Source organism: Rhodamnia argentea, chromosome 10 (assembly GCF_020921035.1).
Source record: "Rhodamnia argentea isolate NSW1041297 chromosome 10, ASM2092103v1, whole genome shotgun sequence".
NCBI classification, from domain to species: domain Eukaryota; kingdom Viridiplantae; phylum Streptophyta; class Magnoliopsida; order Myrtales; family Myrtaceae; genus Rhodamnia; species Rhodamnia argentea.
Genome location: NC_063159.1, coordinates 3,565,235 through 3,636,213, shown reverse-complemented (window position 1 = coordinate 3,636,213; position 70,979 = coordinate 3,565,235). Strand labels below are relative to the sequence as shown.

The window sequence follows — 70,979 nt, the reverse complement described above, 5'->3', positions numbered from 1 at the left end:
AGTCTTTTTTTAATTCCTAGTCATATTTTTATAACCATGCTAGGCGTTCATGCAGAAATGGTCTTATAGGGGCTCATTTCATGGCATTTTCTAAGTTTAAATCTTAATATAAAGAAATGAAAAATCAACCAAAGCACTGATAGAGATGGTAAAAAATAAAGAAGAAGCTACTCTAAAGCAATAAATAAAGACCCGCGGCTATCGAGTATTTAATTACAAGCCAAAATAAGGAACTTAAGACAAGGTCGAGTGTACAACAAATCAGACTGGAAAGGACAACGGTCACCTTCCTCGCGGGATAAAGATCTAAAGATACTAAATAGGCCAAACATGCAAGAAAAATCATTTTTCTGAATTTTCCAAAATTTTCTCAATTTTTTGGATTTTTTCATTTTTGGATTTTTTTTCTAATTATATATATATATAAAGGTGAAACTGCGGAACGGCGGAACGGAATAGTGTGACCACATCCAAAACGACGCCGTTTCACGGATTGAGGCATTTCTTGGTAGGGGGATTAGGAATGAAATCAGCCTCTAGAGAGGTTTTCATGGCCTCCAAACTCGACCCTTGAGCATCGAAAAATAACAAACCTATACATGGATGCGTTCTACTATGCACGATGAATAGCATGAACCAAAAAGAAACGATCATGATTCACGAAAACATATCGAAAACCTCACTCAAATTCGCGGGTTTGGTTTGGTTATCCGGAAAGATTTGGGTGGAAAAGCTGACCGTGAGGGTGTTTTCTTCACCCTTTATCTAATCTCTCGGACTCAACCAGCAGCAAATATACACACATACACGTACCACTACACACCAGGAACGAACCAAGCAAAAAACAGCGGTTAAATCACATAAGAACATGATAAAAATCGATCCCAAAGCCAAGGGTTCAGTTCAATTTTTTTAGAAAATCTGGCTCAAAAAGAAGCAACCAACAAAAGGTTTTCTCGGGTGGTTAACTCGGCGCTCGCTTACAAACGGGGAAAACTGCTCATACCCTATGAAACTAGGTGGAAGCAGGTTTCCAAAACAACCAACCATTCGAGAAAATATCTACTGTGCACACCGTGAGAGTGTCTCAAAAAGGCCAACTCGCGAGCTTACACTAATATTTTCGGTGCCCAGAAGCAGTTCATTGTGGCGACTTCGTGAATCGTTATCTCGCGATATAGTCACAAACAGGGAGATGTATAAGCATGAATGCAAAGTACTATACACCAGCAGCAAGATGGACCAAAAATCGGCTTAAAATCGCACTGGAATACGTTGAAAACTGACCACAAACTCACCCACTCGCAGTCTCTACACCACGAACAGACCAACAAGGGGGGTTCCCGACCCCATATCTCACTCCATAATCACAACCAACGACTGAGCAACATATCAATGCGAAGAACTATGAACCAGGAACAATATGAAGCAAGAATGACTCTTAAATCATCCGACACGAGAGAGAAAACCACCGCGAAACTTGGGGGGTTTGCACTGACCAAAACCTGAAAGGAAAACTCTGGAAAACCACAGTTCACGGAAGCAAATTTTAGAGGGGCATAACTCACACCTCAATCAAAACAAACGGGCGAACGATATACCAACGTGAAGAGCATCACATGAAGAAGAGACTCGTCCAAGAATTACCCAAAACGCACGTAAAACGAGAGAGGAAAACGACTTCAAATCAGGGGGGTCGGGCTGTTTTAGACTAAACCAGAGCACAAAAGCAAACTAACATCGCATCGCATGTTCTCGACCTCATATCTCACCCCCCACAAGCACAAATACGAGCGAAAACTCACAGATATGGATTCTACTACGTGCGAAGAACGTAAAGAGCCACACAAAAAAAAAATTCGAAAACTAGCACTGGAACCCGATGAAAAAGGAGCTCAAAATAGGGGGCTTGGACTACGTAATGAGCCATAAGAAAAACGCTAGATTAGAGCATAAGGAGCAAAACCAAAGCACATGAGCACGCATATTAGACTATATGGACTACCAGCAGTACGTAGAACTATTTGGTCTGTCCGAGTGGGATGACTAAACCCACCTATTCGGCGAGCGCGGCGACTACAGGGCTCGAGGGACGGTGTCGTGAACTCTTCGCACACTGGTGGTGCTTCGTCGGAGCTTTCGCGGCTCAAAAACTCTCCCCTCTCTCTTTCTCGTTCTTCTCTCTTTCTTTCCCTCCTCTTTTTTCTCTTTTTTTTTGTCCGAAAATCCCCTCTTATTCTCGAATGACCAGGGCTTCCGTAGGAACTCCTCACCTTGGAACTCTCTCCTTCAACGGCTCAGAACCTATATCTCCTTCTTCCTCTCTCTTGACTTTCGGCCCCTCCTCTTCACAGCCTTTTTGGGTCCTTTTTTTGAGCTCTCAAGCCAACAGAGAGTAGCTGGCAGCTTGACCAGCGTCTGGGGACGTGGGGATTGAGCTGGTTTTGGGTGTTTTGGGGTCTTGGGCGTTGGGTTGGACGGAAAGGAAGAAGCAGCTCTTCTCGTTTTGCTGCTGCGTTTCTGCTCTGGGCCTGCTGCAGGGTGTGCTTCTGCTGGATGGGTCGACCCGGGTCAATCGGGCCGGGTTGACCCGCCCGATCGATCCGGTTCGACTGAAAATCTCAAATCAGACCCCAATTCGTTTAGATTTTAGCAAAAATAGTGTCAAAATTGGATTCTGAAGTATGCAATTCATCTAAAAATGACAAGCCTGAGGGAAGTTGGCTCAATCTAGCATAAAAACCCCCAGATTTAAAGATTTGACCCCGATTACAAATTTGATCGAATGAGACCCTTAGTGGCCAATTTGAACCAATTTGACCTCACCAGTGTATTCAAAATGGCGAAAAACCCTTAGGTAAGGGTTCATTTTTACACGAGATTGTCCAAAAAAGACCAATTGACCATAATTTGAAAACCAAGGACTAAACCGAAAATGCAATTAGGTCCATTTTTCCAATTCACTCAAACCATGAAAATGATTGGACCAAAGTACAATTTAAGGTGTAAGGATCAAATGTCATAACTGATTCTAAGAGATAAAAAGACTAAAAAGGACTCAAATGAATTTTTGGTTCAATCCAAGGTATTTGAATGAAGGGTCGTATGACCCCGAACTGAATTTTCAAAATTTTAAATCGTAGACATGGAAAGTGAATTAAAATAAAAACATTGGATTTTTTTTCATATTTTTGTGACCACGATACTATTTTTCCTTATTTTTGGCTATTTCATAATAAAAAAATTCAAAAAATATATAAAATATATATAAAAAAAATATTTTTTATTCAAAATTGGTTGCTAAGGCTAGGCCAAGGTTTCCAAAGTTGATTTTACAATTTTATGAATTTTTTTATTTTTTAATTAATTTTCTAAAAATAAAATGATCAACAATCAAGTGTCGACACCACCCATGAAAAAAAAAATTATTCATAAGTGGAGAAAATATTTTTCTCTTTTTAAGAAGAGGAAAACATTTTCTTTCATCTTTACTCCCTCAACTACTTTACATTCTTTTTCTTTTTTATTAATTTAAAAAATTCTGAATTTCTTAATTTTGTTTAAAATTTTTAAATAAATTTAATAGTATTATTTAAAAAATTAATTTTTTTCCTTTTTTTTTCTTCTTTTGTTTTTCTTTTTCTGCCTATCGCCGACAAGCTCGAGCCCCGCCGGATCTAGGGAGGTTCGACCTTGCCCATGGCAAGCTCGGCATCGACGAGGCCAACGTCGTTGCCGTGGCTGGCGACAGGCAAAGAAAAAAATAAAAATGAAAATGAAAAAAGCATAATTTTGATTAGAAAAATAAAAACAATTAAAATTTTTAATTTTAAAGTAATTTTTCATAGGAAAGTCGATTCCTTGCCAAACAACGAAAATTATTTTCCAATTTATTTTTAAATCTCAACCAAACATTAGAAAATATCGATTTTTCTGAAAAATATGTTTCGAAAATGCCGCATTTCTATAAACAAACGAAGCCTTAATTGAGCAATCATTTCCAAATTTATCAATTTTGATGCTTTTATATTCATGTCATCCGTCGATTTTTTCAGTTATAGTGTAAGTTATAACAATTTAGATATATTCAATTGTTCAACTAAGTTTGTGTAAGTTCTTAGTCTCGGCAAAATTTATCAAAGGAACTTTGGCAATCGGTGTATTTTTATGGGAAAAAAAAGAGTAAGATTTACTTGACATTGAGAAAATAAATTATTACGCTTGACCAACATAAATATAGACAATAAATTACTCGTTTTTTCTTTTATGAAAAAAGAGTAAACGTTATTAACTTCATTTAAAAAAAATAGAAATTTGTTTAGTGTGAATAAAGGGGATTTTTTTTTCAAATTAATTTTTTAAAAAAAATATTTACAAAATTATTTTTTAAAAAAATATTTACAAATTTAAGCCTCGCTCAGCGGTTGGTGTCTTGAGTTGGGGGGGCCCAACCCTCACTTGGCAATGGAACTGCCGAGCAAGGGGGAACCCCCCCTTCCCTCGCCGCTAAGCTCAATAAGGTTCGGTTGCCCGATTTTTGAGGCGGGGCCCCACTCTCGAACCGCTAAGCGAAAGTAGGGCCCCCGTCTTCCCCCGCATTTTACGCATTGCAATGTCCGAGGCCCCTACGTTTCTCCCTCCCTCTTCTCCTTTTCCTTCTTTAAAACTTCGTCTTCCTCGTTCTCTCGTCCTCATTTTTCTCTATTTTCCAAACGTCTTCTCACTCTTCCTCTCCTTCAGACTCCTCCATCTCAGAACGTTCTATCACTTGTTTTGTCCTTCAAAAGGTCTCCCTCTCCCTTAGACACTTTTGTTGTACTTGAAACGCTCTCTCTTAGACGCTCTTGCTGCCATTGAAACGCTCTCCCTTAAATGCTTTTTCTTTTTATTTAAGTATGAATTTTGTTATATGATTTATATGTTGTTAGTACTACATTTTTATGTTAATTTTTTTGTAATATTTAAATTAATTCGATACTTTGTCTTGACAATTTGAGCTCCTCATTCGGTGCGTACGCTCTGTCGATAATTTGAGGTAAATTTCGTTGTAATTATTTTTTGCAATTTCGTAAGTATATATTTATTTATGTGGTTATTATTTATACCTAAATAATCTATATTACCTATAGGTTGTTAGTAATTTATTTTAAATTTTTGTGAATGTTTTGATAATTGTTATAATGTTTACGAATTTAGATATTGTTTAAAAATATTTACTGTTTTAGGAGTTTAAAATGAATTTTTGGGAAAATAACAAAAAATAAGTTATCAGATGGCTCGACACGAGAAGCGCGGGCCAGATCTAACCTGTTAAAAAAAATTAACGAGATTAAGGCGAATTTTTTTATTTACCCTATCTCCAAGTACAATATTGCGTTCTCCTTCATGGGTTTCTCAAGCGACTCTATTTTAAAAAAAAAAAATAGTAGTCGGAGCAGCTAGAGAAAGCCATGAAGGAGAACACGATAGCGTACTTTGGAGACAGGACAAATAAAAAAATTCACTATAATCTTGTTACAATTTTTTTGGGACTCATTTTCGCAATTATATCCATATTCATTTCTAGATGATCGGATGACCGAGAATCGCAGGCAGAATTTGACCCGGTCCGAAAAATAGTCTTTTAAAATAATTTGAAAATTCGAATAATAAAAAAATCAAAAAAATAGAAAATTGATTAAAAAATGTTTTAAAATAATAGAAAATTAGGAAAAAATCAAAAAAATTCATTGAAAATTCAAAAAAGTAGTAAATGGCCGCAATCAATTGGCCATGGACTATTGTGGGTATTTGGCCATTAATTTTAAAAAAAAAGTAATAACAATTTTCCCTCCTAGCAAAATCTCTCCTAAAAAAATTAAAAAAATTTCGAAAAATAGGAAATGACCACAATCAACTGGCCAAATCATAATTTGGATAATTTGACTTTACGTGCTTTCGAAAATGATGATTTTTCCCCTTCTGACAAATTGGCTCCCAAATTTTTCCGATTTGCCCATGCACTTTGATCACACATTCTCTAAGCCATTAGGGCTATACCATACATTTATTTTATTTGATATATTGATTGTTATGATATTAATTTGTTAATATGTTTGGGACAATGTTTAATAAATTGTATGTGTGAAATAGTTTGTAATTTCTTTATTTAGCGGAATGTCATCTACATTGTTTGCGATTGTATACTGGGGAGGTAGAATAGTGCACAAAGAATATGAACATGATTACGAAGGTGGACAATCTACCATGTTCGAGTTTTCAAACATATCGACATTTGATGAGTTACGTGCTATGATAAAGAGCGTGTTGAATATAACACCAACTAGTATATTCATAAGCTGATATATAGATTCATAGTTTTAATATTGGATTGTGTCATAAATGACATTACGGAGGTGCATGATGATGGTACCGTTAGGATGATCAAGTAATTTGCACTTCAGACCGGTGCTACGGGATTTTTACGCTTTTGTGCAACCGTAGCTGAACACCAAATGATAAATGATTCAAGCTGGGAATGTTCTAATATTGGAGAAGATGACGTTGGTGTGCATAATCGATACGTAAACCCCTATCATAATGATGATAATGATGGAGATGATATCGATGAAGAAGATGATGATTGGATGGACACTTTCAATTTAATTCATTAATTATTTTTTAGTAACGTAACTTATTATCATTTCATAACATTTGTTAATTCTGATATCATTACCAGGGTAATGGCGTCGAACAAATTTTACATGTCATAGATAACGTCAATCCATCTCGTCGGTCTTGGGCAGCTGTGGGGAATATAGCTAGCGCAATGTTATATGCCCAGAATGAGGAAAACCGGCTAATAATGATACCACTACCCCAACCAACAATTACAAGCCGACCCGTTGGGCCGCAGGATGATGACCCACCTAAGATTATTCAGCCGACCCGGAGGATTATTCGAGCTCATCCAGATGGTGATGTCGTCCTCTACCCCTTGGAGTATCATACGACAAATTTCACTCCGGGGTTCATTTTGGGGTTTGCACGGTTTGCGGGCCCATCTAACGGGGATCCGCTTTTTAATTTACTGACAATCCATCGCCGCAGACTTCAGCTAATTCCGCTAATATATATGGATCTGATTTCTCTCCTTTTTTTCAATGCCCTCCTACAATAGGATATGTAGCGTCTAAGCGCAGCATATCTTCACAAGATATGTCTTCGTCATCTACACGTCCTACTCATCCGGATTCTCGTCATCTTTCTCGGTACAATACTAGACCTGTCGAACAACGGAGACAACTTGCTTGTAGAATAGGAGGTCATATAGGAGGATGACATCATTAGTAGATGTAATTGCGGTTGACGATTGTTATATATTATTAAAGTCTCATTTTTTCATATATCTTACTAATTTTATTTTATAAATATTTTTAATTAATTACATAATTACAACATTATTTATTAATTATAGATCTTAATAAACTTTTACATTAATTATTGCTAATTATGTTATAAAGATAAGCTTCACAAGAAAAAAATTATAAATAAAATAAATAGTAAGTATCAATAATTAAAAAAATACTAAATTTAAAAAAAAAACACCCCGGGCTGGCTCGGCACAACAATGGCCGAGAGAGGCCCAAATTTGTAAATATTTTTTTTTAAATAATTTTTTTAAATATTTTTTAAAAAATAATTTGGAAAAAAAACCCGAATAAAGGGGACTCTTGAAGCCCCTCTGTCCAAAGCTTTGCATATCTCACGACCGAAAATGGCCTCTGCTTTCTCCCCGGTCTCTTGTCAAACCGCCCGGGCTTCCTCTCAGCTTCCCTTTTGTGCAACCTTGGGGAGTCTCCTGGAGGCTCGGGGACCGGGATTAACACCAATTGGTGCAAGTTTTTTTTTTTTTGAAATCTTCCTCTGGCTTGATGGACTCGCAGAGTTGGCGTAAGAGGAAGGACGAAAGAGAGGCGCCTTGTGACATCCCAGTCCCACATTGCCTAGGAGGAGGTCTTGGGAAGCCTTTATAAGGCTTGGGTGCCCTTAGACTTGCAAGACGCGTTTTCCGGGCGTTGTATGGGCGACGCTCGGAGGAACAAAACCGTGAGGACTGTGTGTCCAAAGCGGACAATATCTTGCAGAGTGGCGCAATGGAAGCGCGTGGGGCCCAAGGCCGTTACGGTTGGTATCAGAGCCGACCTCCGACCGCATGTGGGGCCGCAACGGGCGCTCGCGGGTGTCGCCGAGGGCACAGCTGGGACGTTGTGCCGCTAAGGGGGGGATTATGTGACATCCCAGTCCCACATTGCCTAGGAGGAGGTCTTGGGAAGCCTTTATAAGGCTTGGGTGCCCTTAGACTTGCAAGACGCGTTTTCCGGGCGTTGTATGGGCGACGCTCGGAGGAACAAAACCGTGAGGACCGTGTGTCCAAAGCGGACAATATCTTGCAGAGTGGCGCAACGGAAGCGCGTGGGGCCCAAGGCCGTTACGGACTCTTGCAAGTCTAAGGGCACCCAAGCCTTATAAAGGCTTCCCAAGACCTCCTCCTAGGCAATGTGGGACTGGGATGTCACACGCCCGCTCCTTCCTCTTACGCCTCTGTTTCCCTTCTCTTTTACGCTCCTACGTCCGCCTCTCTGCATTTTCTTCTTCTTCTTCTTCTTCTTTTCTTACGGGAGTTTGAGATCGGCTCGAAAATGCTCCAATTTGATGCCCATTTGACCCGGCCTTCGATTAAAATGCAATTAGAGACGTTCGGATCAAATGTCATAACTGGTCCGAGGAAAGAAAATGACCGGAAGAGGCTCCATTTGTGTTTCTTTTCGTTCGATCCGGGGTCTAAAGACGAGAATCGAGTTTTTCTATGAACCAAATCGAATTTTGAAAATTTAAAGTGATCGAAATGCAATTGGAATTAGAAGAAATTTTTTTACTATTGTCATTTGATATTTTTCTTCAATTTTCGGCTATTTTCATAAATAAAAATAAATGCCAAAAATCGAAAAAAAATGAAAAATATTTTTGCTCAAAATTGGTTCCTTGTGCATGACCAAGGTTTCACAATCGATTTTTTATTTTTATGAATTTTTTATTTATTTTCTATTAATTTTTTAAAAAATACCGATGAAAATTCAGGTGTCTACCATGTTCTAACAAAACAACATTAACAAAAGTGCTCATTGACAATGAGTCATTGTATTATGCAAAAAGAAAAATCACATAATCACCTTATTATGACAATTTCGAACTATTAATCAATGGATATATATTACTGAGGCCATCTAAAGACATTACATAAATACATACATACATACATACATACATACATATAGAAAGAGAAAATATTTTAAGATTTGAATTCTCTTTCTTAGGTTCCCGATAAGATAGAAAAGATCAAATTCCAACATTGTAAGCGCGATGGATAAAATATCGCTATTACTTTACGTGTCTGTCCGTAAATGAAGAAAAAAGACAACGTTTAAAAATAGCAGATTAAAGGTACTTAAGGGAAGAAAAAGTGGATTATGACTCCTTAAAAGTAGGACATCCTTTTTATTCCTCAAATGGCAACCCTTCGTTAACTACTTTATTTATGAACACCTTTCAAATCTTCATAGCCATTATCCTGCTGCAATAATTCTTGCTAAGAAGAACGATCATTGTTTAAATGTAATTATAAAAATATGTGTGTTCTATACTTTGCTTACTACCAATCGCAGTTCAATTGATTAGGACACAGTTGACGGAAGCTGCGGATTAAAACCCCTTATTTATGGTTAAAACATTGCCTTTTCGATCGCCCAAAAAGATGGACCGATCAAAATTTGTGAAATCTGATTTGGATAGGCGACCCTCTATACTCACACGAAAAAAAACAAAAGGCCAAAACAACTGACGTGACCTCTTATCAATACCCTCAAGACTGACTAACATACCAAGCACCCATGCGACGCATTTGACATCCCTACCCCTCTTGTGCGTCTCCGAACCCAAGCCCCTTTCCCAAACAAGCCGGGGGCTGATCTGTCTTTTTCCACCAACAAAATGGCAAAGTCTTTGCTTCGGGATTAAGGCAAAGCACGAGAGCAAATGAAACGGACCGAATAATTTGTGCGTAGAAAATGGGGGGCAATTGACCATCTCAACCCCGTAGTCCAAACGCGACGTCGACCCTTCCCATCCTCCCCCACGCGATCCACGTCGAAAGGTGCACGACAAGCACGGACCCGCTGGCATATCCGACGCACGGCAAAATCGTCAATGATTTCATGACTTTGACGCACCGCCTCGCACGCTACGATCTCCTCCACCTCCTGTCCAGCAATATAACATAGAATAATGACATAAACGGTGACAACCCAGATCCTAAGTATGGAGGAACGAGCCTATGCAAAGCCGTTGGCAGTACGCGAGCGAGGCTAAGCGCATGTCTTCTGTCTCACATCATTTAGAAGGGGCCCCGAACTAATTGATAACGCTTAAGATTCTCTACTCTGTATAACGAGTTTTAAAGCTTTTGACCTAAAGCGGACAATATTACACAGTAATATCTCTCATTTGTGAGGTCACAGCAAGGGCACTGTGCTAGAAGGAGGGGAGAATGTGACGATTCAAACCTAGCAAGTACGGAGGGAGGGGCTAGCGCGGCGCCTTGGAAGTACGCAGGCTCTGGAGGGAGTCTTGGGCTACCTGATAAGACTTGGATTCTCTATTCTGTGTAGTGCGTTTTTCTAACTCTTGTTCAATGTGGTTCCTAAATTTTTAGCCTAATATTCAATGTGATTCATTAACTTTCAATTCATTTAGTGTGATCTAATAGAATTTTCTAAACTGTATGAAAATTAAATTTAATATGTATTAAAAAATACAAAAATTATATTAAATAAATTAAAAGTTCTATGAACACAACTGCACATGAAAATAAACATCTTCGGAATCACCTTACATTTTAGGTCAAAATTCAGCAAGTATTTGTCGTTTTCCCAATGTAATATCAAGAGTCACTGAAATCTTCCGTGTAAATTCCACGAAGGAGTTTTCTTATTTCCCGGTCTCTGCCAAAAGCAAAAGCAACCCTTGTCAATCTTTCTTTCTTTCCTTCTTCGTGTCCCTGTTCTTGTTCTCTCTCTCTCTCTCTCTCTCTCTCTGACATTATTCTCTTCTTCCTTGTCAATCCCCAACCCCACTGAGATTTTCATCTTTATTTTTCCAATGCTCTATGGAGTTCACAGTGGAGTAGAGGAATGCCACCTAATCCAAAACCACTCCCCCTCTTTAAATCGGCTGTTTCAGTCGACGCTGCCTCTCAGGTCCTCGGAAGCTCGCCTTCTCCTCCTTGAATCTCCGAGAAAGTTCCAAGCTTTGAGCCTTCCCAGGCTTCATTGTGCCGAAGAATCCGCTTTTGAGCTTCTGGGTATGCCGCCTTAATGGCCTCCGTCGAAATGTCCCGCGTCGATTTGGAGCTCGGCGAAACCCACCGCCACCACGTCGGAAGCAGCGACGACGACGACGACGAGAGCGTCTGTTTCTCCGACGCCGACGACGGCAGTGGCTCGTGCTACTCCCAGTTCTACTCCACCGCCGGAGGGTCCTACGACGAGTACGCCTTTTCCTGCGTGCTGGACGTGGACTGCGACGCTGAGGCCGGGTCTGGGAGGCCATCGTCGGCGTCGGATTGCTCGGTGGTGGCCGAGGGAGGAGGGAGGGAGGTGAGGGTGCACTTGGCGAGAGTGGAGAGAGAGATGGATTGCAGGATTTGCCATTTAGGGCTGGAGAGCAGCCGCCACGAATCCGGGGCTCCGATCCAATTGGGCTGTTCTTGCAAGGGCGATTTGGGTGCTGCCCACAAGAATTGTGCAGAGGCCTGGTTCAAGATCAAGGGAAACAAGTAAGTACCCACAAAAGAAAAGTGACAGAAAGATCCAATTTTTTTTTTTTTTCAAAATTCTGCTTAATGTTTTCTGATTGCGGTTTGTTCTGTTTCTGGAGTTGTTCTTCCAGCAAGTCTCACAGGGTAATAATTGTTAGGAATTTGTGGAATTGGAAGTTCTTGATAATTGATCTATCCTCATGCATTTTGAATGTGGACTTTTTCAATATTCCAGTTGAGGGATCGCTTATTTTACTGTAACTTCAATTTTGAGTGTCCTGCCTTATAAGTTCTTGAAAATTTTTTAGGAATGGCTGAAATATATTCATTCATGGGTGATCCAATGATTCCTATTGCTTTAAGAACATTTCCTTGAGGATCATATAGAGATTTTGATAAATATAGCAGTTGAATCTGATGATATGGAAGTATTAGGAATCGGGATGTGATCCTCTGCCATGATACCAGCAGGCAATATGTCAAAAGAAGCACTGGCCTTGTAAGTGGGACAATCGAAAGTAGGCTTGCTCTGATTATAGAAGCTACAAATTCTTAGCCAAAAGCTAAAAAAGGAGGGATATAAATATGAAAAGGATAAAAGGGGGGGAAAAAAAGGAAGAAGATGAAAAACTAAAGCAGCGGAGCGACCAGCTTGCGTGTCCAACTGCACCGCCTCATCGTCCTTTTGTCTTGTTTTTCATATTTAGAAGTCCTAAGTCTTTTTGGCTCTGTTGCTCTCTCCAGATTCTGTTGCTTTTATAAAAGTGGAGGAGGGATCCCTTGTCATTTGGTCATTTTCCCCATGGCTGAAGATTGTTGTTCTTAACAGATTTGATCCCAACATCACGTCGCTTGTTGGTTGTGTAGATTCCAGTTATTCACATGGTCCTTGAAAATGATGTTTATGGTGTGGATATTCTAAGTTTCGAGTTTTTTGCAGGGATCATATCATGATATGGTTCTCTGTTCTCTTTTTTAAAGATATGGGACGTGTTAACATGTCCCTCTCATCTATGTTGATGATGCATCTTTCGGTTTTTTTGTGTGTCGCTCCTCCTGAGTCTTAAATCTTCAGCATGTTCTGTGGCTTTAATTAAAAGACTAGTGCTCATTAGCCATGAGAGGAGTTATATTATTAAGGATAAGCTCGATTCTTCCAAGGTGAATGAATCCTCACTGATACTTAAAATTCAAATATTATTCAGGTCTAAAGAATCTTTAGATGTAAAAGCTGTGGAAGTAGAGACGCCGGACTCTAAAGCTGCTAGTTTAACCTTAAGTGCTTGAGCTTTCATTTACTTCTGTCCCTGCTGGTTGGTGAGATCCTATAATCAGATCTGCAACCTTTTGAAGAGCTTTGCCAATTCGCTGTGAAGTCTATTTAAGCCATGGGCTGATAGAATTTAATCACTGCAATTCAATTCAAATTTTGGATTTTCAAGTTGAGAGTGGTTTGCTATTTATTAGATACATTGATGCCAACCAATTCAGCTTAATGGGATCTTTCATTACGGTTGGCTTCAAAAATCATGGCGTATAGCTAAGCTCTCCATTGTTATGGTATCATACCAATGGCCTTCGTGATAGAAAAACCAGCTTCCTCTCTGTCCAATAGACATTAGCATACTCTTTCACCACTAATGTAGTTTCTAAGATTATGCATGACATACCCTCTCCATTTTCGGATCTTCTTTGATTGGATTCATTTTGATCGTCCTTGGATTTCCAGAACCTGCGAGATCTGCAACTCCATTGCACGGAATGTTGCTGGCGTGAATGAGGTAGAGCCGGCTGAGCAGTTGACCAATGAGGTTGACAATCCTACAGCCGCCTCGGCCGTCCCGGCCACCACCCCAACGTTGTTGCCTTCGGAGACCCGGAACTTCTGGCAGGGCCACCGCTTCTTGAATCTGCTGCTTGCTTGCATGGTATTCGCCTTTGTCATATCGTGGCTATTCCACTTCAACGTGCCGTCGTCGTAGACGTCGGGGTCGCCGCATTTTCTCTACACGTAAAAGAATCGAGGAATGTAGCAGTCGCTTTTTCGAGTAAAATTTTTACTCACAGAAAGAGGAAAAAAAGGGGAAAGTCAGGGAATTTTTCCATTTACCATCAAAGCAATTTACATATGGAGTCATTTTGTGCATTTGAGTGTGCTCCTCCATGGACAATCAGACGGAACATTTGTTATGGGAAATGTTTTCTCAGGATTCAAGAGCATAGAGCTGTTGATTTTTCTTCCTTCTTGCCTTGACATTTTTATGTGGTTTGGCTCTAAAAAATGGAGTTTCCTTGTCAAAAGGGAAAGAAAGTGTGGAAAACTGTATATATTCATCATTGAAGCGGTGTTGTAAAGTCTAATCCTGTTTTTTAAGCCATTTATTGCGAATATTTTCTGCTGTGTTTACTATGATGTCTTCCCTCTTTTAATCAAAGAAATAGAGTAATAATGTGTGGATAGGTTGGTTAGCTTAAAATAATGGGATATATACACTGAAAGTCTTAATATTTATCGAGAAGGTGCAGTTAAATTTTAAAATTTGCAAAAAGTACAATTAAATTTTAAAACTTGTCAAATGGGAACAATGAAGGCTTTTTGTTAATCCCGTCCAACTTAGTTGATGAAAGATGATGAAATGATTCTTTTAAATATTTTTTATTTCTTACATGGTAATAATGTGGCAAAAAAAAAAAAAAACTGATTTGGTCAAAATCTAATTTTTATATAAAATTTATTTAGATTACATAAAAAAAATTGAAAATCAAAAAAGTAAAGGTTTAATGTCACGAAAAATTTCAAATTGGTATACATGTGATAAATTTACTTCAAATTATTTTTTTACCACAAAAAATCTCAAATTGGTACATTTATAACAAATTTATCCCAAACTGATACACCAGTGACAAATTTTTCCTCCGTTAATTTTTCGTTAAATTTTACCGTTAAATTATTGAGTTTGATGACAAGTGGCAATTGTCGGGTATATATGTTTGGAGTTTTTACCCTCTGTTACGGTTGTATCACTTTGAAATTTTTCGTGGTATTAACCCAATTTAATAAAAATTAATGGATGCTAAATTTGTCACAGATATACCAAGTTGAGATTTTTGGTGGTCAAAAAAATTATTTTTGGATAAATTTATTACAGGTATACCAATTTGAGATTTTTGATGATCAAATAAATAGTTTAGGATAAATTAATCATAAATGTACTGAATTGGGATTATTTGTGATTAAAAAATAATATGAGATAAATTTATCACTCGTGTACCGGTCTGAAGTTTCCGTGGTATTAACCCAAAAGTAAAAGATAAGCAAAGTTATACCAAAAGAAAAGTTAGAAGCCAAGCGGGGGCTTCAAAGCCCTCACTGTCGCTGGTAGGGTGGTGAAAAGCCCTCAATTGCCTGAATTTCAATTCTCCATGTTTCTTTTTTTCTTTCTTTTATTTTTAAATTTATCTTATTTTATGTAAATTTTTATATAATAGCATATTTAAATTAAAACGATGTTGTTTAGGCATTATGTTTCATGTTTTAGCCAAATCATACCCACATAGAAGAGAGAAATATTAGTAGTAATATAAAAAAAAAAAAAAGACATGTCATCTTTTTTTAGTCAATCAAGTTGGTAGAATTTATGGAAGGATTTGATTGCATAAATTTAACAAATTTTAGAATTTAATTGCACTTTTTGCAAATATTAGGATGTAATTGTACTTTTTTTATAAGTTTTAAGACTCTGTACACATATTCTTAATATGATTTAGCTCGAGTTGAATTCATGTGTTTGAGAATAATATAAAATATTTAAATATATATTGGAAATGCGGAAACAGATATAATTTGAAATTCAGAATGGACTTTCGTTAAATTTTTTCCCCGAAATGTTAAAAAATTTGATCTTCCAAAATGAAAAAAGAATTGAGATTTTAGTTTGACAAGTTCTAGAAATTTAATGAATCAGTGCGACGATCTGAAAGGTTCAGATTCAATTTTCCTATGATTTACAATTTTAACCTTCGTTTTTTCATTCTTCTATTAGTTCATTGTAGGCTTTTCATGAAATTTATCGGAAAAATTTTGGGGGATGAAACAATATTTACATTCATTTGCGGAGCTTAAGTTACCGATTATTTTACCAAATTACCAAGTTTAATCGACCAATATTCATTTGCGGAGCTTAAGTTACCAATTATTTTACCAAATTAGCAAGTTTTATTTGCGTCACTTATCAACAATTATTTGATTGTTCCTAAATTACTAACTGCTGCAATAACACCTTGTCAATAAGTATTTGAGTCTAGTTATACCAACAATCGCGGAGCTTACAACGGGGTTAAAATGACCAATCTTTAAACGAAATGGTCGACACCGTCGAAATATTATTGGCTACTTGAATGATTTACCGACATTGATCTGAGGAACGTAAGTTATCAATAATCCTGTGGAATTACCGATTCTTATTTGGATCGGTTACCGAAAATAATTTCTTAGTAGTCTGCCAAGTAGACGCACATCAGTCGCATCGGATGCCTGTGCAAACAACTTACGGATATGTTATAGAAAAGAGGTTTAGGTAGATCCTTTTGCCCTGGAAGCACCGCTCCAACACTTCTAAAGACAGAGCAGTTACAACCTTCCCACGATTCCTGCAAAGGAGATGCATGACTCTGTTCCAAAAATGACCAGACCACTCTGTGATCTTTTTACCTGCTTGGATAAGTTCATAAAAGTATAATTAAGTTTTAAAACTTTTAAAATTTGCAATCAAATCCTAAAACTTATCATGAACGTGCAATAGAGTCCTAAAACTTTTAAAAGATACAATCACGTCCTAAAACTTATCACAGAAGTGTTATCGAATCCTAGAACTTTTAAAAAATACAATCAACGGAAAGGACCTCAAATCATCGTCTTGGAAGTATTTTTTTAGAGGCTTCCAAGTGTTGGAGTTGGTGAATACTTCGGGGACCCTTGTTTCTCACACCGGGTATGCCTACGTGAGCTTAGGGAAATCGAAGTGTTACTCAACGACATATGACCCCTACGCACGGAATGCGGGGGTTCGGGAGCAGCGCCCTCGACACGGGTGTCCCGCTGCCCGGTCGGCCGGGCGGGGGTTCGGGGCGGCGCCTCCCGACGGGGGTTCCGTTGCCCGGTCGGCGGACGATCGCCCCGCTCGCCGGTGAGCGGGCGGAGGTTTGGGGGCAGCACCCCCGAAACCTCTACGGGTTTGAGCTTTTATTTAAGCTGGCCCGTATAGTGGAATTAAGAGATTTAGGTTTTTTAGCCCGTTTTTGGGCATATATTTTTTGCTCGGTTTTATTATTGTAATATGCAAATTGGCTGTAAACCGAAAAATATAGTAAAAATCTCTTTGCGGGACGTAGCCCTAATCTTGGGATGAACCTAGGTAATCTCATGCGTCTTTCAATTTTTTCTCGATTCTTTGTGTGATCATCTGATTCGGTTCCGATAAATCCCTTCACCAAGCTGTTAGCCGCGTTGCATTAGAATCGGCTAGTTCAGATAAATTGACTAGTCTCAAAACTAATCGCATTTTGAATAGGAGCGTCAACCATGAAGAGAAGCAAAACGAAACACGAGAACAAGTGATTCGGCGAGAATAGATGATCTCCGAACGTGATGCTCGACATGAACGACAAGCAGAAGCTGAATCGGGCAGTATTAGTTCATAGGTAAGAGGACTGGCCGAGATTCGGTCATGCAGGCATAGTAGATTTTGAGTCAGAAAAGACGACAGTAAATCTTCAAAATGAAAGGAAGGAACAACTTTCATACATTGCAAAAAATGCAAGACCATTGCAATCAAGATTTTTCCAAAGAGAAGAAGGGACAAAGGAAAAGAAAGAATCTCATAGTCGGTCACTCCGATCGGAATCAGAGTAAATAAATACAGGAAGACAAGCATTACCATGGAAGCAAAGGGGCTCGAACAAGGTGGCGGCGGAAGAAAAGTAGGTAGGAAATGCGAAAAAAGAAGAAAAATCTATACATGTATTAGTGTTTGGTCCTTTTCATTTCTAAGCTTGTGGCGTCCTTGAGAGATTCCTGTGCTTCGTTCTCCATGCCGAGGCTGAACAGGCAGGCCGCTTGAAGATACAAAGCCGAGGGCCACTCAGGAGACACCACCAGGGCTTGCATTGCGTCCCCGAGAGCTTCTTGGGCCATGTCACTCATCAAGTATGATAAGCACCGCCTAGCGTAGACGGTGGGCGAAACCATGGTCCCGCAATCGATGAACTACAAACAGAGAGACAAAAAGAAGTCGGACCAATTTCCGCCGGCAAACGAGGAACTATCTCTGCCTTCCCAGACAAAGTGCAGATGGAACATCGCTTGAAGTAACTGTCTTGTAACATACTTATTCTGCATTTGGCACCCATTCCTTTTTCTTTTCATTTCTCCGCACCAAGCAGAAACAAAGGTCTAAACTTGAAAGTTGCTTTCTCTTTCAAGTTGTTATGTCTATTATGGAACCAATCACCAGAAAAGGATGGCCATATATCTGATTCATTTTATTCCTACCCATAGCGGTGTATCTCCATTGACGGGTCTACCAACAACATTATAGTTAACAAGGTTTGGTATCAGAACACTTACTTGGGTATAGCAATCAATAGCCGTTCCGAAATCCTTTGCTCGAAAAGCAGAATCGCCATGCTTCTTCGAATTCAAGGTCTCCTGCATTTGATTGGTCCACATTTGAAAAGACAGCTGCAGGACAGAACTAGTCATCTCAAAGTTGGAAGTTGTGGACAGGCAGTAGGAGAAACACTAATTTGTGGAGCATTTACCTTTATGTTATTGTAAAAAATAAACAACAAAGTTAAAACTGACAGATCACATTTGGGGAAACTTCTCATAATCAAAATTTGGGGAAAAAGTTATCATAATTGAAACCTACGTCAATAAACTCCAACGAGATATGATTACATAATTCCTACTAATGTGCGGTTGGTTATGTTCATTTTGCAGGAAATGTGTTTGAGCCACCTGAAATTGATAAGCAGGACTGGGGATTTTTGTAAAACAGCAACCAGATGACGCTAAATAGGTGAAACATGATAATCCTCTGAAAAACCTGAGGCAAGCACTCAAATGTTGGATCCTCCAATTAAGTTCTGGAGACCACAGAAAACACTTGCATGAATTCAATGGCTCTTCTGAGAACCACACCGTGGTTGCCTCAAGCTCATGATTTTCTAGATTTGGTCAAAAATAGGAAGCTATGCCATTCTTCCCAGACAGACATAGACTTATGGAAAAATTCGTGTTAGGTGTCATCAAGGTACATAATTCATGCAGGAGTTAGTGAAAAATTGATCCAGAAAAACAGGGATGTACCTCGTTGGCAATTCCTTCATCATCCTTGTAACCGATCTTCTCCAGTATCTCATGAATTGCGGTGAGATCCATTCGCAAGCAAGCCTCACCAAACGGTGTCAACGACAATGGCTGTGCAGGAGACTGTGCCTCCCGTTGGATACCCATAAGCACATGTGATTGAACCTGCTCGAAAACTCTTGGAATGAGAGACAGGTTGTGCCTAGACAGGGAGTAATCAACTCTTAATGCAACAAACTGAAGTCAAGTCTCTAAGTGAGGCAAAAAAATTTCGTAGGACATATTTTGTCTAAACAGAAAAAGAATCATAGGACACATCATATACTAGTAGTGGAGCCATAGGATGCTCAGACCAGCAGCTGGGGCCCAGGGCAGGGACTTAGGGTTTCTGCTTGTGCTCAAAGCACCAAACAGAAATTTTTGAACAAGAAAAAACTATTTTCCTACGCTGGTCACATGTATATGCTTCAATAAATATATAGAAGAACCTTCTTAGTTTTGAAAATCTTATGCTTAAAAGTAAAATACAGTGGGCAATCAACCACACCTCTGTTTCCTTCTGCAGTGACAAAAGGGCCGTGACAAGGGACTTTGCATTTGGCCTCTCACGAGCTTCATATTGCAAACAGCGGGAAGCTAAACGAACTAGCTCAGTTCCATCATCATTGGAAAAGTGACCCTCTAAAGCAGAATCCATCAGCATCAGGAAATTTTTGCCACGAATCAGATCAAGAGCCTGCAATTAGGCTATACGTCAGCAAGCCTGTATCTGGGAAGATCATACTAAATAACAACAAAAAAGAAGCAGCAATGTGGAAGATTAAGTAGAATCCTAGTGGATTGCAAGGAGGAGGAGAGGGGGAACATAACGTGAACAGATTCACAGAATGCCATGGCCCTCTGTGCGGGACGCCTTTTTTCCACTTTGTTACATCAAGGATTCAACATCGTAAGGGTCAAAGTCTAGTAATAGCTCATCTACTTTGTCTCAAATGTTGACAATTTTGATACTGAGATAAAGGTGATCATAATTTGAACCCTGACTCTAGAGTCCAGAGTCAAAAACAAACCCAACTATCCCTTGAAAAATCAACAGCAGGATCAAGTATATCATCTACAGAGCAACCACAACACAATGACATATCCGATGTGATAGCAAAAGATATTTGAAGATTAGTTCATACATCTTGAGACGCACCATAACCAGCTAATGCTAAACTTACATGGCTCGGGGGTATATGTTTGCCACTTAGAAGGTCAAGCAACATGGTCCCAAAACTGTAAACCACACTTTCAGCTGTCACTCTGCCTGCAAAATGTAAAAAGATGAACGGTAATTCGAAATTAAAATTACAAAACACAGAACTGACATTGTCCAATCTTGGACATATCCTTCAGAATGCCGGCAGTACAATCAAATAATAGAACTGCACTGAAGATATGTTTTGTTATTCAGATTGTTTATGTGCTTGTAACCTGTCTAAGTACAAACAATGAACGTAGAAACTGAGTTTAGGCAAAAGGACAACAAACATATTTCTCTAATATCCGTTAAGGCAACAAGCTGAAGCTTTTATTCAGAAATCAGAGAGAAGTGCCAATACCAATCTATACTGCCAGCTAAATCCAAACTATTGGCAGACCAAGAGTATAGAGGAAGACACATTTAGCACATCAACTAAGAGGCATCCATGTAGCACAATTTTGTTTCCACTTCAGTCTAGGGTGTTTTTGGACAATTCAAAGAAATACAGTGTAATTTTGCAATTTAGACAACTGTTCAAGCCAAAAACCCATAGGAGACCACATTATCTTGAGTAAGAAGGTTGCACAAGCACGAACAACGGGGCATAAGGAGACCTTCGAAACTTGTAAACCAGTACGAGAAGAGAGGGTTTGGGAGTTTATTTTTTTTCATACGGTTCAACAGCATGAAATTTGTTAATTTCCATTAATGTGCACAACTCATCAAACTCAAGCCACAATCACACGTTCTCGCAGCAATCGCAGACTCGTTATCAAATATACTCAGAGGAGAAGTGTACATACCTGTCCTCAAGTATTCTGGAGGAGTGAAGGCTAAATTGGTACTGTAACTCTTGCCATCTCTACTGTTCTTCATAAGGCCAAAAGTAGACAAACGCGGATTCGCATCCTGCCGAGGAGATCGAAGTTAGCAATCCTCACAAGAGAACCAAACATCAGTTCTAGGACGAATAGACTTGGGAAGGGCTGTACCTGATCAAACAAGACTCTGTAAGCATTGAGATCGTGATACAAAGCCCGGCCTTTACTGCTGCAGTAATCCAGCGCTTGGGCCAAGTACAACGCTACTCTCAGTCTCATTGCCCACTTCATAGGCTGGTTCTCCCCTGTAATCAACACAAAAACAGAAAAAATTCAAGTCAGAAAAAACAGCAAAATAGGTTAACAATTCGAAATTTGGACAATGCAAGTGTTTCATCTACGCCAAAATACTGTATTAAATTCGTTTAGCGTGTGATTTTTCAGCTTGGCACGGTTCTACGGCAATTTTTGAAGTGTCAATGTGCAAAGTATGAAAAATAACAGCTCTGCAGCTACCACTAATATCTTAAAAACCAAATTTGTGGCAGCCAGATTCAATCTCTCATTAATGAAAACAGAATTTGCAATCACCAACTTGTCATAAACAATTGAGGCAATCAAAACCAAGAGATTACAAGGCGACGGATACATTAAGCCTAAAATACGTGCTCCATGCAATTAGCGGTACCCATCCACTAGCTTGTCCTAAAATGTTAGAAGTATGACATATTGTTGAGACTCCACATATAGATCATCATCATTTCAGTCTTCCAAGACCTTCATTACCTTTGGATCCGAATTATGGCAAGTAATGATCACCGCATTACCAAGCTCGAGAATTTTAGGCATCAAATTAGCAGAAATTAAAAATGGGCAGCATACAGTGAAACAAATGCTTGGCAAGCGTCTCATTCGGCATAAACTCCGCCACCAGCAACCTCTCATCTCCTTCGCAGCAACACCCGATCAGATTCGCCAGCCGCTCACTCCGCAAGCTCCCGACGGATCTCGCTTCCTCCTGCATCCAAACATTCCAATCAAAGCAATCAATAAGACCTCGAAAAGGGAGCCCCACGGTCCAGCCCGATCATTCAGACCAACAGAGGAACTCGAAGGGAGCGGGGGGAGACGCACGAGAAACTGGCGATTGTCTGGCCAGGCGAGGCGGTTGAAGCGCTTGATGGCGACCCAACGGCCGTTGTCGAGCTGGCCCTTGTAGACGATGTTGGGAGCCTTCAGCCCGTGCTCGGAGACGATGTTGTCGGGCGAGAAGCTTCCCGTGGCGGCCTTCATCTGGTCGAAGCTGTACTCGGTGAAGCTGGGCCACGAGCTCTCCTTCCTGTCCCCGTTCTCTGCCACAAAGCAATAACGAGAATGCCACTCGATCACCCTCCACGAAAAAACATACCTTTCATACACACACACACACACACACACACACACAAGCAGAGAGAGAGAGAGAGAGAGAGTACCGAGATCGGAGGATTCGAGAACAGAGGGCTTGAGGTGAGAGTGGAACCAGCAGAGAGAGAATTTGGAGCAGCGAGCTCCCATCGTCAGAGACAGAGAGGGAGAAGGGGGAGGGAGCAGGAGGGAGAGAGATGAAGCGGCGGGGAGAGCACGGACGGGGGAGGTCAAACGATCAGACGGCGCCCATTGCTCGCTCCGAAGAGAAACCACTGACCAGAGCCTCTCCAGAGGAGCTTTGCACAGAGAGAGAGAGAGAGAGAGAGAGTTGTCTCAGTTACCAGAAGAGAAGAAAAGAGAGAGCAGCAATGGCGACCCACCCAACGGCTATTCACCCTCCTCCTCGCTCTTCTCTCGCTCTCTGGCTCTGGACAACGAAGGCAAGTCACAAGTGATGGCGATGGTGGTGGCGAAGGTGGTGTTGTTCAGACAACAATACTTTATTATTATTATTATTATTTTGGGGTGGGGAGGACACATTATTGTGCGCGTTTGTGTCTCCAACATCATGCGTGTATGTCTCGAAAGGGACTAAAAAGCAAATAAAATAAAATAAAAATAAATATTAAAGCCCCTCATCTTTCTCTAATTTCCCCTGGTTTTCCAAGCTTTTCCTCTTTTCTGCAGTTTCCCATCATTTCCAGTCCCTCTCCGTGTCTCGAATTAAGGTTTTTCTCTTTGCCCTAATAGAGAGAGCGCTATTCATGATGGGTCCGCGTTCAATCCTCGATAAGAATCGACCATGTCATTTTCTCCAGGGTCCATAGACTAACTAAAATTCCAAGCTAGGTAACTAAAACGACTGCCCGTACCAAAAGACTTAACTTCCGTGTCGCAGAACAACCCCGAATTGCCGCCCCCGATCCAAATCTTTCATTCATTGCCGTCGTTCCGCTCAATATCTTGTAAATTTGCGTACGCGTTGACAAACGTATCACGCGATTGAAAGATAAATACAATGTTGAAAACGACAAATTCGACGTGAAGAGTCCCGCGTGCATCGGCACGTATGCATTTTAACAGAGGGGTGTGTTTGGGTCGTGTGTGTACTGAGTTGGGATTATTTTCGAAGTGAAAATTAGTTTGGGATAACCCCTTCTTTTTTTTTTGTACTAATTTATGAATTTCTGAGATGCAAAAATTAATTTGGGGATAAATATGTCTGTGAGTTTCAATTTGAGATTTTTAATACGAATTAGTCTTAGCACATCAAGCATTTTCATTATTACCCACGATTTGATTTCAATGTCCATTAGTTCGGGAACGATCTAGCTAAAATTGGACTTGCTGACGTGGAACTTCTAGCGTTAGTGGGGACTTTGTTAAATGTATAAGCAAAGCAACCGAGCGGGGCTTTTGGTAATGAATGGGAGAGCTCCACATTGTTCTGTCAAAGTCAAAACAAAATTTTAAAACGAAAACAGCTTAATTAATTATCGGACCGCCTAGCCATTGCTTGGACGTCGCTTGGGTTCAAGAAAAGCGGCACTAATGTCGGATTAAGCAACTTAATTGCTGTGTTTAGACATGTCCTAATCAAGTTCGACAACGGCTCTGTTTGAAATTCTTAACGTTATTCCTATGCGAAGATAAATTTAATGTTGTTTGGTCCGGTTTGGTTGGGGACACTAGAAACGACCAAAGATACTAAAGTCGTTTAGCATGCTAAGTTGTTAACATGAAGTTGAGGTAGTGTGGAAAATAAGTACGAACAAATGTGGAATTACATTAAATTCCTCACGCACACACGGGTAGAAGTTGAAAAAAAAGGATCGAAATTAATGCAATGACAGAAATGGATTTGAGGCGAAAAGAAAAGAAAAAAATCGCTTTTTATTTTTTTGGTGTCGATGTAGCAATCCGAACAAACTTACAGATTTGGTATGACTAGACTTATTAAACTGGCGAATGGGATCAAAAATTGGTTGAACCCAAACTGACCTCTTTGATCCATAATGATATATATTTATTTAATATAACTTTAGCAATCTATTTTCAACCCGACCCGACCCAAACTTAATCCATACCCTTTCATGGCCACCTCTTCACCAAGCATCACCCCTCTCTCTCTCTCTCTCTCTCTCTCTCTCTATCTCTCTCTCTCTCTCTCTCAATTCTACATGGCACAAATAAAAAAAAAACCTTTTTGGCGGTGAAAATTGGGGGTATTCTAATATGAAAATCGGTTTGAAATGGCTATGTTCCCAACACATTGAGTCGGACATTTATTTTTTAGACCCATTTCCACCTATTCTAAAACTTTAGACAACCAATTTATGACCCGACCCACGAAATATGATTTGAAAAATGGGTCTCAGACCCCGATTACCATCTCTAGATATGACGGGCCCGTAATTTATGTGGGACGGAAAGTTACGGCATCTTTATTTACATGGATTTCGAAGAAAAACAAATTACTTTTATTTTGTTTGGTCTCTCGATGTAGCACTCCGAATGAGCTTACCGGTTCGCTACAACGCACCCGTAATTTCCCGAGGACAAAAAGTTACAGCATCTTTATCGAAGATTAGGCGAATTCTTATCTCGAGCCCGCCTTTCAAATGGTAAAAACGTGTTTCTTCCTAAATGCAGTTGGCGCTCTCCGCGTGAAAGTGTCTGTTCTTCTCCCTTCCCGTTTAAGCATTTTGCTCCTATCTGAAGAGTCAATTTCTGCATGAACATTGACCAAGGACCACAAAATTTTCTTTCTTCTTCGGCAAACGTCACTTCTCTTCACGAGAATCACTACCCATCAACACAACCTATGCACAGTAGATGCTACGGCCTGTCGTTTATAGCGTGAACCTAGGTTTTTTAAATTTCTAAGCTCTCAATTTATGCAAGATGGAAGCCTTGTAGATATGATCTTCAACTCCCTACTTTTTTTCTTTTTTTTAAGGATCAAGTGCATCGAAAGTCCTAAAAATTCTATTAAATCAAGTACTAAAACTTTTAAAAAGTAGAAACAAATTCTAAAACGTGTCAAATTAGCCCAATCAAATCCTTCAGTTAACTCTTTTCAATTTGGTTGACGAACATGGCGAAAATGTTGATATGGTTTTTTGTATTACTTTTTCAAGATACGTGACACAATATAGTGCCTACCAAGCACCACATCAGAAGAAATTGGAAACAAAATTTTGAAAAAAAAGAAGGATGAAGATTGTAAAAGAAAAAAGAAAAAGAGGATGAAAGAAAAAGCAATTGGTGGGTGCCACATCGGTGTCGCAAGTCTAAAGAAAGTAATGAAACAAAGCCACGTAAGCATTTTCGTTAGCCAATTTTGACGAAAATAGCTAATACACTTGATTACAGTTTTTGATAGTTTTATGACCCAATTGTATTTTCATGAAAAAAAAAAATTAGGTATTATGGTGCACTTACCCCTATAGTTTAGAATACCTTGAAAGTAATCAGCCCACTTAATAATGGGTCTCTTGCTTACAGTTCCTTTGCCACACCTGTTAAGCATACTTATTAACAAAAGCTATGTCGATTTTACAGCGGATTGATTACACAGATCACACAAAGAAAGGCATTAGATCAACAAAAAAAAAAAATCGCAAACTTTCCCTATGAAGTTATAACAAGTGCCCCGAATCGAAACACCCGTCAACAAAACCCTAATAACAAACCAATTTCAAAGGACACCTTTGTTTTTTTCCCTCTATAGCAATGTTTAGCATTATCCTTCACTAAAATGCACGCAGCATCATTGCTCCAAGGAATCAAGGAGGTGGAGATGATGAGAGAAAGATGGGCAAGAACGGAGTCATAATTGCTGTTGGGGTCAAGAGGCCCCCCCTACCTTTTCACCCCCCAAAGGGCCCAACCCTTACTTTTTCTCAAGGGGGGGAAAAGGGGAAGGGGAGCATGCAAAAGGCAAGACCCCTCAAAGACATTAGGCATGCCTCAGAATGATGATCATATTCACCCCCTTATCATCAAATCCCCCACACACCTTTCTATCTTTATTGACCAACTTTACCACCACCACCACCACCTCAATCTCCGCCAACACTATTTTTCCCGGTTCGCAGTCCGCGGGATCTGTCTCGCATTGGTTCAATCTCGCGCGTTGTTGTCAATCCCGTTTATACTCGAGAACATGGGTGATAGTATGTCTCACATCGCTCTTTTTTTCGGAGTTTCAACCGGTTTGATACTCATGTAATCTCCCTTTATCCACCTACTTGAAACTATTGATTTGAACTTCTTAACACATGTACACCCCTTAAGAAATTCAGGCCACTATTAGGAGTGTTCGGCTCCCGGTCCAGTCCGGTTCTTGGGCGGTCTAATGAAACTGGTGGGATTATTAGTAGCGGTGAACAATACAAACTTTAATTTTGATATATTAATTCAAATTAGGTTTACATTTAAGAGGAAAAAAAAAAATAACCGATGGATTATCATGTTTATGTTTAAGAAAAAAAAAAATCAATCCGATCCGATCTCCTAGGAAATCAGAAACTAGACTGAAAATCACCAATTCCAATTTTGTGGAACTGAGAACCATACCAGTGTCCTAGTTTGACCGATCTGTCTTGCTCACCCATGCATACTGTGATTTTGAAAGATCTAGTGTGCACCATATATCAATGACTAAATTTATTAGCGCAAGAATGCCAGCTTAGCATCATTGTAGCAACAGGGAACGTTGAAATTTTAATTGAAGACAAGATCCTTTTTTTTTTTAATTATTTTTTAATTATTATTTTTTTAATTTTCTTTGACTCATAGAATAAAAGCCTGCCCTACTTCACAATCTGGCTGGGGGACCTCCCTTTTGTTATGAAGCGGGGCAGTACAACGATTATATGTTGTTCTCCCTGAAGATGAGGGCAGCAATTAGCTGTATTACAGCTAATTGGCTCTGCATTCCATGGAGGAAAAACAAACCTAGCAGACAATTCTTCTTTGGCATTTAGTTCTCGAGCCAATAATATAGCGGCCATGGATAGATATGACAAACAAATTAATCTGCGGCAGAAGGACGCCTCAAATATCAATTTTTGTAGATGACGCTCGCCTTGGTGCCATTATTATTATTTTTTTAATCACTTAAGTATCCAATTGGAGAAAACACGATCACTTAAGTGCCAATGACGAAAATTCTGGATAAACAGTCCGCGTGGCATTTTTTTAATTAATTTTTAATTTTACATGGATTTTTCTTTTAAAAAAGGCAGTCCACGTGTCAATATTTTTTTAAATAAGTCCATGTGGCATACAAATTAAGCTAAAAATTTTTTTTAAAAAAATAGAATTTCTTCGCATAGTGGTGAGGGCTGTGCAAGCCCTCGCCACTGCAACTTCTGTTTTTTTTTTTTTTTGAATTTTTAGCTTATTTTTTAGTTTTTAGCTTATTACGTGGAATTATTTATTAATTTTTGGATTTTTTTTTTATTACTAATTGGGATCTCCGGCGAGCCATGTAAGGTTTCCGGCAAAGCCCTCGCCCTGCAACTTTTTTTTTTTTTAGCTTATTTTTGTTTTTTTAAATATTACGTGGAATAATTTATTAATTTTTGAAATTTTTTTTTTATTGACTGGGATCTCCGGCGAGTCATGTAAGATTTCTAGTGACGCTCATCGAAGTTGGCACTCAAATCATCGTTTTTCAAAAAAATTAGCAGTTGAGTAATCCAAAAAGAATTATTGATCCCAAAATGAGCGTCGTATATAAATATTGACACTTGAGGCATTCTTTTATCATTAAACTGCAATGTCGAATGCAATAATTGTTCTCGTGATGAAAAATAAGATGATCGTTCTCGTGATGAAAAATAAGATGATCCTTCGTTGTGCATGTTTGACGGACACTTGTTAACAAGATCTTAAATCAATACATAACATAATATAGTTATGGCACAACTCATCAATCAATGCCGAACTCAATGAAAGATTGCTTGAGAATTCATGTTCTTTATGTACATCCCGCGGCTGAGTGGTTAGCTCCTTGATTCAAGTCACGGCGTTTCCCGATCAAAATAACATCACGACCATGCCTCTTACTCCATGAGTAGAGTCTTATTCTACGCACTTGGACATGGCGTTTTGCGTGTATTAGTCAGGATTTGTCAATTCAAAAGTTATGATGTTCTTGTGTTACAATAAATAATTTCTATTCATATTCGACTAGTGCTTCAGAGAAAAACTACCTTCATTTGACCCAAGGAGTTAGTTAAGTAGTTAAACATTCGATTTACATAGGACTGATTTTGGTAGTTGTAGTAGAAGTAGAACACCTGCACATCATAGAGAGACCAACAAGAGAGAGTCAAAGTCTTAGCTCATTACTACATTCAATTAGATATGTCTCCACTAGACAAACCTAAGCTAGCAAATTTGGGGCTAGTTAGGGTTTATCAATTGTCCGACATCATATTGATTCTCCGATAGAAGATTTGCCTTGCACCACTTAGATGCATATTTCGACAATCTCACCTTCACGCATGAGCTGGTCCTGTGTTAGGTATGTTTCTACTTAATCCAAATACCCTCTTGCATCTATCTTAACTTGGAACTCTTCCTTGTTGCATAGTAGATTTGGCATGGTGCCGACCGGCGATGCATAGCTACACCACCAAACCCTACCTTTTCCCCATGGCATCTCTTCCGTCACGGCAGACCAAATGTGATGGGAATCTTCCGCGGATACTGTGTGGATCACGATATATTTTCTTTTATTGAGATATTCATTAACACAGGAATTAACATTTGTGGCTCACTAATCAACCACCGATTCCATGCCGCTTACCTTCATAGTAGCGTGATCATCAAGAAAGAGCCCATGTTTTGACCCATTAACACATAGAGTGAAATCAATTTTCACTCAAAAGTGTAAGTTAATAAGTCATGGCCAAAGTAAGATGTATTAATTGCTCACACCACATCAACTCTACGATACCAAACATCGCTTGAAACCCCTCACACACATGTCTCAACGACTCAAACTTAAAGCATATCTTAAACAGTCATTCAGAGTAATCTGATGAGCCACAACCGCCACCCTATAAAAGAGATTTTGCATAATACGACTGAATAAGATGGTTTGCGTACTTTCACGAGGATTAATCGGTACAAAAAATTTGAATGTCCCCTGGTATAGAAACAAAGTGGCTATAGTATGATTGTTATGAGAGTAGCATTTGAACAATAATTTGCATGAATCCGGCTAACAATCCGTTTGAGCCGCTAAGGTTAAATGGGTGGTCCATCGAATTTGATGATTCGCACGAGACAATGCTGACAATAAATTTTGGCGGAATTGTCGGGACTTTGTATGTTGACGATTTAGAGAGAGAATATAGTGCATGCACGAGAAGTAATTTAGTCAAACTATAAAATCATGAAGTCTAATTTGTTTTGGACGTAGCTAAACACGGTGCGTGTCAACTGTCACGAACCGAAAGAGAGGGGTACACATGTCCACGCCTTTTGTTTCTTGGGAAAAAGATAACCTTGCCCGTGTTCATGTCCTAGGGACAGAATCTGTACCATTCTTACTTTTCTAAAGGCGTTCTAAGTAGGGAAATAAATGAAACATTGGAGACCTAACTTGGGAATAAAAGCTATTTTGTCGATTCCCCACATATACAATCTGCCCACGCACACCTCTTTTGGGAGAAAACTATTAGTTACGTTCGGATCATTTGTGCACCGTCACCGTAACGGTTTAGATCGTAGAAATCTCATGTTAAGATCCACAAGATCCAATGGATCCCATCCTCTTGGCTGCCGCACTGCATCCAAAAGCTTCTCCATTTTGGGCTATTTCATCTGGCAAATGTTTGATGCTACAAGCTCTTGTGATCGGTTCTGGGCACCACAAAGACAAGTAGTCCCTCTAAGATTTTTACGTCATGAGAATCCACCGATGTATAATTGAACTAGGGTTTTTTGGCCATGCTTTTGCAAGGTGTTGTTGCCTTATCATATAGGTTTCCACTTTTCAACCCCACATCGGCAAACTATATCCCCAAGATAAATAATAATTTAGAACTCATTTTTATCTAAATGGGCCTTAAGTAGAACATGAGCCCAGTTAATTTTTATCCACATTGAGATTGGAATATAAATGTTATCTTAAATTGTTGTAGAACGAATGTCTTAAGCACGTCGTATTGTTCTTGCATCGAGTACAAAATTTTCTTGGTAGAAGTGTTCTAAATTAAATGTTGAAATAGAAAAGAGAAAGGTAATATAAACAAATGGTGCGATGGAGAGAAAATCTACTAATTGCCAATATCAAAATGCCAAAATTAGTAGCAAATTTACTAGGTTGCTTTATTGTCAAACTTTCAAATGTTCACATCTACGTATACATGAGCCAAGAATTCTTCAATGTCTTTTTTATTAGAAGGATCAAGTCGGCTCCTTAGTATGGACAGTCTTCTAAGTGGAGACGACGCTAACTAGTTCTTAGATTCAGATGAAACTTATGAATTTAGTGGTCACGTATTCACTCCTTGTGGAGGAACGATACATTGGAAATCAACCAAACAAATTATTGCTGCGAGATCTACTTTCGACTCAAAGTTTGTAGCTCTTGAGTTGAGTAGTAAAATGGTTGAATTGTTGAGAGATTCCTTTGTAGAAATTACGTTGGGTGTGAAACCAACGCCTTTTGTATTCATGCAGGAGAAGTACACTACGAGTGCTATAAATTATGTACGATGTTCTTTTTAGTGTCAAAAGTTTCAAAACGATCACTTAAGTGCTAAATTTTTTCAAAAACGATCACTTAAGTGTCAACTTCGATCTACTTATCAGAAATCCTAAGTGGTCTTTTTTTTGTTAATATTTAAGCTGACGTGACTCGCTGAAAGTACATTTGGACTTAAACTTAAAAATTAACTAAAAAAATAAATTAAATAGAAGAAAAGTAAACTGAAAATTTAAAAAAAAAAGGGGGGCTTTCTCTTTCCGGTTTCAATCACCCATCTCTCTGTCTTTGTCCATCTCCGAGGGTCTTCTCTTTTATCTAAACAGCCCTATGCCAGCAAATTAAACCAGAAGAAGAAGAAGGGGCAAGAAGCAACGGAAGGTCCTGTTCGACTCAGTCCAAGATTTGGTTTACATGACTCATAATTTTGTCTCCAAAGGGTGGAAATTATTATTGAGAACAATGCTTGCATGCCTCGTCGCCACCATCGGCCATACAAACGCTATCCTGCCACCACCATCTACTGCATTACGGCGCCGCCACCGTCGGTGGTGGCTCAAATAAATGAATAGGGCATAGATGTAATGTGTTTGCCATAAAGATATTTCTGACCCAAAAAATGGCCCTAACTCAATAAATGACCTTTGCACACTTGCTCGGTACCAAACATGTCATAGATGTAATGTGTTTGCCATTGATTCCGCTACGGAATACATCATTGAATGATGTCTGCACTCGTGTTCTTCCCCCCCTCCGGATGTCCAACAATCAATGACACGACATTCCAACATAGTACACCTTTCAAGGGTTCGCCCGACAATCATGTGGGACTTTTGATCCATTTATTTCGGTGTCACATGTCCCGAACACACATATTTAAGATAAGATAAATACGTATAACCAACATACGGATTAATCTAGAAGGAGAACACATCTATAAATAGGTATGGTGTGGCTTTTGGAGAAAGTCTTTGGAAATATGTAAAATCCTACGGATTAAAAGAATTTTTCCGAAATGCAAGTGGCATTTGATAAACTATAATTTTAAATAATATTGGGAAACAACTTTGGCTTAAAAGTTGTTTAAAAAAAATCACATTTTGAAAATTATTTTGCTTTTTTTCTTATGAAAAAAAAAAAAACTCGAAATAGGCGAGGACGCCATGGCCCGGTGCACACCTGGGAAGCGAGCCAAATCTAATGCCGACAACCCCGCATGAGGTCCCCCAACCTTAGGCGATTGTCGCTTGGGCCGCTAAGTAGCACCAACACCGACATGCAACATGACATAACATGCTGACATGTCATTCTAAAAAAAATAAAGAATTCTGATACATTGGGACACGTTATATATTAAATGCATATTTTCATATATGCATAAATAATCATGTATATATAAAAATATCAGCGGTGAATTTCTTTTTCTTTTTCTTCTTCTTTTGTTAGGATTCACAATTAGATTTTATTTTTTCTGGCTGGGTTCATTTTCTAATTTATTGAAAATGTTTAAAATTGAATCCATGCGTGTCGAAATAGCATATCGGGATGCAATACTCTCGTGTTACGGTGCGTATGAAGTGCTGGCCACGCGTTGATAGCATATCGAAGAGTGTTGAAGTGTCGAAAACGACATGACCCGATACGGAGGTCCCCGAAGAGTGTCAATGCTTCCTACCAAGACCGTACGACCCAGGCAATGATTACTTGAGGCTGCCGGCACCAGATTTGGCTCGCCGGCAGCCACATTTAGTCTCGTTGGATACTCACTAGCCTCTCACTGGCGGACTATATTCTCATTGGCGACATCGCTTTATGTAGCGACATTTCTAGAATTATGAAAGTTTAGGGAGGATAAAATTGGAAAGAAAAAAAATATTTACATTCCGAAAATGCTCAAAGCTCAAAGTACCTTCAAACGGGCCATAGGTCTTTGGAGATGCAATTGTATCTCCCTAAAACTCTCTAAAATATTTGTAAAACGTCATTTGCATTTTGCCCAAGGCACTTTGAGGTCCCATAAGGCTATGGTAAAGCCGAACCAAACGCACCTCTGAACCACATAAAACTAAAGAGTTCTTGTTGCGGGGTCTCTCTCGTTATATCCATAATCTAAGTCATTTCTAAGAAGAACGATAGCGAAGCAACATTATGGCCATCGTGTTTTGGATGTCCATGTAAGAAGAGCGAAGAGTGCGTGCATGCATGTGATGCAAGATCAAACATTTGTAGGGTCTTTAGGAAAAGAAAATCGAACCTATGAGATACTGAATTGTCTTTGCTCCTTGTATTAAATGAACGTAGTGGGACGATAATTCGTGTGAAGTGCAGACAAAAGAAGCACATAAGTTGCTCCAGCCGACAGACACTATTAAGGAGGAAAACAAAAGAAAAGGAAAAAAACAAAAAGCAAGACTTGTTCACATGCTATGTCGTGAATCAAAGACGTGAATGTGGACGTTCTCAGCATCAATCGGTCAATTAAAACCGTGCTTCTCTCGTTCCTGTTCCCACGAACATATCTCTCCTTGTAATAGTGAGATTCACGTTCATCATGGTCCCCTTTCTTGTTCGTTCGATATTAAGTTTATTCCTATGTTTATTTTTCCCTTTTTAGTTTCCTGTGGAAAAGGACGGGGAGCATGATGTCTCCAAGATCTTTTCTTCGCCAGACAAATCGTCCAGCAATGCCAAGTTTGCAAAGATTCATAATTTCACTCCACGAATCGAACAAACGTCGGCAATCGACTTAAATTAAAGTTTGCTAATTCCGTATAATAATTAGAACCTTTTAGCGGGTCGGGTGCTTATACAATAAACGTTGGTAAATCTTCGAGGTGGTTGCCAATATGGAGAATCGAATAATGCCGATACCTTTCGATCTTAGTCCAATCTTTTGCTTGTAATTTGATTTCGCAACTTCTAAAGTGAGTTGGCTCTTTCCGGAAATGGCATGTTGGGCTCTATAACCTCTTGATTCATCTTTGTGTGCTCTGAGTGCAGGGATGGGCCCAAGGCCCTCTAAAAAAGCTTTGGAAAGCCCATAATGTCCAATAATCATGGAAAAAGAACACTAAATGATGCAATAAACCAAATTTTCATACAATCTCGTTTCATTTAGTCTCGTGATGTGGTGATCTGTGAACGATGAAATCGCAATGCGAGCTGAGAAATCATAGAAGCTACAATTGAATAAAGAGAAAGAACAAAGTAAGAACAAAACAAAATCCTCCAATTCTCCGTTCTTTGAGATCAACCTGAAGATGATGATGCGTGAGCGAAAGAGGCGTGAGACGTGAGAGAGGGAAAGAGGGCGAGGCATTAGACTCAGAGTGTGAGAGAGGCGGCTAGGAAAGAAAGAAGGAGATATTAGGGTTACTTTTAAAAAATTAAAAATAAAAATCGATTAGTCTGGTTCGGTCCTATAGCCAAGAGTCGGGAACCGGAGCGCCCTACCACCAATTCTAATTTTAAGGACCGAAAACGAGACCACTGGTTCGATTCGGGCCAATTGCAGTATGGTCGGTCCTACTTGCTTTCCCCTACAGTAAACAACCATGTCACTTTCTCGTGGTCTACAGGAAAAAGTGTTGATCATCAGATTTGGGAAGCGAGGACCTGTTTTTATCTCTGGATTCATATATGAGAAACATTTGCCGTGGGGCAACCACTGGCCTGTAGAGAGGGGATGTCAACAATATCCGAATCAAACCAAATCGAATTGAAAATTTCGATTATTTTCAGTACAGTTTTATTCTGGTTTGGGTAGTAAGCAAAACTTAACAATACAAATGGTTCATGAATTTTGGCTTAACATGCGACATGGTCGCTCAACTTTTCATATATTCAATATAGTCTCTGAACTTTTGCCTAATGTGTAATGCGGTCCTTGACTTTTAACGTAGTCATTAGACTTTTGTTACATGTTCAACTTAGTTCACCAATTATATGAAAATATTCAATATTGTCCTTTCATTAATTCAAGTTCATACACAATATTTAACATTTTTATATAGTTTAAGGACTAAATTGCACATGTACTTAAAATCCAAGGACCATATTGAACAAAAAAAAAAAAAAAATTCTCAAAGACCCTCAAAGTTTCAGGACCATATTATACATTAAGCTAAAGTTTATAAATCGTTCATGTTTTTCCCGGAAAAACGGGTACCTTGATAGTTCGGTTCAGTTTGGGTACAATACCTTTACCGACCCTAATTGCATATTTGGGCAGGATTAAATATATGACAAGACAAATCTACCATCGCTGAATTTCTACAGGTGGTAAGAGCCGGCGTCAACCTCGTCGTCGATCGGGCACCTCTGCTCTGCCACCATGCTCGCGGCTCTGAATCTAGAGCCTCCTCTCTTCAACAGCTCGGCCAAAACTCAGCAGAACATTTTAGCTTGTGTAGGGCTAGAAAGTTTGAGCAAAAAAAAAAAAAAAAAAGGAAACAAAAAAATCAAAAAGCCAAATTGAAATGTTTTTCGGTTCTGGGTCAGATGCGGTTCGGTTCACAATGGATGCATACCCAAAATATTTTGATTCGGTTCGGGTAGCACAGAACCGCCTTGCGGGTGTGGATGAGGAAGCAAGCTACTAGTTTTCTGCAAGAATCAACCGGAGGCGAATCCTAGACTGAAAAGCCCAAAATTAGAACCGTGTCATGAAGCTATTTAGCCCTCCAAAAGCAAGAATACTTTTGGTGCATCAATATCTAAAGTCAATTCCTCTAGCATATGGGAATAGACTGTGCAACATCAATCACTTAGCCAATTTTTCGGCCACAAAGCTGTGCTCGACAGTGAAATTTGGACATGAACCCGTCGTATCGATTGCTATCGGGAGTGTATCCGGCTCAGACGAAACAAAAGTTCAGCATGATTCTAATTCAATCTAGTCACCTAGTGGTTAAATATGCCAAACGAGGAAGGATGAAACCTTCGAACGGTCCGAGAGCGATGAACTTCGGCCCTACAACTCCTCACAGAAAGCAAATTTGAAAGATGGCAGAAGGCAAAAAGCATCAGATCAGGCCATGGACTTTCATGGTTGCATCCCACCTCGAATTGAATGCAACCACGAAGTAGTGACCATAGTTTTACTATTGTATTGTTTCATCCACATCTTCAGGGTTGAGGGTTAATAAGATGCCGAGATTTCAGTGCAAGGAAAATAAGTTTGCATACTGTTAACTTCACCTGGTTTTGCCCCAGGGAAACAAGTTGGACAGAACTTTTCAGGTTTTTTCATGATGCAAACATTGTTTTCTTTGTTCTGTTACTGCGCAGTCAATACAAGACCAGTAACAACCTGAGTCATCTGCCGGCGAACTAACCCCCTTCGGAGGGCTCGTAATATGTTGTGATGTCCAAGTCCTACCACGAGAAATACCCTTCTCAGGACTTTGCCGCTGACCCTCTTGGGAGTCGAGGATTTTAACCATCTGGATGAAAAACCAAAGCACCCCTGCCCGGAATTAAGCTCTATCGAGTGGTGAGAATGGGGGATATGGAGGATATATTGGGGGAACTTCAAAATGCAGTGTCGTGTTCGGCAGATTCACATCATTTCCGCTGACTGAATGTCCCTGCAAAGTCCTAGATTTGGAGAGTTGACGCCAATCAGAGGGCTCAGAAGACGTCTGGCAGCTTATTACGGCTAAGCAAATGGCAAATGCTTGTAATGACGAGATTGTAGGATTGAATTCGACCAGGTAGATCCCCGTTGTATATAGTTTCAAGCTGAAAATGGCATTCTCTTGTTGAGCTTCTCCCTGTAAACAAGAAAATAACAGGTCAAACCAGAAGCATAAAGTGCACCGTGCACTTACCCCAGCAAAGATGAAGTATACAATTGCATACACACCTGAGCAAAAAGTTCAAGGTTATCCGACATCGAGCAGACACTTGGTGTCCTTAATGTTTCACAGAAGTCCTTCTGGGGAGAAAGAATGTGCAATTTGCAACCGACATCCCAACCTCCACAATCGCATGACCCGCCAGTTCTCCATCTATAGATCAAAGACGAAGGTTCTCCATTGCTCGGAACACTATGATCACCCCCTGGAAGTATGACCATTAGATGATTGTTATTGTCATTCGGAAGTTTGGAAAAGCAATTTTCCCCTCGCAAATCGTCTCTTAAATGTTTATGACTAGTAGCCTGTGCTTTGCAATTGCTAGGCGTGTCCACAGGAATCTTGAAGATGATGGCGGCAAGTTCCCTGTTCATTGGTGGATCCAGTGATTCCTTGTCAGCTCGACTCAATCCGAGTCCCGATAAAACATATTCCCTCTCGACAGTCTGCTCATTGCAGTTGTCTGAACAAGCATCACGAAACGTTAACTGCCCGACTACATTGTACACAAAGCCGCTGCTTCTCATCTTACTTCCGTGTCCAATCCAGCTGTTACTCTTCTTTGTCGTTTCATCCACAGAATAGATTGTGTAATTCCTCGCAGAGTTGCTCTTTCCTGATAATGTCGCATCTCTGGTGGCAGCAGCAACAATGTGGCTGTTCTTGCCAACCACAAATTTGAATAAAGGGAGTCCGTCAACACTAGAAACTTGGAGAAGAGCTTGAAGTGCTGATGCATCATGGTTACCAATTTGAAGTGATTCAGTGGAACATTCATGGCTCAAGCTCAGGGAAGTTGAGCTCTGTTCTGATTGCTGAATGCTGTCAGAACGACGGTATGAAAGTGCTGACTTGGACTTTAGAAGTGGGTCTAGTAATCTTCTTATGCCGGACCACCCTTTGCTAGCAACGTCGGGCTGCTCTTTAGTGAGATTTCCACTGCAAGGAAAATCCTCTGAAGCCATCGGACCAGATCTATCAGTCACAGACGCTGAACTACAGAGAGGAGCAGAAGCACTTTCTCTGAAACTGAAACTTCTGCTTATCCTACCGAAACTTAAGCTGAACCGGTGGTTGGGTGATGGATGCCTGCTTTTCTTGCCTGCTGAGTTAACAGCTTCTTGATTCAGACTTCCAATAGCCTCCCCTTTGCTTGAATTTCTAGTATCGTCACTATCATTTGGGTTTCTTAACTCTGAACCTCTCCTTGTAGTCTCTCTCTGAGCATCAACTTTCAACGACATTGGACATGAGTGGGGTAGTTCTGAGCATAATTCTCTTGAGCAGAGCTCCTCGGCAAATAACGCATCCGAGAAATAATTCCGAGTTGCGTCTGTCAAACTCCGATCAAACAATTTCCTGGTGTCACTTTTATGGGATGCATCCATTGAACTTGTATGTGGATGTTTACTGGTAGAAAGTAGAGCTATGGTTGCTTTATTCCGCGAAGATTGTTTATTGGAGGTTTCTCTAGTTAACGACTTTTCAACTTTCTTCTCATTTTCGTCGTTCTCGGCAGTAATCATCTCCTTTAAACTGATTGATCTGGCATTGATACTCAGCTTAGATGATGAAGTTCCAGCCACTGACATGCATTTCTGTTCTCTATTGTTTCCTCTGGTGCCTGATTTAGCCACTTTCCCAACTCTGGTATTCCTTTCGCCATGGGAAACTGTCCTGTTGCTCTTTCTAGGACTTACAGTAAACATAGAGTTCTGCAAGTCCGATGAACCGCCTAACTCTGATACAGTTCTCTGATGCAATGAGTTTCTGTTGTCCTTACGGACCGCACCGTCCGAACACTCTTTTCTTGAAGATCTGTAAGCCCTATTTATCTTTTCATGGCCCTCCAAAATACTCTTAGAAGCACTTCCAACATCTTGGCAGCGCATGACTTTGCTAGCAATTGGCTTGACACAACGAGAAATCCCGTCCATCTCACAATAACTAGGGCAAGGACCAAGGGATCCCCTCTGCTCGCTTCGATGAGTACGAGTTCCGGTGTTACAGTTGCGAGTGAAATTCTCTAGACGGCTCCAGTCCAGGACTCCGAAGTTCAGAGCTTTCCCCTGGAGGTTTCTTCTGGTTTCGACACGCTGGAGATAATCAGGCAAATTGGTCATATGCCTGACAAGCTCATCATCTTTAACCATTTCCCCGCTACCGCACTGTCTCTTTTGATCAGTAGTGGATTTCAGCTGGACAACGCGGTCATTCACATGCTTTAAGGTTGGTTGACCCTGACAACTTTGTACCCTCGATTTATCTGGATGTCCGATCCTATTGGACCGTGGTGGTTTCCTTTCGCTCTCATTCACTTTCTTGGAGTTCTGGTGTGGCTTTAGACTCTTTCTGACCGGTGAATTGGATCTCCTATCCCTGTTCCGAGGGAAGGCTTCATGCTTCGATGGAATATCAGACGCCATGGCTTCAGTTGTTCTCCAGCATCATTGTTATAAGTAGTCTGAATCACCTCAACAACATGCTAAGGATTGAAAACAAAATAATATTAGCATTTCAGCTGAAAATTTGGATGAAAAAACGAGATGGTCATACATATATAATGAAGGTCTTTATCAATTGCCACTGCAACATGAACTGGAATGACCCCAGGCATTGTCACTTTTGACATGAAAACTCACAAACTCCGATAAGGAGGAGGAAGGGAGTTTCGGTACAAAAGCAGATTCCAGATTACCAGTTAAGGTGTTCGTGCGTAAAGAAAACATAGAACAAAAAGCAGAATCAAGGTTCTGTGTTCACCGGCAGTTTCCTAAATGTCACATAGCAAAATGGTAGCAGGCAACACTATTATCAGCTTATGCAAAGTGCATAGAAATCATTCATTTGGTTAGGACAGCTCGAGCAAAACCATCTTCACCGGACATGGACAACTAGAAGGTCACTGTCAGTGGAATGGAGCACAGAGAGTTCCACCAGAGTAATGCATTTCTTCTGAGTTCTGCTGCAATTTTTTAACCTCAAGACTTCAACTTTCGGTCGTGGAAACACCGACAAACGAAACGAGGTAATGCCGATGATTATACAATACTTTCCCTCCTAACTTCTGCAGGTATATACTGTTCACCTCCCTCCCCCCATGGCTCCGATCTAAAGTCATTCTAGACACTGAGGACGACACAAACAGATCCAAAGTCCTTACCAAAAACACCAACGAACAAATTCTTGGCCACTCAGGTGGGGAAAATTACACGACGCCGAAACAAGAAGGGCTGTGCTGTGCTTTGCTTTGCTTTCTATCTAATAAGAGTAAATGCAGAAGCTATACATGTAGCATTAAGCCAAGAAAACAGACCATCTCTATCAAAGGAAACAGAGAAAATGGTGTCACCAAGAAGCTTAACTCTGAACAACACCACCACCAAAAAAAGCAAAAAGCTTTGCTCACTCGGAGTCGAGAGAACGTACGAGCATGAACAAAACCCAGAGAATGCAAGGCCCCCTCCAATCCCGATGAAGATGAACTTAAGATAATCACAGTGGTAATTAACCCGGTGAAAGAGAAAAGACAGAGAGAGAAAACAGAGAGCGGTAGACCAAGCTAGAAGCTAGAAGCGACGTAGATTATAAGCAAAGAAAGGAATTCACAGCAACTTACATTACCCAAAAATGAGGGCAATCGCAGACGACCAACCCCATTAAGAATATTAAAATCATTTCTGGGAAGGAAAAGGAGACATTAGTGGCAAAGAAGATGGAGCTTGGCTCTCTCCCTTTTTGACTCTCACCTTAGCATCAAGCACACCGTTCAGCAGCAGCGCCAAGAAAAGAAGCCAACAGGACGAAAAATCAGCAGCGTCAGAGACAAAGGGTGCGCCTTTCGGGGAACGTGGGTCCGACCATGGAGACTTCTGTCCTTCCGGCGAATCGCGATGCGTGCCTGCGGTGGTGGCGGGGCCGTCCTAAGGCTCCCTAATGATTTTCTCTCTCTCCTTAGCTATGGCAAAGCAGCACAGGAATCTGGCATGCAACACTTCGTTCAACTCGGAGGACAAATCTGGTGGGCCTGCCCAGGATCGACGCGCCACCCATTTGTCTTTTTAATCCTACAGTTGACACGTTCGTACCATGATTTACGCCCCTCGGCTACAGCATAGATTCTCCACCATGCGATTGAGGATGATGAAATTTGGTGCTTGTGCGCGTGTATACGTTCGCTTCGAATCCACCACCATGTTCGATCAAGTGGCAAGTGGGTCATCTATCTTTCATGGGGTCATGATAGCGAGCGAGCCATTGAAACCGCCCGTGCTGCGTTTGCCTAGGTGTGACATTGAAGATGTTTCATGATTGCGATGATGGGGCTCGCTAGCTGTACGCCTTTGAGTCACTGGCGATGCAAGGTAGCTATGGCTCCATCCGAATAACTCGTAGCGGGTGCGCTGCGATTCTCATGGTGACGCCCCAAAAAGAGTCGCTAGCACTGTTTGCCCATCTCCGCTCTTCTACTAGAGCCAAAAAATATTGTTCGGGAAACACCTCTATCGAAACATGAGTGGAAGACTAGACCTACTCTCGAGGTTCATTGTCGGATCTTGGGTTTGGATCTTGACAAGGTATCAGAGCTAAGAGTGTTATGGAGCAACAATATGTGTTCAGTAAAGGAGTTATAAGGTGCAATAGATTTACTGCCCAGTTAGGATTTGATCTTTAGCTTTTTTTTATAGGCATCGGTTTTAGCTTTATCATATAGATATCCATTCAACACAACATAGGTCATCGAAAGGATCTTGGAGACACACCAAAGTACAAAAGTTAAGATCTTTAAAAAAAAATGGATTACTATTGGAAGAGTGCATAATTGCATGGATAAGCTCACACTAACTCGTGAATTTGGAATCCAATTCAGGATTTTCCTTAGGAGGTATCGGGAAAGAATTAGAATGCAATAATATCGATTCACACATATACATAAGAAAATGTTCTCTATTGATTCAAAGGTTGTAACTATGGGATAGAGATAGAGAAAGAGGAAAAAACTGAAGATTTCATTCACATAGTACTTTTGATCGAAAAATCAATCTTTCGTACCTTTCGCTGAATGAGAAAATGAGTCAGATTCTACAGGATGAAAAGTATGGGACTTAAGGGACAATGAAAAGAAATTAAAAAAATAAAAATAAAAAAGAGAGCGAAAAACAATCGAAAAATAAGTAAATAAAAATGAACAAATTAAAACTTGAAGAGGATCATTCTAATTCCCGAAGAATGAGGGGCAAGGAGATTGATCGAGAAAGCTCTCTTGTTTATGTTACAATATCGTGATTGGGTCCGTAGATGTTTGGTGATAAGAAGAATATTCTACTTTGAGAATAATCCAAAATGGAAAGTGTTCAATTGGACCATGAAAACGTAACTAAATTGGCCCTAGTTACTCTTCGGGACGGAGTGGAAGAAGAAGGGAGGAGATTCTCGAACGAGGAAAGAACAGGAAAGCACACGGGACGACCTTCTTTGGCTCCACAATAAACGTGTATCCTCCCATAATTTCTATGCTGCACCTGTCTTCGTCCGTCACCCCCATTGAAGGTAATAACTTACTCATCACTTCTTTTCTGTCATACGTTGTACCGGACATTGAATATGATGGCCGGCCTGTATGTGTTAGCGGCCAAAACAGTCATAGGCCAAAGGTTCAGAGTAAAGCCGAAAGGAGGAGTGTGTCCTAAGGCTTGTCGACCATATAAAGCATTTATCTCTTTCGGCTGTGTCATACAGATGAATAATGGCCGTTATAGCCTGAAAATGAAACCCTTTGGGTCCCAAAAACACAAAAGGGATGAGGAAGATGTGGTTTTCTTCCATTTGTTCATCAGCTGTGGCATTGAGAAGAACAGGAGGGCAATTATGATTACTACCAGCAGATTGTGTCGATTTGATATTTTGCCCTGTGAATCATTTAAAAGACCGGTTTTTATCCAATAAGTGACGTCCTCGTTAGCATTACTCCATATCATCTACAAGGAAAAGTACCAAAAATTTTTTAAACATATTGCGTTAATATCAATTCAGTCATAAACTTTTCAATTGGATCAATTTGATTGTAAACCTTTTTGGCATTGATACCAATTCAGCCAATCTGTATAATTTAAACCGAAAATTGCTGACGTAGATGCCGACCATTTTACGTGGCACGGCCCACGCTGAGGTAAATAATGCTTTATAATCTTTTTGATTTTTTTCTTTGTTTTCCCTTTTTTTTTTCCCTTCCCCTTTTCCTTTTGCAATTGGCCGATGGGGCCGCTTTAGCCTAGACGAGGGTTGGTCTCGCTAGATCTAGCGAGAGGGTCCTTGTCGACACTTGCCAGCGGCCTAGTGAGGCTAACCCTCGCCCGTAGCTGGATAGCCACCCGCAAAAACAAAAGGAAAATAATCGGCATTTACGTCGGTGATTTCCATCCTAAATTAGACAGATGGACTGAACTGGTATCGATACAAAAATGTTTAAGACTAAATTAGTACAATTGAAAAGTTTAGGACCAAATTGATACTTTTCCCTCACCTACTATACTCCTCCTATTTGATATCTTATTATATTCATTCCTGCCCTCCACACCATCTTCGAAGCTTGTCGAAATCTACATCTCCTTCGAGCCATCTCGCCCCAACTATCACTTCTTACCCTCAATAAATGGGTGTATGGGTCTATTCCATGCACGGACCACACATCCACCGGAGGGAATCCGTCCTTGATAGCAACATCTCGTCCGACTTCAATTTGGGTCGACACCCCCAAAAGGAATACCCAATTGTAACCACAAAGATGTGGTGACCCTTTGAGCATGTGGCGACCCTTTGATTCATAAGATATTGTCACATAATACCAAGTCCCACGAACACCGTGACGAATAAAGTTGTCGGGCTTGCGGCAGTTATCATCCATCGGGATCATACGCTTTGGAGGCTCGCCTAGTTTCAAACCCTGGCGTGGATCTTTTGCTCTCAGGTGGTCGTACTTTTTCTCTGCTATAAGAAAAGCATTTCGGCTCATCGTTCTCACTTTAGCAAAAGTTGAGATCCTAACAGCGGATAAAGAAGCAAAGATCAAAGTTAAAAAGGAAAAGCTGCAGCCCAATCTAAAAAAAGTTAAAAAGGAAAAGGCCTCTTACAAATCCGTTATGAGGAGTGTAGATATTCTAGGAATGTGTGGTAAAAGTGCAGAAACAGGACTTAACGTCTCGGCGGTTGGTCAATGAAGAACTTAAGGTTTTATTTTGGTCGATTGAGGATTAAGGTTTTCAAAAAGGCCCGATTAGGTCTCAAGTTCGCCGCCAGCGAAATTCAAGCGTCGAAATATCAACAAGGCCGTCAAGTGGAATATTTGGTCATTTGCAACGTTTCGTTCCCGAGCGCTTGGATTCTATCGACGGTGTGATCGAGATCAAACTGTGATATTTTTAAATCCTTTTTAAATCCCTTTTTGGACTTATCCCTTAAGAATGCATACAAAGTTTAATTTAATAATTAACAAGGGATATGTTGGCCAAAAGGGTAACTAGAAATATGACGAGCTTCGCTATGGAAAACCGTCTTCGTTTGATTAAGTTCATTGATTCGTGCCAAGAACCTCCCGAAGTGAACCCCTAGGGAACTAATAGATTACTGGAAGGCAAATAAACCTTTCGCAAGGTGCACCTACGCTTCATTCGGACTTTTTGAAGCCCTACTGATCCCAACTTGATTTCTCTCATTAATTCATAATTATCTTAGAGTCGCCATTAAACTATTTATTGAGCAGGTTAGGGGCTCAATACATCATGGGAGATACTTTTACATTTGTGAACCAGAGTATTTGGATTCATGGGACTTGGTTACGCTAGATAAAATTAACGCCCGTTATTGGCTCCAAAAAAACCTTTGACATGCAACCTTAATTGCTTCCATTTCCTAAACATGTAAAGTTTAAATGATCATGGATTGGTGCACAACCAATATATGGTGTCAAACACTTGATGACCAAAAAACAGTAAACACATGATTAAAAAAAAAAAAGTACTTTCAACCCAATCTGTCCTTGGCGACATGAAAGTGAAAGAAATCAACCCAAGGATCTTGGCTAATAGTTAAGCATAGCCTACATGTTACGCTTCCAGACACGACCCTTGTGAGTGGATAAATGAAAAGTCCAAAAGCATTTATTCGGGTTTCCTAAAATAAACCGACTAGTACTTAATTTTCTTTTCTTAGATGAATACACGATTAGTTTTTATCCATTGCTCAAGAGAGTCATGTCCTAAGGCATTATAACGGGGTTCTATGTTGACTTTGCCCGATATGACTCGAGTTGTCTTTCTTTCTTATTATTGATCTCTATGCTTTATTGCTAGTGTATCTCAGCATGGACATTTAGATTTGCATGATTAGATAAAATAAGAAATTAAAATTTCATAAAACAACGTTTCCCTAAAAGAAAAAAAAGGTACCAGTAATGGGTGTTAGACAAAATTAGTGTTACCAAGTCCGCGAAGTCGAACTCTTTGGTTCACATAAGTAAAACGATGTCCCGCACCTTATACGACTTCTAACCTGCCTAGAATATGTTAATGGCGAGTCTAGCCTTGGTTGAGATCGGTAGTGCGAAGAGCCCGTATAAAACTTAATTGCCACCTCGCAAGAGGTTTATATTAGCAATCCATTAAACTCCTCAATGTTGATCTTGGGAGGGTCGCGACAAAATACCATGAGTTTTATCCAGGTAGAAGGACACTTCAAGTGCCAATATTTATATATGATGCTCACTTTGATGCCGATATATATATATATTTTTTGCTCACTTAAGTGTCAATTTGTATGAAAAAAAGGTTATTTCAATGCCAACTCCGAGTGAGGCTTGCCGGAAATCTTACGTGGAATCTATGTAACTTAGCAGAGGATCCTAGTTGGCAATAAAAAAGCTAAAAATCAATAAAAACTTCAGGTAATATTAAAAAATTAAAAATAAGTTAAAAAACAAAAAATATAAGCTAAAAAAAAAAAGTTGTAGCGGCGAGGGTTTGGACAGCCCTTGCTTCTGCCGCCCTACCATCGCCTGGGATGGCTGTGGCTAGTCGAGGCCTTGCCGGGGTCGAGGAGGCCAATCTCGTCTAAATCTGTGAGGTAGAGCCTTCCCGAAGCTAGACGAGATTGACCTCACCTAGATCTGGTAGGTCAACCTCGCCGTGGATTTGCGAGGCCTCGACCAACCAAGGTCGGGACTCACCGACCCTAGCAAGGCCTCGGTAGGGGTTGTAGGGACCCAACATCCCCCATCCTCACAGGCCATTGTTGGCGATGGTGGGGCGACGGTGGCAAGGGCTGTGCAAGCCCTCGCCAAAAACAACCCATTTTGTTTTTGTACTTTTAAAAAAAAAATAGCTTATTTTTCTATTTAATTTTAATTTTTTTAAAAATTTAACTTATTTTTTAGTTTAAAAGTCCATGTGGATGCCACGTGGCTTGATTTTAATTGCCACATAATGTTAAAAAATTAAAATTAAATGACACGTAATTAGTTGGCTGAAATTTCTCGTTGTTAGCACTAAAATGATCGTTTTTTCTCCGATTTGGCACTTAATTGAGTAAAAAAAAAAATATTGGGACCAAAGTGAGCGCCGTACACAAATATTGGCACTTGAGATGTCCTTCGCCATTTTATCCAACAAAAAAGAATTTGATTTAATATTTCAAATTAGCAATTACTCAAAATTTTAACATTTTTTGTAACTCTTCTTAATATAAATTTTCTTGGAATTTTTTATTTTATTTTTCTAGATATTTCAGAAATGTTGTTACTTACATATAAAATATCCGTATGTCATATAAGAACGATAATTAGAAAACAATCAGAAAGTTTCTGACTGTTGTTGAGTTCCTATATTCTACATTAACAAACTGAGAATTCTGACTTCATTTTGTTCAAAAGAAGAATTTCATATGAAATATGATGCAACTTAACGAATAGTTTATACTCAAATACATTTCGGTTTTACAAAGCTGAGGACTTTCAGGATGTGCGACGCACGAGTATGCTACTAGTATTCTTTAGATAGAGTCTATACCTCTGTCGTTGGCGACGATCTTATCGCAAAAGATCGGCTCAGTTGTATTAAATGAGGGTCCAAGCAACGTACATTATAGGACTATGGGGATATGAAAGTTTAAAAGTTGACCCCCTAAGAGCTTTACAAACATTATATTGCGTACAAGGAGTAGATATTTTCCGAATTCGAGACATAATCATAGGAAAATTCCAACTAAAGACCTGAAGTACCCCTCTTTGTTACAAAAAGGGTCTGGCCAAATGCATTTTTGTCATTTATTTATTTATTTTTCTTTTCTTTTTTCCCATTTCTTTTTTTTTTTCCTTTGTTGTCGCTGATGAGGGGCGAGGCGACCCTCGCTTGGGTAGGGTAAGGTAGCCCTCACTAGTGGTCGACCATAGCCTCAGACCGGCCACCGTCCAAAAGAAAGGGGAAAAAAAGAAAAGAAAAAAAATATAAACAACAAAAATGCCCTTGATCAGATCCTTATTTGAAAGAATGAGACACTTAAAATGTCTGTTTCAAGCCCTTATTTGAAATTTTCTCTAGAACTATTTAGATTTGGGAGATTTACATTGAATCATCTGCTAATAGCTCTACTTGTTCGACCAATCTTCCTTAAATTTTCAATTAGTCTTCCCAAGTTCTTTGACGAAGATCCCTCCGAGACAACACTAGCCGAACTCAATGCCGAAATCCTAGCCATCGACTTCATAATCTCCTCATTCTTGTCCTCCATCAATGTCCTAACCATGGTCTCGACCGTCGATCTGTCGCAAGTATCCTTCATGTCAAGCCCGATTTTCCATACTTCGCTCACCCACCTACTATTAATTTGTTGATCTCCCGTGTGAGGCCAACAAATCATTGGGATCCCGGCCGCTATGCTCTCCAAGGTCGAGTTCCACCCGCCGTGCGACAAGAAACCCCCGACGGCAGGGTGGGCGAGCACCTCTTCTTGCGGCGCCCAATTCACAACGCATCGTCTTTCGCTGGGGACTTTCAGTTCAGATAGTAGTGATTTCACAGTCTCCTCGTTCTCTCCCAAGATCGCGTCCTCCCTTAAGACCCACAAGAACGGTCTCCCGCCATCGACAAGGCCGTGCCGAAGCTCCATCAACTGGTCAATCGTGATCTTCGCCAAGCTCCCGAACGACACGTAGACTACCGATCTCGATGCCTGCGAGTCGAGCCACGTCATGCAACTTCGGTCTTCGATCCGAAGGCTGCCTACGAATGCGGTACGTCCCGACGAATGCCCGATGTCGGATTCGGCGGCCAGGGCGTGGAGGGGCCCGATTGCATAGACATTGGCGAAAATGGTGGTGAGACGAGAGAGCATCGGACCTTCGAGGGTGTCGAATGTGTTGAGTATGAGAGCAGAAGCTCGGGTCATGGTAGTGGTTTCGTCTAGGAAATACCGATATGGGTTGCTCTCGATCTGGGATCTGCACATACTTGGTAGGTCTCTCCGTCGCAGGAGGCCTTCGGCTCCCGGCAAGCCATGGAACTCCTTGTCCAGATCATCATCTGCCAAGTTTTTGTCATAAAGATGAACAGTCAAGCAATAGTTTCACCTCTTTTTTCCCATGATCACCGGACTGTTTTTACATTTATTTGTTGAGTCGTTTTGCTGAACTTCGTCCATATCTTCTCTGATTATTCCAACCGAAGTATCTAAAGTTTGGAAATTTTCCTATCTTGATCAGCCAAATACGTAATTACACGCTTCAAATTTGACCGAATTACCAGGAAATGGAAGCTTGCCCTCATGAATGAAGGTGGGAACGCAGAAGAAAGTCCACAAGCAGCAAGCGCTAAATGTCCGGAACGAGATGGCCAGAACGCCGAGCTCCTCCGCGACATCAATGCCGATCGACATGATCCCGTCCGCTATGACGCAGGTCAGTGGAGGCTCTGCACTTTCGGAAAGCAGGAACTCCCGCAAGCGAGCTTTCATCGCCGTCTTGATCGAGAGGAGGAACTCTCCGATCAGTTCCAAGCTTCGTGGGTGGTCGTCAGGCAAGCCGTCGGAGATGGACACGAAGCGGAGGAGGGGAGAGGGAGAAGAGGAGGGGCTGCAGCGGTTGTGGTGGGTGCTGAGGAAGGTGACGCGGACGCCCGCGGAGGCGAGGAGCTTCGCGAGGCAGAGCATGGGCTTGGTGTGGCCTTGCGCCGGGAAGGGGAGGATGAGCACGTGAGGCTCACGCGGATCCTCCATCTCCTTTTGTGGCTTCTCTGTCTTTGGGAGTGGATGAGAATGGAGATGAGAAAAGAGAAGCCGACGAGCCACCACGCCTATATGATCTTAAGCCCGGCTGGCAATTATGAGGTGAGATATGGCTTTGAAGCACGCGGCTAACGTCTTGGCTGTTTATTCCGGTCGGAGATGGAAATCATAAACTTAAAAAATCATAAACTTTCACTCTAATCCTAAATCTACCCTCATTAGTCCCCTGTAAAAAGTTAACTTTTAAGGTTTTTAACGTGGCAGTTCCACAGCAACACAAAATCTGCGTCAATTTGACGTGAAAAAAATTCACAACAACGTTGACATTTTCTACGCATAGGGAGAATTCCACTCAAAGAGAGAACATGGTTGCTCGCTCTCTACACAATGAAGCCCGAGCGAGAGCAGCGAGCTTCTTTGTCCCCCCAACCCCACCGCCCCTCCTTTGTTGGGAGTAGGGCTCGCTGCTTCTTCTTCCTCAATCTCTCCCTCCATATCAAATTCACTCAACAACACGAAGCCGGAGCCAGCGAGCTTTTCTGTCCTATGGGCGTCGGCCCCTCTCTGTTCGTTAGCCTCTCGACTCGTTTTGCTCAAAGGAATTAATCGTGGACAGGAGGAATTCCTTCGTGCATCGACTGAGTAGGAGCAAGTTTGTAATGCGCTTCATGAAGGTAACCTCTGTATTTGGATGGGCATTCATGTTTGCGTTGTATCTATGCAATTTAGCCGTGCTTTTCTCAAAAACTATATCAAATAACCTCATTTAATATGATAACCTAAAAGAATATACTCTTCATATCATACTATCTAACGAAGAATTTCATGTCCCATGTTTTTCATATCCTAACTACTGCTGAATTTATTGAAATTGGTCTCAGAATTAATATCATCATAGTGACAAGCATTTACCCTATTTGCCTCTTCAGTTACTTGAAGAAGATCAACATTGAAGAGAGAAGGCTCCGGGTTCATGTTTTCGCGAGCGAATCTGATATGGAGGGAACGATCGAGCGTTATCTCTTTTTGAACGAAATTGAACAAGAAGAAGCAGCAAGCCCTAACTCTCCACAAGAAGAGGGGACAGAGAAGTTCGCTTCTCTTGCTCTGGCTTCCTTGCGTACAGAGCATGCGACCGCATTCTATCTTTAAGCGAGAATTGAAGAAGAAGCAAAAAAGCCCTAACGACCATGTTCTCCCTTTGCGTAGAAATTCGTCGACGTTTTTCGTGGAGTTTTTCCACGTCAATTTCTGATGTGGAATTGCCATGTTAGGAGACTTGACGGTGATTTTTTATGGAGGAATAACGATGGTAGATTTGGGACTATAGTGAAAGTTGAGAGTTTTTTTTTAAGACAAAAAAAATTAGGATAGATTTGGGACAAAACCTAAAGGTTGTGATTTTTTAAGGAATTCGGCCTTTTATTGTGTTTGTACATGGTATTATAAATAGAACCTTATACATACAAGGTCTCTATCAGAAAGTAAGACATGCTTTATAGATTTCTCAAATTCTCCGTTGCTCCTCTATTTCAGGTAAATGTGCCAGTCCGTCACCTATATTTTCGCAAGACTACTTTTATTTACTCGTAAACTGCCACCCATCACCTCTGTGCTGTAGTCGCCAGCCTCCGTCGCCAGCCTCCGTCGCCAGCCCCGCCAGCTCGGCCCCATAGCCGTTGCGCGGTCAGCTGAGCTTATCACGACCGTGCACAGGACTGATGCAAAAATTTCTGCGCACATTCCCTCGTAATAAAAGTCAAACCAGGTTCGATCGTGGACATTGCAACCCCACCTTCTTATAAATAGGGGCGTTAATTCAAGAAACTAATATTTCTCGCATAAATGAACGCATCTCTAACATTTGGGGACTCTGTATAGGAATGCAAAAGTTGTCACTTCTTTGGGAAGATGAATGTGACACAATCTCAGTCCGGGTACTGGAAGCACCCAAGTAGACGTGGCCGGTTCCATGGAACCGCCGGTTCTAGTTCGGAACCGCCGGTTCCTAGGCCCAATGGCTCTTTTCCCCCAAACCTCCTCTTTTTTTTTTAAAAAAAAAGCTGGTTCCAAAAATTTAGAAATCGGAACCGGCCCTTGATGGCCGGTTCCGGTTCCGGGTTGGAACCGTGGGCCCAGGTCAACAGGCTGGTTACGGGCCCATGGTTCCATATGGGCATGTCTAACCCCAAGGCCCTCTCGGAGGCTCCGCCGGCGGGGCCAGGCTCGGGATACCTAGTGATCCAGAATGAGGAAGCCCAGGGCATTTGCCGCTTTGGGCTGTGCAAGGACAATTAGCCCTACGACTTCCCCTTCCCTTAGAACAAGGACCTCACAATCAGGTACACAGAGAACAATGGCGAGAGCACAACGGGATGTGACCGGGCGGGCGGCACGAGGGCGGCGACAGGGGCGGTGTGCGGCGACAGTAGGCGAGCGGCGGCGGCAGGTGAGCCATGGCGGCCGAGCAGGCGGTGGCGGCAAGCGAGCTACGGTGGTGGCGGTGGGCAATTGGTGAAATAATTTTTACATTTTTTAAATTTTTTTTTTAATGATTTGGTTAAATATATGAGTATTTAAATTTTAAATTATACATATCGGGTCGGGTATGGATATGGTATATGTTGTGTTGGATATGGGTTATAAAATTTGTACAGTATGAAAATGGATCAAAACGGGTTAAATTGATCAATATAAATCGGGTCATATTCGACCGGATCTAGACCGGATCTAATCCACCCGTTTGACACCTCTGATTTCAGGTGATGGTATCAAAGCATTTCCAGGCATAACTTTCGCAAACCTATTCTGATTGCCTTTCGTTTTTTATGACTTTGTTGTCGCGAAATCACGCTAACCTACACAACAAAGTTAGCACTCCGATGTAGAAATCAACAAACCAGAAAGGGCTTTTTTTTCCCCCTCCTTTCTTACCAATACCATGCCCAAAAAATCAAAGTCTCGACATCTGGGAAGAGCCAGGATCTAGATGCACCAATTCTGGATGGGGTGCTTGACTGACCCTTCCCATTCCAGTTCGGAAAATGTTAAACCCGTCCCCGAGGAGATCAAGACCCAGCTTGGCATGGCCCAGCCGACTCAGTGGCCCTCTGTCCCACCCTAATACATCCTGTGGCTATCTGTCCAAGCTTAGTCTCGAGGACTAGGAGGCCCATTCAACGCGAGCCTTTGGACCGGGTTATTTTTTCCCGGGTCGGATGCCTGAACCGGGGGTTCATCAGCTTCAAGAGCAAATCCCTACCCGTTTCTTCAATCCCAGATACATTCCTTACCCGTTTTGTGCTGCCAGCAGTTACCCGATGCCCCGGCGACATGCTGTGCACCTCAACGACGGACAAATCAGAGTCACGTCTCATCTCCTAACAACTCAATGGATCAGAATATTACTCAAATCTAGTGCTAGGAGTTCCGGCGAGCCCTCGGCACCGAAGACAAGGATGGTTTCCTCGACAAAAGCATCCCGTTTCCGACCAACAAACAGCTTGCACGGCACTGGAAGAAATATTAACCAGTGCGCTCGGACCTAAATCAATGAATTGCAATAGCAGATAACAATCATTACATATAATGATTCACAGTTCAATTAAAGACCTCGTAGTCTATACCAATATATGTTCTGGATTCCAAATTACATAAGCTAAATTTAGATTCTAAGTTTCAAAAAATAAAAGAACCAGTTCCGAAGAGCAAATCTCAAATTTCAGGTGAAATTTGGACAGCCCTTAAAACTGGCCCTAACTATTACCCAGTGCTTTGACTTGACCAACGGCGAAGGTGTAATTGTACAGAAGCTACCTCGTTCTAACATTTCGGTCTGTTTTGTCGGATTAAATCAACATTCACATGCAATACAAACAAATTTTATTAGCGTACCCGACCGGATCACAATCCTCGATCTCGGCCAAAAGGCTCGAGACAGCACACTGGACACACTCAACGACGCTTAAAACGACACGACACAAACTTCTCTCGGACTCTGGTCATCTCCCCCACGCAGAGATCAGGTTAAGAGCCGAACGAACTGACATAACACGACTTCCTCAGCCGGTGATCTGGATGGACTTCACCTCCGGCTTCTTCTCCAGCAGCTTGGGGACGGTTACGGTCAGGACACCGTTCTCCATGGAGGCTTTCACCTCGTCGGCCTTGGCGTTCTCCGGCAGCCGGAACCTCCGGAGGAACTTGCCCCGGCCTCTCTCGACCCGGTGCCACTCCTCGCCCTTCTCCTCCTTGTCCACGCTCCTCTCTCCGCTGATCTGAAGGACTCTCCCCTCCTCCATCTCGACCTTCACCTCCTCCTTCTTGAGGCCCGGCAGGTCGGCTTTGAACACGTGAGCCTCCGGCGTCTCCTTCCAGTCGACCTGCAGGTTGGCGAAGGTCGACACCTCGTTATTGGACATGAAGTTGGGTGACCAGACATCCAATGAAAACGGGTCCGATCGGCTGCCGAAAATGCTTGGAATCAGAGACATTGTAGTTGGTCTTGTGGGGTTGTGATGAGAAAACGTTCGACGCTTCTCTTCAGAGAGTTATTCAGATAACTGTGTCGCTGCTTGCTTCACGATGTTGACTGGATGTGGATTGCTTTATATGGACAGAGATCGGAGATGGATTAAATTCGAGAGAGCTTCTGGTGTTGCTTGAAGTTTCGAGGCTCTTCTCGGTCTCTGTAATGGAGTGGAGATGCGTCTTGTCGGGTCTACGAGCTTCCACAATCTTCTTCCTCCTTCCATGCGTGGCCTACTGGCGATGTGCTTGCGAGTCTTGTCCGCGAAAGGGACGCGAGCTTTAACCATTCTTTCCGCTTCGTACGCCACGAGAAGTTGAGAACTGGAGAGAAGCAAACCAACTTGGGCCTCTCCAGGCCTTTTGATGCAAGAAAATGTCCAGGTTTTGCTCAATTGTCTAGATCTTTGGGAGAAATAATTATGTGATCTGATTGCCCATGAACCCCAAGGGTGAGTATGGTTTCAGGATGAAATCGTGAATCAAAAAACTGAACTAGTAAAAACAAGATAGGTTTTAGGTTTCAAGATATGCGTGTTAAATTTCAAGTTCCGAAAATTGAGGAATCGGTTCCGATAGATAAGTTCCAGGTTTTAGGAGGTGGATTCTGGAATCCAAAACCTAGAACTTGGAACAAGTATTTGTGTTTTTCTTATTATATGTCTTCACACGATCTTGTGTTACTCCATGACATCCGATGATGAGTGTAAATTGAAACCATTAGTCCGAAGTTTTATTTCCGGCGATGTCTATAGCTAAGACTTTTACTTTGTTAATACTTCATATTATTCATGCATCTAAATATGAGTTATAGTCAACGGATTGTGGCAATAAATAGTAGTCATTAGAGGTAATTCACTGCAATTGCTCAATTTAAGAACGGTTCTCCTTTACGAGTAGGTAGAAGTCTAGATTTCTGAAGACGGGCCTTTCTTGATCTCAAGATTGAAATTCACACCAAATGTGCGGGCACTGCTCGCCGGTAGAAGAAAATCCCGATTCGGAAGACGCCGGAAACTTTCGGAGCCAATCATGCCTCTTGATCCCGTCACACTTTGATCCCTTGCTTGCGCCTTGGAGATTCACTCTACTTGGGGCCACTTGCGGACATACCCACTAAGAAATTCTAACTTGCATACCCAAATTAATTTCATGCACATGTTTGTGATCGGGCCTTGTCTACCTCCAATGTGGGTTGTGATAGCATAATTGAAATATTAAAACATGTTTTCGTCTAATGGGTTAAACTCTTAGAATAATTGACAGTGATCTCACACAATATCATATGGTCACATGGTATAAGAGCAGGACATCTTGAGTTCGAACCTTTCCGGACCTCATTTGCCTCCCGGCGGTGATCCCACGGAATCCCTCATATCCATTATTCATAAATCACATTTGTCATGACAATGGTTTTATATAAAGTGCAAGATACTAGAAGTATGTCATAACTTTTATACAACGCTCACCTCAATATTAAAAAAAAAAAATTGCCATATCGTAGAAAAATAATCATTTAAGCATCCCCGATGACAAATTTAGTGATTCGTCCAACTTTACATTTTCATTGAGGTTTTAATTCTAATTTGACTTTTTTTTTATAAAAATAAAAAATAAAGATTTGAACCCCAACATGGACAAACAACAAGATGAACTGGCAAATTATTTAAACCGGTTTGCCTTCTCTTCTCCTCCTTTAATTTGAAGCAATGGTTTGGGTTTGAAGAAACATTCAAATTCCCTCTCTGTTCTTCCCTCCGAAGCAAAGGTTAGGGTTCCTCCGAAGCACGATTAGGCAACAAACGTAGCCTTCTCAGCTTCTTTCGTCTGTAGTCGCCATCCTCTTTGACCAAATTCCTGAATTTACGGTTAGGATTTCAAGAACTTTTTTTTTTTTTTACTCCAATTCCTTAATTTGGGACAAACTAATGTGTTAAACGACATTATTTAGCACCATTTATATTACCTCACTTTACCCGCGAGCCACGTCGAGCGGATTATATTAAAACATTGACATGACTAATTTTTTTGGTCACTATGACCCTGTAATTAATTTTTTAATAAAAAAAAAGTACTCAAGAGATTACTTGACAAGTTTGATACTAAAATGAGCGCCGCGTGAAAGTTATGACATTTCTATTGTTGCTTTCCCCCTTATAAACTAATGAAAACAAAGTCGAATCCCCAAAAATAAATCCAAAAACATATCATCTCTCTTCAACGTTTTATGTTCGAATTGATTATGTATATGATTTTTCTGGCAACCTTATACTAGACAGATTATGCTGCCTTGAGTTGATCATCAATTGCCATCTTTCGTCATGGAGCGATTTGATGAAAGGGAAAAGATACGTGAGAACACGACAAAAGCTTCATTCGGAAATTGTGGAATTAGAATGCTGTCTCTGCAGACCTAAAGCAAAAGCGTCAATCTTTATCCCTGTCTCCTCCATTGGAATCGCTTGCACACGACTCATCAGAACATTTAATACATATTTTCATTTTCTTTTATTTTTTGCTAAGACATTGAACATATATTCTCAAAACCAAAAAAGAGGAAAAAACACATATCCATTCCCACACGCAATTCAAACACCTCCCCACATAATTTGCGTATTCTGATTATGGGATCTTCTCAATCATTCAACATATATCTACGTCACCAAGTGCGAACAATCTCTCGTAACGGAATAAGTCACATCCCTTGGATATGAAGGAACTAGATTATGATTCGATGATTCTTACCTTGTGGCTACTAGAGTTTTGGAAAAGCACTTGCCATTTGTTGGTTATTAGGAGCACCCTGAAAATATCGTAGCTCGCGTATTTTACCTTTTATTTTAAGATAAGTTTAAGTAGTCCACCATGGATAAGTGGCGGCGGTAAACCATTTGCATGAACTGCTTGGCCGTTTCTCACTTATTGTGTAATTTTGTGACACTGTTATTGGTTATTAATTATATTAAATGAAGGCATGATTCTATATCTGAATGTTGTAGCACTCCGTCTCACAAACGGGCGTGATTTGGCTTAAGATTGAAGCATGGCAAGTATTATTACAAAGTGCAATGTAGTTGAAAAGATAAATAAAGATTTGAAAAGATTTGAACTCTTGATTCTTGATAGCATATAAAATATAAATATTAGATGTAAACATGGTTTAATATTTAAGTGTTGCAAATGTTACTGGGTTTGTCTGTAGGATCAAATTCAATAATAATAATTTTAAAAAAAATGTAATTCAGAAAAGCGAAAAAGCAAAAGAAGGTGAACACAATCTAACGGGAAGATAATAGTGAGAATCCCACATTGTCTGTCAAGCTGTCCGAGGGTTTTAAAACCTCCATGCTCCACATCACTTCCATCACCACCCAAGAGCAAGAGAACTCAGTCCCAGAAACAGCTATGGCGGACGGAATGACGTCACACAACGGCGAGCTCAACAACACTCACATCCATCATGCGAACCGGCTGGCGGTCACGCACATGAGCTTCTACTGGGGACACAGCGTGATCGTCCTGTTCGACCACTGGCCTGGGAACGACCCCGCCATGTACGCTCTGGCCATCATCTTCATCTTCTGCCTCGCTTTCCTCGTCGAATTCCTCCTTGGCTTTGAGTTCGCCAAGCCGGGCGCAACCAAAGTCGGGGCTTGCCTTTTCAAGACGGGGCTTTACTTGGTGCGATCGGCAGTTAGCTACATGGTGATGCTTGCAGTCGTGTCATACAATGGCGGCATATTCTTGGCTGCAGTCGGCGGCCACGCTGTGGGTTTCTTGATTTTCCGGAGCCGGCTGTTCGGTAAGTGTGACGGGGAGTGAGGTTCGGGTTAGAAACCAGCTAGGTTTGCTTCTATGTTAATTCTTTTGTAAGCTCGCCTCTATCCTTGAGTGTTCTCTTTGGCATCAAGCAATAAACGTAACTACACTAGTAGCATGATTCCCATGCATGGACTATTCAAATCTAAGGATTCAATTGAACGCTGTGAGAATTTGAAAAATCAAATATGTTTCTACGATAAGTTTTAGAACTCCCAATGTAATTGTCCGAATCAAATTCAATGGCCGTCACCGTGATCGACACCAATCAGAACATCGTATGTTTATTTTGTTTCCTGAAGAGAGGTACAACGCCTCAAACTCACGAGAAGTTGGCTCTCTTGCCACTCTGTGTTATTGAGTGATCTCCTCCGATATGTTTAATCTGACCTCTCTGTCTTTCGCCCTCTGAATAATCACCTATAAGAAGAAAACTCATCAGACATTGTCAAATATGCCTTCTTACATATCGAGCGGGCTAATTGTGAAGTTCATTCATCGAAACCTTGGAACAAATCTGACAATTTTCGCTACAGACCCGTTCATACACTACATACACAAACACATAGCTAAGCCCGTTCTTGTCGAGTTTGAACGAGGGTTCATAATTAACGAGTTAACTCGTTTATATGTCAATGAAAAAACCGAAAAAATTATCAAAAATAAGTCTTAAATCTATTGTAATTATACTAATTCAGTCTTAAACTACTTCCTTTTTTGCCGATTCAGTCCTTTTGCAGTTATATCAATTTAGTCCATCGGGCGAATTTTAGCGAACCAGCGACATGATAGAATGCGGACTAATCCTTTTAATCCGTCTATGGCACAGTTAAGCACACTTAATTATATATGCTAACATGCCATTTGTATTAGTATGACATGTTAAGATACATTGAGATACGTTTAAAAATACTTATACATGTCTAAACACATTTTGACAAATTCGTATATAAGAATTCATGCCTTCTATGTTAAACGTGTTAAAGGTGTCGAGTCAGGTAATTTGTTTGATAAACTTACCGTGTTTGGGTGTTAAGGTTATGACATGATTCGTAAACGAGTTGGCGGGGCTACAAAACTTATCGTGATTATGACATGTAAACGCGATTTGTCTTATCCACCTACCAAGTGGGTAGGCTACGTTTGTAAGTTAATAGCAAACAAAATGGATCAAAACAAGAGCGAGAAAAATTCGTGTGGCTAGGCTACATTTGTCTTCTCTCAATGTGTCGGTCGGTTTTAATCAGTGTTTTCAAACCGGGGCCAAGAAAGCCAATTCAACCGGTTTGAAGACCCGGAAAAAAAAAAAGGGACTCAACCGGTTTGATTGAGAACCGGATCATGATCCAATCTGGTTTTATCAATAGCCCAGACTAGTTCAGAACCAATGCTCTGTCTTTCTTTGTAAGATGTTCAATTTATTGAGCCGCCGGTCGAATTAGTTGACCGGGAAACCGGAGGCCAAGCCGGTTCTTTTGAGGAGGCCGACGTGAAAAATTGCAATTCCGGTCGAATTAGTTGACCTGGAAATCCTCGATGTGTTCCTGATTTGTTGTAATTTCGTTAGCTTCTCTAAAGCAAGAGCCCCAGCTTGAGGTTTGAGAAGCGAGCTAACAGATCACAGCTTTCTCCTATAAGCGAACGCACTTCCCATGGAACTTCATCTGTGTACTCCAAAGCCCTCAATAGATCATTTTGACTTCCATTTGCTGAAATTTGTTCTCGCTAACTTAAAATGAAGTTGTGTCTCGCTTTCCATATATATGGACCAAACTGTTGGGGAAAAAAGGGCAGCACTTCGGCACAAACTAAGCCAATCTAGGATCAAACTCTCCCCTCGAAACTACGCCAATATTATCCAGCAACAATCAACAATATACATCCAGCAAAAACAATATCGCAATATGTAAATATGACAGCAGAAAGATAAAGAGACAACGCACCAAGATTTACGTGGAAAATCCAAAATGGGAAAAACTACGGACGACCCAAAAACTTCCACTAATCACCAAGAATAATAGGCACGCAAAGTGTTTCTCTCTAGTTACACACTAGAGGCTCAAAATCAACATTACAAGGGCATTTCCTCATCACAAAGGTGGAACAATACAAAAGAGGACAAGAAAACCCTAACCGCGATTGGAGAATTCGGAGACGAATTTCAACGAACGAAACCGATCAACTCATAGACCTCGGCCTCACGAACAACATACTCAAATTTGAGCAAATTCCGTCAACGTTTGGCCTACGAAACGGGACCGCAAAGTTGCATCCTTTTTGTTCTCCTCCTTCGCACACCCTCTCGATGAACTCTCTCTCTCTCTCTCTCCCCCTTGTTTTCTTTTCTCTCGGCTACAGACCCCACGAAGAAGCCCACTCTTTCTTTTTATTCCTTTTTTTTCTATTTCTTTGACTTTTGTTTCTTTTATTTTCTTTTACTAAGTTAGCTAAGCCCCATAATGAGGTGGACCTATCCATCAAATTTCCCACTCTACCTTATGTGGGGAGTTTCATCATGCGCGCTTTGTTTCTACAAGAATCAAGTTTCACCATGGGCAATGCTTTGGTCATCATATCGGATCCGCTGTCGTCAATACGAACTTTCTCAAGTAGAAAGAGCTTTTCTTCTAACTTTTCTCGGAGCCAATGATACTTCACATCAATGTGCTTCGATCTTGAATGCAACACTAGATTCTTGCTAAGATAGATAGTACTCATGCTATCACAATATAGAACAGACTTCTCTTGCTTCAAGCCCAACTCTTGTAGGAAATTCTACATCCACAAGAGTTCCTTGCCTCCTTCGGTGATAGCGATATACTCTACCTCGCTCATAGACAAAGTAACACATTTTTGCAATCTTGATTGCCATGAAACTGCTCTCCCCTGCAAAGATCATCATATAACCTGATGTGGACTTTTGTGAATTATTGTCATTCGGCATAATCGGAATCTGAATAGCCACTCAACTCAGGCTTTCCATTTCCATAACACAAGCGTAGTCCGTAAGTACCTCTAAGATACCGTAAAATCCATTTCACGGTGCTCCAATGCTCTTTACCTGGATTTGAGAGAAATCTACCGACAACACCAACTACATTAGCAATATTTGGTCTTGTACAAACCATGGCATACATCAAACTACCCACGATAGATGCATAAGGAATTTTCATCATCTCTTCCTTCTCTTTCTCACTCGTAGGATACTCATTACTACTCAACTTGAAGTGATCAGTAAGTGGAGTACTTACCGGCTTAGATGTGTTCATGTTGAATCTTTCAAGCATCTTTTCAATGTACTTCTTCTAAGATAGCCAAAGTTTCATATTCTTTCTATCACAAGTGATCCTCATGCCAAGGATTTACTTAGCTGGCCCTAAATACTTCATTGCAAAGGCTTTACTGAACTCATTTTTCAAGCTCTTGATTTTGTTAGCATCATGCCCAACTATCAACATGTCATCCACATAGAGTAGAAGAATAATAAAATCATCATTTGAGAATCTTTTCATAAAGACACAAGAATCAGAGTTGGTCTTACCATATCCGTGAGCTTCCACGAATGAATCAAACTTCACATACCACTATCTTAGCGCTTGCCCGAGACCATATAAGTTTTTTCTCAAACTACATACAAGATGCTCTTTCCCTTCAACTTTAAAACCCTCCAGTTGCTCCATGTATATTTCTTATTCTATGTCTCCATGAAGAAAAGCTGTTTCTATATCATGCTATTCAATTTTTAAATCCCAACTAGTGGCCAACCTAAGAACGACTCGAATACAAGGCATTTTTACAACCGGTGAAAAAATCTCTTCAAAGTCGATTCCCTTCTTCCGGCGAAAGCCCTTCACAACAAGCCTAGCATTGTATCGTGGTTTCAAACTACTCTCTTCCATCTTTAACTTATAGACCCACTTATTTGTGAGTGTTCTCTTGCCCTTAGGCAACTTCACTAACTCAAATGTGTGGTTCTCATGTAAAGGTTTGAGCTCATCTTACATAGTGTCATGCCACTCATTCTTTTGATCAGATGCCAAAGCTTTTTCATAAGTTTCTGGCTCTCCTGCATTAATAAGTAACACATACTCATGCGATTGATATCTTTGTAAGGGTTTACGTTCTCTTTCTGATCTTCTAACTTGAGGTAGGACTGCTTGTTCTTGCTCAATTGGTTGCTCTTGCTTAGCTAATTGTTTTGGCTCAACTATTTCACCTGTTTCAATTGAAGAATCAACATTCCGTGAGGACTCACCTTGTTCATGATTTTCGTGCACTTCTCCCCCATGATTTTCACCCAATACTGTAGGAGGATTTCGGCTAAAACTAACAACATGTTGAGCTATATTCTTTGGCATTCCTGGCTTGACGATGTTTTCAATGGTTTGATGCTTAAAGAACACCACATATCGGCTTCTAATGACTTTCTTTGTAGCTAGATCCCATAATCTGTAGCCAAACTCTTCATGTCCATAACCCAAGAAGATACACTGTTTAGACTTGTCATCAAGCTTGGACCTCTCATCTCTTAGAACATGCATAAATGCCCGGTAACCGAGCACCTTCAGATAATTATAGGGGACATATTTCCCACTCCATACTCTTTGTTGAACATGCCTCTTAAGAGGAATTGATGGAGAAAGATTTATCAAGTCAACTGCTGTTCTCATGGCTTCGTACTAGAATGAGTTAGATAACTTCACATGAGATAGCATATACCGAATCTAATCATTAATCATCCGGTTCGTTCTCTCTCTACTCCATTATGCTGTGGTGTTTTTGAAACAATCTTCTCAAGCTTGATACCATAATCCTTGCAATAATACTCAAACGGGCCTCTATATTCTCCACCGTTGTCAACTCGAATACATTTCAGCTTCTTTCCGATTTCCCTTTCAACAATGATATAAAATTGTTTAAAAGCCGCAAGCACCTCGTCTTTAGATTTCAAAGTAATAGCCCAAACTTTTCTATAGCAATCATCGATAAATGTCACAAAGTTCAACACACCACCAAGTGTTCTAGCATCCATACAACAAACATCAGTGTGAACTAAATCAAGTACATTTGACTTTGTGTGTGGAGAGTAACTATGAAATGAGATCTATGTTGCTTACCCGTGAGGTAATGAGTACATTCCATAAAATTTCTCTCCTTTAATGGTAGAAGATTTTTCCTAGCAAGAGTTTCAAGCCCCTTCTCGCTAAGATGACCAAGCCTCATATACCATAACTCAACCGAGAAATCCTACATTGCATTTACCTCTTCTCACATCAAATTTGCTTGCATAGTGTAGAGAGTGCATGTCTTCTTGCCTTTTGCCACTACTATGGAGTCTTTAGTCAATTTCCATTTGCCATCGTAGAAGGAATTGCAATAACCATTGTCATCTAAGGCACCTGTGGAGATTAAGTGAAGTCGAGTATCTAGAACATATCTCACATTTTTTAAAAGCAAAGTGCAACCCATATCGGTCTCTAAATAAACATCTCACATGCTGATAACCTTGGAAACACCACTGTTTCCCATCCTAACACAATTGAAGTCACCGCTACAATACGATGTAAAGAAGTTACGCCGTGAGATGACATGAAAAGAACTTGTGGAATCAACAATCCAGCTAGAATCTAGACATGTAAGGGTTACACAACCGTCGTCACAGATGAGCACAATATCACCATTGGATGCAACTATCACGATAACCTAATTCTCTTCTTTCTTTCTATCTCCATTTCTAATCATGGGATTCATCTCTTTTTGGTTGCCAACACTCTTTGGCATAATGTCATATCTTGCCACAATTGTAACACTTCACACTCCTACCCGGCCTTGACTTCGACCTTCCTCTTGACTTGCCCCCGCATTTCTTTGAAACTTTCTTGATTGACTTCTCGCTTTGTTTTCTACGACGAGTGCCGCCGATCTAGAAGCATAATTCAAGCCTTTTCTCCTTGTTTCTTCATTAAACAAGCTTTCTTTAACCATGCTCATAGAAAGCATATCATAAGGAGCTGAATTATTTAACGCCACAACCAAGGTGTCCCAACTATCAAGTAGAGTACCAAGCAACAAACATGATTGGAATTTATCACCAAGGTCAATCTCAATATTTTTCAATTGATTTACAACATTTTGAAATTCACTCAAGTGCTCCGACATGCTACTCCTCTCCTTGTATCTCAAATTCACAAGTCGTTTAACTAGAAGAGCTTATTTTGTGGAGTTCTCCTCTCATAGAGATCTTGTAGTTTCTTCCACAAAGTATCTGCCTTCGTTTCTTGAGCAACATGGTGAAACACATTATCGTCAATCTATTGTCGAATAAACCCAACCATTTTCCAATTCATTCGCTCCCACTCTTTGTCGTCCTTATCTCCTTGAGCTTCATCACCATCGACGGGATCAAACAAATCTTTACAAAAAGCTTCCATATAGAGTAATTCGAGGCATTTACCTTAAACATGGTGCCACTCGTATCCTCCATCTAAAACTACAATTTCAACTCAAGCTCCAACACCACTTTGTTGGGGAAAAATGGCCAGCACTTCGGCACAAATTAAGCCAATCCAGGATCAAATTTTGCCGTCGAAACTACACCGATATTATCCAGCAACAACCAACAATATATATCCAGCAAAAACAATCTCGCAACATGTAAATATGATAGCAGAATGATAAAGAGACAACGCACCCGGATTTATGTGGAAAACCCAAAATGGGAAAAATGACGAATGACCCAAAAACTTCCACTAATCACCAAGAATAGCAAGCACACAAAATGTTTCTCTCTAGTCACACACTAGAGGCTCAACATCAACATTACGAGGACATTTCCTCATCACAAAGGTGGATCAATACAAAAGAGGACAAGAAAAACCCTAATTGCGATTGGAGAATTCGGAGACGAATTTCAACGAACAAAACCAATCAACTTGTAGACCTCAGCCTCGCGAATAACATACTCAAATTTGAGCAAAGGGCGTTTCCTCCCTCATGCACCCTTTCGGTAAACTCTCTCTCCCCTATTTTTCTTTTCTCACTGCTGCTGACCCCACGAAGAAGCCCACTCTTTCTTTTTGTTCCTTTTTTTCCTATTTTCTTTTAATTTTGTTTTTTTTTTCTTTTACTAAGTTAGCTAGGCCCCATAATGAGATGGACCCATCCAACACAAACAATAGTAGCTACATGCTCTATTGAGGCAAACTCACTATTATTTCTGTGAATTTAAGCAATCGAATGCCGATTCTAGTTAACCCTGGTCTAGAGATATGCAAATTTAGAGATGGATCTAACCACATCCTGTTTTGTCCAGGGGCAGAGCAAGAAGATATGCTCTGTTATTTCCACTTCACGGTTGAAGAGAGGGCCATTTTGTTTGGGTATAATATGCTTCCTCCTCAGATTTGCTTTTGATGGAATTGCATTCTAGCATTGACTCCAAATGAAAATTTTGATTTTCATACTGGTTTGCATTCCCAATAACTTGCTCCATAATTTACGAGGGGGTCGAAAGGACGAAGATGGTTGCTTTTGCTGCTACTCTGCTTCTTGTGAATGCGCTTAAACATGTACCTATCCAAACCGGTTACTCTTGCGTTGCTCGTGGTTTGATGGGAATTGTTAGGATTTCCTGGACAATGTTTTAATGAAAAAGTTCTTGAAGCTTTGTCTTGTTCCATCGATCTTCATTTTAGTGAATCAACCTTGCCACCGCTCGAACTACATCTTTTATCAAAATTTCTTTTCCAACTTTTGAAACAAGTTTTTCCTTCCACCCTTCTAGTTTCGTGTTAATTATTCCCAGAATTCATGCAAACATCTCCTTTTTTTACGCGCCCCACTTAGATGGAATGCCCAAATATTTTCCCATATAGCTAATTTTTGGAACTCTAATCTCTCTGGCCATGTTATCCCTTAAGCTTTTAGGACACCCCCTATTGAAAAGAATTCCCGATTTGCTTAGGTTGATAGCCTATCCAGAAGCAAGTGGTATTGACTTAACACTATTGCTAAATTTTGGCACTCTTGAATCCTACCATCAAAGACAAAAATCCAGTTGTCCGCAAAAAATATATGAGATAGCAAAGGATAGAGAATTCCCTTTTCCTAAACCTCTAGATGGTTGAAAGAAGGAAAGTGGTTTCCCAATAAAATTCACACTAAAAGAAACTGTTATTATGCCTTGCATTACCCAATCTAACCTCCTCTCACTGAAACCCATGTTGAGCATACGTACCTCTAAGAAGTCCCACTCTACTCGATCATAGGCTTTCTACATATCTAGCTTTAAAACTACTTGAAATTGTTTTTTCCTTTCTCTTACACTCGCTTGATGTAGCACAATTGATGTAGAACCTTGTCTACTACCAGGATGTCATCTTAAATCTTCCGTCCACTAAAAATAGCACTCTATCCGTAGGCTATCACATTTAGCAGTAGAATTTTCAGCATATTTGCTAACACCTTCGAGAAAATCTTATCCAAAAAATTACAAAGGCTAATTAGGAGGTTTTGGGTATAAGGGAGATATAGGTTCCGTTGAGTTCTGGATTTAGAGTCCCCAAAGGAAAGAACTTCTATACCTCTGCATAGACATCCTCCTTAACATCTTCCCGATTGTGCTAGTAAAATAAGCCATTCAAACCATCCAATGGATGAAACACCCTGACCCGATCTTAACTTCACGTAAGAAGCCGAAGGTCCTAGTGTCGCGGGGGAGGTTTATTGACGTCCCAAGCACGTTAACCTCATTTCGCCCTTTTTATTTTCTTATATTTAATGATTCATTTATACGGAAACATCGATATACTATTACTAATGAAGGAACATTCAATCTACATAACATGTCATTTCATTAGTAGATTAGTTCCTCCTATTACAATATTTAATTTTTCACATCAACTCTAGCATTTCTAATATAGAAACACATGTTCATATGTATAATTACATCGATAAGGCTCGGTTACACCTAACGCCTCTAGTGGCGATGGTATCTCAAAAAGTTAGCTTCCAAAAGGATCATTTTCTTCCTTTCGTCCAAAAAGAGTAGATCCTCCATCTTCATCTCATGCATCGCGAGGCCAACCGCTGTCATTGAAACCAAGCGGTCCGATGAAGTCACGGACAGGACCTAGCAAATCTCTTCCAAGCTTCACATACTATGCCACATAACGGTGAGGGGCCCAGTAATCCAGTCCCTCCTCCACAAACAAAGTAGTGAGATAGCGCATAAAGGTGGTATCGCTATCCAAATCTACAACATCGATGTGAGCAACTTCCATGGACATTATGAGGCCAAAACGTGGGGGTGGAACAGTTGCCATGCGTACAAGTCTCAAGGGTTAAAGGGATGAGAACAACTTCTCAGCAATAAATATCTAAACCCAAGTAAATAGATTAGCTAACAAACAACTCATATAGCATGAAATCCTATTATAATTAGTAAGAATTGCATCTCTGCTTCAATTCAATAAGCAATTGTAAACAAGCATGCAATCATCATCATTTCGGTTCGTCCCGCACTTTTCGCAGACCCACCCATCCATTCTCGGAGGAGGCATCTCGGCGTGCATCTTACAAATATATAGAGGCATCCCATAGGACAACCCATTCATGACTCAAATAAATACTTCTGTCGTTCCAGTCAATTCGTCCCGTACTAAATCTCATGGTCGAGATGCATATATTTGCCCATGAATGAGGCAGTGCATTCATATCATATCGGTTCAGTAACCTCGACCACCATAAGTGGCGAGTCATCGATAAAAGCATGCAAGATCACAATTTCTCATGCAAGCATACAAGTTGAGCACTAGCCGTTCATCGTAACAAAAGTTTAGAAATTTACTTACCTATCTTGTTGGCAAGAACAATAAAAGAGTAAAGTGAGGAGTTAAGACACAAATGGTGGTCGGCAATCCGACGTGGGCGTGACGACAATGGCGTGATGGTGGTGGCGGTCAGATGAGCCGAGAGAGAGGGAATAGAGAGAAAGAGAGTGGCATGTGAGATAAAGGTAAGAGGGAGAGTGGCGTGCAAATGAGGGGTGCTTGGTCTATTTATAGGCTTCCTTGACTTGTTCCCAAAGCCAATTTTTGTCCTATTCACTTTCCACATGGCACTTTCTTATTCTAACTTGTTCCCCAAGCTAGCGTTATCATCACATGCTTTCCACTTGTCATTCTCTTGCTTGACACAAAATCTCAATCATTAGAAGAGGTAATGATGATAGTCCACATGTCATGATAGTAGCTCATCTACTTAGCCACCTAATGAATCTAGGGTGTTAGACTAAGTATGTGTCACATGGCTATTGGTCCATGTGGCTTGGCTTATCCTCGGCCACCTAGCTAGGCCTATGGAGCCTGTGGTCCTAGGTGAGTGATTTGTTCATTGGAAGTTTTTAGTAATGCCACACACCCCCTATTATGTATCCTCTTTTGTGCTAATCAACTATGTGTATAGAATCTTCTTTATCATGCCACAGCCCCGTGAGGTGTTAGTTTCTTATTGGTGCTTAACTAATCCAAAAATTATTCTCTAATGACACTTAAGATCCTCCAATGACTTAAGATTACTACTAATGGTAATTTGGGCATTCTAATGACATAGTCAAAAATTTGCCTCATCATTAGTTTTTAATCATTAACCATGATTTCTCTCAAGTTTCGAACCAATAAAGTGGCATAGAGTAGGCGTAGTACTCATCTTGCATTAATCGGGGTTGTATTGAGCTCTATATCACCACTCTTGGTCGACTCACAACGGAACATCGTTGGGCGCAAATGGCATCTCAACTTGCTCATTCAAGTGCAGTTGGTGACATGGCCAAACACATGGCTTAGCGTGTCCTAAAATGATCCTACTACTATTGAGGTCAATCCCTAGCTAATCAATTTTATTTACATTGGTTTCAAGGTCATTTCACTGCACAATTAGGTCATAATTGACCACATAATCGGTTGACTTCAAGGTGTAGTTGCCCATAGTCCTTATATGTTCGAATATCTAACTAAATTGTACCTTGCTCTTAGGCCGGTGAACTAGCTTTACTTCTAGCTACTTGTGACTTCAGATCGTAAGCTTAACCATTACCTATGCTTAGGTTAATCCCGAAAACTAGGATTTCACAACTCTCCCCCCTAATAAAATTTCATCCTCGAAATTTATGGCATACCCGATTACTAGAACAAATGTGGGTATTCTCGCCTCATTGTATCCTTGCTTTCAATTGTTGCCTCTTCGATGCTGTGGTACTACCATAGGACTTTCACAAGAGGAATGGTCTTATTCCATAAGACTTGCTCCTTTCTATCCATGATCCGCACCGGCTTTTCAATATGTGTAGTTACGTCATCTATTTTGATCGTTTCATAATCAAGCACGTGTGCCGGATCGAGCTCATACTTTCTTAGCATTGAGACGTGAAACATGTCATGAATATTAGCAAGTTGTTCCATCATCAATTACTTGAAACTCTGGCTCCTTACCTTCTTCGATTCTTTTTCGAGTGTTCATCAACTCTGCATCTGCCTGTTGTAAGGATTTGATCTTATGCTGTATATCTGACTCGATGCGCAATGTAGCAAACAAACTACATAAATTTTCCCCATCAAATTTAAATTATGAATCCCAAACTTCAACGAGTAACGTACATTCCTTAACCAGTAATGTTACAATGGCGGACTTGTGACTAAGAGCATCGGCGACTCTATTCGCCTTTCCATGATGATAGATAATGTCGCAGTCATAATCTTTAAGTAACTCCATCTATCGTGGCTGCCGCATATGCAATTCTTTCTGAGAAAATAAGTATTTAAGGCTCTGATGGTCGGTGTATATTTCAAACTTCTATCCATATAAATAATATTTCCAAATCTTCAAAGCAAAGATGATCGCAATGAGTCCTAAATAATGAACTGGATAGTTAAGTTCATAAGGCTTGAGTTCTCTTGATGGATAAGCTACTACCTTGTTGTGCTGCATTAGGACACAACTCAATTCTTTATGTGAAACATCGCTATAAATAACGAATCCACCTGATCCGGATGGAATAGTCAAGATAGATGCAGACGTTAGCTTTCGTTTGAGTTCTTGAAAACTCCACTCACATTCCTCTGTCCATTCAAACTTAACATCCTTCCTTGTTAACCGAGTCAACAGGGTGTCATATTATTCTGCTGTAGTTGCATACAACTCATTATAATCCCGAAGATTCAGAGGTTAAGATTACGAGATGTGGCAAGCAAAAATAAGGACTGAAATTTTGGGGACAAATTTTCCTAAGGATGAGACAAGAACTGAAGTTACGAGGAAGAAACTTCTTAAGAAGAGGAGGGTTGTAACGGCCTGAATTTTTTTTAAATTGGTAAAAGTGTGGGCCACAGATTTATCATGGATTGCAAAAGAATCGTTCGCGCTAGAATTTATTCACAAAATTAGGCGCGAAGCCCTTTGTTTCGACCCCTACTCTTTCCATGTAAACCCCGCTCCCCATCCATTTCCTCTCTCTCTCTCTCTCTCTCTCTCTCTCTCTCTCTCTCTCTCTCTCGTCTGGTTTTGGCTTGTGGGATCCTCCCGTGAGTCTTTTCTCCTCTCTCGCTTCTATATTATTCCCTTCACTTCGTGGAACACCCCACACCGAAGACTCCCCTCTCTTCTTCCTGTTCCCCTTCGTTTCCTTCGCCCGAGCCCTCATTTGCCCGAACTTGAGCGGCCAATTCGATGGCTCGTCGATGGTGCATCTCTGAAGCTTCAAGTTTATGCTCGGCCCCTTGATACCTGCTCTCTCTTTCTTCCCTTTCTCGGTCGCGAACTACTAAGGAATGAAGAGGGCAAATTGAGCTCGATCCGTCAATGAATCTGGTTATGTTTTCTTCATACGGCAAGTAATTCTTTAATCCTAACTACTATCTAGCTTGATGACTGTTCATTTTGGGAATTTGAGTTACTTCGAAAATGGATGTTTTGCGGGGGAATTCTACTTGCATGGAAGGGAAATCGCCTTGGTTGTCTGATCCGTCACTTGGGTTAGCTTTCTCGAATCTTGGGTAGTTAAAATTCATGAACTAATTGTCT

The 70,979-nt window shown here is 40.6% G+C and overlaps 6 protein-coding genes across 11 annotated transcripts; 2 read left to right on the top strand and 4 right to left on the bottom strand.

The window, feature by feature from the left end:
- The first annotated feature begins 11,060 nt into the window (after positions 1-11,060).
- On the top strand, positions 11,061-14,215 carry LOC115742033. Its single transcript, XM_030676109.2, has 2 exons — positions 11,061-11,872; positions 13,584-14,215. The coding sequence occupies exons 1-2, from the start codon at positions 11,412-11,414 to the stop codon at positions 13,834-13,836; spliced, it is 714 nt and encodes a 237-aa protein (XP_030531969.1). The 5' UTR covers positions 11,061-11,411; the 3' UTR covers positions 13,837-14,215.
- Positions 14,216-17,625: 3,410 nt separating this feature from the next.
- Positions 17,626-23,085, bottom strand: LOC115742010 (serine/threonine-protein kinase BSK6-like). Of its 2 annotated transcripts, none has more exons than XM_048271183.1 (10): positions 22,763-23,085; positions 22,425-22,642; positions 22,173-22,308; positions 21,462-21,595; positions 21,273-21,378; positions 20,447-20,532; positions 19,771-19,959; positions 19,224-19,388; positions 18,480-18,560; positions 17,626-18,119 (listed from the first exon to the last, which is right to left on the bottom strand). In XM_048271183.1, exons 1-10 carry the CDS (start codon positions 22,842-22,844, stop codon positions 17,877-17,879), a joined length of 1,440 nt encoding a protein of 479 aa, XP_048127140.1. In that variant the 5' UTR covers positions 22,845-23,085; the 3' UTR covers positions 17,626-17,876. The 2 variants fall into 2 exon arrangements, with proteins under 2 accessions (XP_048127140.1, XP_030531932.1); XM_030676072.2 differs by having other exon boundaries at positions 18,480-18,593; positions 22,763-23,083.
- A 13,408-nt stretch (positions 23,086-36,493) lies between these two features.
- LOC115742027 lies at positions 36,494-41,334 on the bottom strand. Of its 5 annotated transcripts, none has more exons than XM_030676101.1 (3): positions 41,329-41,334; positions 37,295-39,725; positions 36,494-37,202 (listed from the first exon to the last, which is right to left on the bottom strand). In XM_030676101.1, exons 2-3 carry the CDS (start codon positions 39,710-39,712, stop codon positions 36,906-36,908), a joined length of 2,715 nt encoding a protein of 904 aa, XP_030531961.1. In that variant the 5' UTR covers positions 39,713-39,725; positions 41,329-41,334; the 3' UTR covers positions 36,494-36,905. The 5 variants fall into 5 exon arrangements, with proteins under 5 accessions (XP_030531961.1, XP_048127135.1, XP_048127134.1 ...); XM_048271178.1 differs by lacking the exon at positions 41,329-41,334 and having other exon boundaries at positions 37,295-38,901; positions 38,932-41,101; XM_048271177.1 differs by lacking the exon at positions 41,329-41,334 and having other exon boundaries at positions 36,494-36,840; positions 36,873-37,202; positions 37,295-41,099.
- A 6,517-nt stretch (positions 41,335-47,851) lies between these two features.
- On the bottom strand, positions 47,852-49,599 carry LOC115741961 (7-deoxyloganetic acid glucosyltransferase-like). The gene is made up of 2 exons (XM_030676012.2): positions 49,076-49,599; positions 47,852-48,856 (listed from the first exon to the last, which is right to left on the bottom strand). The coding sequence occupies exons 1-2, from the start codon at positions 49,545-49,547 to the stop codon at positions 47,907-47,909; spliced, it is 1,422 nt and encodes a 473-aa protein (XP_030531872.1). The 5' UTR covers positions 49,548-49,599; the 3' UTR covers positions 47,852-47,906.
- A 3,819-nt stretch (positions 49,600-53,418) lies between these two features.
- Positions 53,419-54,133, bottom strand: LOC115742060 (class I heat shock protein-like). Its single transcript, XM_030676148.2, has one exon. It carries the CDS (start codon positions 54,047-54,049, stop codon positions 53,618-53,620), a length of 432 nt encoding a protein of 143 aa, XP_030532008.1. The 5' UTR covers positions 54,050-54,133; the 3' UTR covers positions 53,419-53,617.
- A 3,273-nt stretch (positions 54,134-57,406) lies between these two features.
- Positions 57,407-58,033, top strand: LOC115741963 (copper transporter 4). The gene has a single exon (XM_030676015.2). The coding sequence runs from the start codon at positions 57,429-57,431 to the stop codon at positions 57,903-57,905; it is 477 nt and encodes a 158-aa protein (XP_030531875.2). The 5' UTR covers positions 57,407-57,428; the 3' UTR covers positions 57,906-58,033.
- The last annotated feature ends 12,946 nt before the right edge of the window (positions 58,034-70,979 follow it).

Bases quoted from the DNA above. Each gene is read 5' to 3' on its own strand.
- LOC115742060 (XM_030676148.2), bottom strand. From the start codon at position 54,049: ATGTCTCTGATTCCAAGCATTTTCGGCAGCCGATCGGACCCGTTTTCA.
- LOC115742027 (XM_030676101.1), bottom strand. From the start codon at position 39,712: ATGGCGTCTGATATTCCATCGAAGCATGAAGCCTTCCCTCGGAACAGG. The intron at 37,203-37,294 runs GTGTGTATGCAA...TCTTGTTTACAG, and splicing joins ACCTTGAACTTTTTGCTCAG to GGAGAAGCTCAACAAGAGAA.
- LOC115741963 (XM_030676015.2), top strand. From the start codon at position 57,429: ATGCTCCACATCACTTCCATCACCACCCAAGAGCAAGAGAACTCAGTC.
- LOC115742033 (XM_030676109.2), top strand. From the start codon at position 11,412: ATGGCCTCCGTCGAAATGTCCCGCGTCGATTTGGAGCTCGGCGAAACC. The intron at 11,873-13,583 runs GTAAGTACCCAC...TTGGATTTCCAG, and splicing joins TTCAAGATCAAGGGAAACAA to AACCTGCGAGATCTGCAACT.
- LOC115741961 (XM_030676012.2), bottom strand. From the start codon at position 49,547: ATGGAGGATCCGCGTGAGCCTCACGTGCTCATCCTCCCCTTCCCGGCG. The intron at 48,857-49,075 runs GTAATTCGGTCA...AAAACTTGGCAG, and splicing joins GGGCAAGCTTCCATTTCCTG to ATGATGATCTGGACAAGGAG.
- LOC115742010 (XM_030676072.2), bottom strand. From the start codon at position 22,844: ATGGGAGCTCGCTGCTCCAAATTCTCTCTCTGCTGGTTCCACTCTCAC. The intron at 22,643-22,762 runs GTACTCTCTCTC...GCTTTGTGGCAG, and splicing joins TCTCGAATCCTCCGATCTCG to AGAACGGGGACAGGAAGGAG. The intron at 20,533-21,272 runs GTATGTACACTT...TACATTTTGCAG, and splicing joins TCCAGAATACTTGAGGACAG to GCAGAGTGACAGCTGAAAGT.